A 72,089-nucleotide genomic window follows, 5' to 3' on the forward strand; every position below is an offset into this window, starting at 1 on the left:
CTTAGCTGGGGATGCTACCCATCCACCACCAGGGAGCTTAACACGGATAAGATTCAACGTAGAAGTAACTCTACTGGGGAAAAACCAAGGAAAGATATGAAACTCTGTGGGGAATAACCACCAAACAAAAGTTCCAATAACCATCACATTTCCTCATACTGTTGGAGAAACAATCTCTGTCGAGGAGAAGAGAAACACCGCTCCACTAGGGATAGAAAATAAACATTTTCATCACCCGTTCTACTAGGAGGAAACTATCCGAGAAGGAGGAAGTATCAACAATCAGGCTCCGATCATGCAACTCTACTGAGGAAAGATTGCTGATGATTGAACTGGGGATAACCTGTAGACGATTAGCTGGAGATAACCTACTGGTGACCAAACTCGGGAAGTCTAATGGGAACAACCCTGCTGAGGATGAATGGTAGGCAAACCTGCTGGAGATCAATGTATGCGGATCCGCTGGGGATAAGCTACAAACCAACTTGTTGAAAATTCCCTTTATGTTGAGATTTCCCGCTCACTCTCTGGGAGATTTCCAATCTGAATGAGGGAAGCCCAACATCCTCGAAAAAGATAGCATGTCAATTTATCAATCTATAAGGGATTTTAGGTCAATCCACACAAGGGATGACAACCATATAATTGATAAGACACATATGCTAGATCCAAACTCACTGGGGAGCTAGAAGACTGAGACCAAACTCCAGACTCTCTGGGGATTTTGGTGGTGTATTACCCTTCTGCGCTCATTGAGGAGACAAACCTGAAAGGTGATGAAGAGGATACAAATATGATAGGAATATGAACAAATGTCTTACCCTTTTGGAGACCGTACTATCCTTGGGAGAGCACTGGAGACATTCCATTTATCCTTTCAGTCATTGTGAATGTTCACTTTGTTTTAAAAACAGTTTATAAAAACTTTATGTGTTTAAAACAATGTTATTTATCAATTAAAACATGCAAACATTTGTTAAACAGAAACAAATAAGAGTGCAAAGATTTGGATAAAGGCTCAAATTTATTTGACAGGATGGTAGTCTGCAAATGGCAAGACACCATGGATCCTTACAAATTTTGAAATTGGTGATATATATTGGAAAAAGGTCTACATTGAACATAATGACCATTTCTCCATCAACTCTGAATCCAGTGTATTTGAAGCTTCAGTTGACGATGGCTGAGCGAGAATCTTTGACAGATGACAACTGGTAGAACAAAGTCTTGTCAAGATGCAGTTACTTGCCAAATCCCTAATTTTTGCCTAGATTGCCCCAGGGTGAGGTACTCAATCTAGCGGGATATATATATATATATATATATATATATATATATATATATATATATATATATATATATATATATATATATATATATATTCATTTTTTATGTCTCTAACTTTTGCCTGGACCGTCCTTTCGGGTTTTCAATCCACCGAGACGCTCATTTTTGCCTAAGTCGCCCTTTCGGGTTTTCAACTTAGCGACCTATTCTGTTTTTATTTTAGGCGAAGTATTTCTTGACTGCATCTGAATTCACAGGACAAGTGAAGTCCTCCCCATCCATAGTTATAAGTATCAAAGCACCGCCTGAAAAGGCTCTCTTAACAACATATGGACCTTCATAGTTTGGAGTCCACTTGCCCCTGGAATCGGACGCGAAAGACAAGACTTTCTTGAGCACGAGGTTACCTTCTCGAAATACACGAGGCTTGACCTTCTTATCAAAGGCTTTCTTCATCCTCTGCTGATATAACTGACCATGGCACATGGCAGTTAATCTCTTCTCTTCTATCAAATTCAGTTGGTCATAACGACTCTGAACCCATTCAGCATCAGTCAACTTGGCCTCCATCAAGACTCCCATTGATGGGATCTCAACTTCCACGGGGAGCACATCCTCCATGCCATAAACAAGAGAGAAAGGGGTTGCCCCTGTTGAAGTGCGGATAGATGTACGATAACCATGCAAAGCAAATGGCAACATCTCGTGCCAATCTTTGTACGTAACAACCATCTTCTGAATAATCTTCTTGATGTTCTTATTAGCATCTTCAACAGCCCCATTCATCTTGGGTCTATAAGGAGAAGAATTATGATGTGCAATCTTGAACTCGCTACACAACACTTTCATCATTTTGTTGTTCAAGTTAGATCCATTATCAGTAAAGATCTTGTCTGGCACACCATAACGACATATGAGTTGATTCTTGATAAACTTCACAACCACTTGCCTGGTCACATTGGCATATGATGCCGCTTCAACCCACTTGGTGAAGTAATCAACTGCTACGAGAATAAACCTGTGACCGTTTGACGCCTTTGGCTCTATCATGCCGATCATGTCGATTCCCCACATGGAGAAAGGCCATGGTGATGAAATGACATTCAGAAGTGTCGGGGGAATATGAATCTTATCCGCATAAATCTGACACTTATGACATTTCTTCACATATTTGCAGCAGTCAGACTCCATTGTCATCCAATAGTAGCCTGCTCTCAACATCTTCTTTGCCATGGCATGTCCATTGGAATGAGTACCAAATGAACCCTCGTGGGCTTCAGTCATCAACAGGTCTGCTTCGTGTCTATCCACGCATCTGAGCAGAACCATGTCAAAATTCCTCTTGTAAAGCACCTCGCCATTGAGGTAGAAACTTCCAGATAATCTCCTCAAAGTCTTCTTGTATTTAATAGATGCCCCAGGCGGGTAGATCTGACTCTAAAGCAAACATTTGATATCATAATACCATGGCTTATCATCTTTCACTTCTTCATTCCAGAATCTCACCATAATCATTGAAGCAAGCATAGCAAGAGCATCTGCCATCCGATTCTCATCTCGAGGAATATGGTGGAAGTCAACCTCAGTAAAGAAAGTTGAAATCCTCCTCGCATAATCTCTGTATAGGATTAGGCTAGGCTGATTCGTCTCCCATTCACCCTTAATCTGATTGGCAACAAGGGCCGAATCACCATAAACATCAAGATGCTTGATCCTAAGATCAATACACTCTTCTAAACCCATAATACAGGCCTCATACTCCGCCATATTATTCATGCATTTGAAAGTTAGCCTTGTTGTAAAAGGAAAATGTGTTCCCTGGGGAGTGTAAGACCTCAATTTTTGCAAAGCAAAGCCTCAAGGATCATGAGCATCTTGGTTCCCTTTGCCTTTGGGTGGGACTTCTTGTGAGTGGTTTGAGATCACCAAGCATGCTTGAATTGTATATTATTGCTTTTCTCATTTTTGTTTACTAACCAAAAGCACAAAAATATGTCACTAACATTCCTTGTTTGTAGCTTGAGCAATCACAAGGTCAAGAGCTTCAAGGAGATCTTTTGTGCAGAGATATGGCCAAGAGAGAATGAAAGCAAGCATGGTAATGGTTCCCAAAGCTCTCATCCATCAAATATGCCTCCCTAGCATCTCAATTCATCATTTTTATCAAAGAAAGTCAAAGGGTTTGAGGTTTTAGTTCTCAAGGAAGCCCTAGTTCATCTGTGTACCACAATGCCTTGCTCATGAAGCAACCTCAGCCCATGATCAAATAAAATCAAGGGAAGTTCTTTAATTCATCATTTCATGCATATTTGAACTTATTTGAGTATCCTCAATCATCAATTCATCAAAATATAAGTTGTGGACTTGAGAAGTTGATCAGTCAATTCATCTGACTATTTTGAAATGCACTGAGACCTAACTTTCTATATGTTGGTCAAATGGAGATGATCCCAAATGAAAAAATGTTCCTAAGGACAATATGAACAACTTTCATGTTCATCAAAAATTTATTTGAAGCTTGGAAGGTCATCATCCATTCCAAGACATTATAGGTCATTTTGACTGAAACCCTAATTTTGGGTCAACTTCCCAAGAACATAACTCATTCATTTTTTATGATTTAGAGGTGGGATAAAATGAATTGGAAAGATTAATATGTCTAATTCAAATTTTATGTTGAACAAAATTTTAAAATCTCAAAGGAAATACATGTGATAATGCAAAACATTATATGTCACTTTGGACCAAATGCATTGAAAGGCAAAAAAATCCAACTTCAAGTGCCCATAACTCCTTCATCATGAATCCAAATGATGCAAACTTTAAGTCCATTTTTATTTTCGTGAGAATATCTACAACTTTGACGTTGGAGGTTTTTTCATTTGAGGCTTGCATCATCAAAACAGAGGGGCTTGAACATTGGCCAAATTTGGAAACCTCACCTTTGCATGTTTTGCACCTTACACTTTAAATCCAAAATTCACTAACTTCCACACTTCAAATGGATTTTTTCCCAACATAACATTTTTTCCTTACATCAAGACCTTTCCAACCATTACTCACATGCTCATGTTTGGATTTGGAAAATGGCATTTTCGAAGAGGAGAAGTTTTAGGCATAATTGTGCATAACATGTTGAAACTCATTACACAAGCCTATGCATTGCCAACTACACGTCCATTTCAGCTCAATTATACTTCAGATTGCATTTGGCATTGAATTTGGGCCTTTTCCATGATCATGCAAGCCCATGCAATGAATATCCATTTGCCATGCACACGATTTTTTCACCTCCTTGCATCAACTTCCACTATAAATAAACATGCTCAGCTTCATTCATGGTCAACCTAATGGTGCTTGAGATGCTGCACAACTGAATCTAAAACCATTACCAAAGGAACTATATCACTTTTCTCCAAATTTTTCAGATCTGAAATTCAACTAAATCTGGTTGAATCTTTGGATCTAAAGTTCCTAGACCTTCATCCTACAGTCCATAGAACTTCTGTTTGGCCAAAGGAAGCAAGGAAGCAAGCTCAAATCTCCACAATTCAAAGGTTCTCTCCAACTGGTTTTTTCTTCGAAACTCACTATTTCTTGATCTATTTGCTTGGATATTGTGTTGGCTGAAGTCCTCTTCATAGAGGCAATTGTTTTGAGTGCTCAATTGTTGAAATCCATGAAGTTCAGTATGAACACCATGATTTTCTCTCTCTGATTTCTCTCTCTATGAGGATCTAGAGGAGAAACCAATGGTACAGGGATGATGTACATCATCCTAGCTTTCCAATGATATGAGGATCGCTTCATTTGGTTAAGTTTTCATTACCTGCAATTTCTGGACCTCGTCGGAGCTCGCCGGAGAAGACGGTGGTGTACACCACCGTCCACCTTTCCAGTTTGAATCTAGGCCGTTGATGATGATTTCCAGATTTAATCATGGCCTTCCAATGTTATGACTTATTTTAATGTCATGTGTTTCGCTGCTGACTTTGGTCTACCATGGAAGCGCGCATGTGGAGCGTTTGATCAGCCACGTCAATTAATGAGGCTTGATCAAACGCTCCTGTTTTTTTTCTTCTTATTTTCTGATTTTTATTTCTTTTATTCCCTTTTATTTCAAAAATTCATATCTTCTTCATTTTAATTCCAAAAAATATGGGACCAATTGCATTCTTCTCCAAATAAATTCTAGTTTCTAAAATTAATTTTTAATATTTTTTATTTTGTCATTTTATATTTTTGTGAATTTTCTCTTTTCTGGTTATTTTTAATTCATTTTAAATAGTTTTTGATATTCAAAAAATACAAAAATATTTTTCTAACCTATTTGAATGATGATGGATCTATGAAAAATATTCTCATCAATTTATTAATTGATTTGAGATTTATTTGAGATTTAATTCAATTAGAATATTTTTATTCATTTTTAATTGATTAAAAATAGTTTCTGACTTTTAAAAATGCTGAAATTTTTTGTCAAACTTTGTTTGACCTTATTGAACTTGGCATAAATCACTTGGACCTTGCAAGGTTGATTTGAAGTGATTTTGAAGTTTGACCTTTCTTTTATTTTTAATTCAAGTTTATTTTAATATTAAAAATGCCAAAAATATTTTGCTTATTGTTTGACCTCCAATCTTCATCTCACTTCTATTTTTGAGTGTTTGACCTTGATCCTCAATATCATTGGTCAACATTTGTTGATTGGTATATGCTATTTCATTTGATGCATTTTGATATTTCCATTTCATATTCCATTATTCATCTCTTTCTTCTTCTTCTTCTTCTTCTTTCTTTTTGATCAATGAGTTGAAGGTTGATAAGTTAGCATTGATTAGGGAGATTTAATCTTCCTTGATTCAAATATAATTCATCTTGACCAATTGATCAAGTGAATGGCTTTGCATTAAGGATAGGTTGTTTCCTAAATCATGCAAAGGACTTAAACCAATACAAGATCAATTCTCTTTTTCTTTTGGCATGGCAAGTTGTTGGAACTTGGTTCACTAATCAAGACTTCTAACTTGTGTTGTTGCCTACATTATTATTGACCGGCCTCAAATAGTTGTGACTTCTACATAAGTCCAATTACGATTGCTTAACATAGCGCTAAATTTGCCTTATGGCACACTAACATTAACCACTAACCATTAACATTTACTTTTTACACTTTACATTTATGCAATTTATCATTCTTGTACATATTATTCATTTGCTTTTTCCTTTGCTCATTGGAGCACATGTTTATGTTAATGCTATTTGCCTTTTGCTCACTTGAGCATATAATTGTGTATATACCTTTTGTGCTTGTGTTTGTCTGTTTGTTGTTAACCAAATGCAAAGAATTGGACAAAATGGAGTCAAAGAGCAACTAGGCATTGGGCCTTTAGAGTGCTATAAATGTCAAAGAGCAACTAGGCATTGGGCCTTTAGAATGCTTAAGCTTGAAGATGAACCTTGAAAGGACCATATTCTAAACTCCCTCTTGTCCATTCTTTAATTGTATTATAGAACTTTTTGATGTGTGTGTTCCTTTGTGCTAGGGATTCCAACTTGAGCCAAATTGAGGAACCATTACCATGAGCTCCTAAGAGAGAGAGATCCAAGATACATTGAGGAGCCTTTCCAAGAGTTCATTTGATTGATTGCTTGAGTTTATGCTTTATGTGATTGCTTATTCCAAAGGATGAGAGCTACTTGGATCATCAATATGATCTCAAGAGAGGAACTCCTTATGTGGTTTTGACTCTTTCCCTTTACCTCTTGTATGCTTAGTGATCGCTCGACTGTGTGAGTCGAGAATGGGATACAAACTGCAAGTGCACAGTTCTATCGCGTAGTTTTAAAAGATATCGATCCCACAGGGACTTATGAATCGATATACCGTTATCTAAGGTTACTACGTAAATCTAAGGTGAAAATGTTTGATTTTTTTGGGGAAAAACTAAGAGCTAAACTAAGATCTAGATTAAATATTAATAAAACGGATATCGGTATGTAGTTCGTCAGAACTAGGGAATCAAGTCTTTGTCGGTTTCTTGGTTTTAAAATAAATCGTTTCGGTTAACTTTATTGGTTAAAGGTTTTATCTCAAACTCTCGCTCTGTTGAATAAACCATGATTTTATATTAATGTAGCTGTCACTTATAATTAAGTCAAAAATCATATTTTGAAAACAATAAAGTTGCAGAAACTCTTTTTAAGAAAATACTGACCGTTTTAAACACCCTTATCTCAAACTCTCGCTCTGTTGACTTAGGTTATATAATCAAATCCAAATGCTTAACTCTCGTCCTCACATTCAATCTTTAAAAATACTTTTTGGAAAAGGTCAGAATTTAATTAACTCTAAAACTTGCTCTCGCCCTGATCTAGAATTAATGCCTAACTTACACTGTCCAGTTAAAACCTCAAACTCTCGCTCTATTGATTTTAACTTCTTTATGTCCTTTACTTTTGTAAAAAATCTTGTTATTAAACCTGTAAGTTGAGACCGTAAAAAGATTGATTTTAATTTTAAGTTTAGATAGACCGACTCAGTCTTGATCCCTTATTCTGCTTACTTTACATACCGATACCTAGGCGAATTAGCCAGACATGCTAAATAAACAAGAATATATATCATGCATAAACAGACTCATTCCAGGCAGATAATATAGATAAATAATAAAACAAAATATTAAATAATGATTAAAGAACCTGAATGCGTAATACAATAGTCTTGAACACTCCACCACAAGCCGGTAGGATTTGTTCTTCGATTCTTCAATTAAACAATAAATTAAACCAAGGAAATAAAACTAGAATCTAACGTAAGGTTAGATCCGATAAAAAGTTGCACAATAGTTTCCGGTGTAGAAGCTATTATGCGAAAAATATCTAAATGCCAAAAAGGGAAAGGTAAATTGCAAGGGAAAAAGAATGTAGAACTTGCAGAAGAAATAAATAAAATAAACAATGTTAAGTGCTGGAAAAGAAAAATAAGCAAAAGCGTGAAAAGAAAAATGGGCAGAGCTTCGGCAATCTGAGCGTGAAAAAACCGGAGGAGCTGGAACTTCCCAATTAGCTGCTATTTATACAGCTGCTGGTGTAACTGCTTTCCAAGGGTTTCCGTATGCGCGGTCTTTTCGTTCCGAGGGTTAAGCGTGCGTGGAAATAGCTTTCAACGTGGTCAGTTGAGTTCCTAGTGCCAAAAATATAGGGGAATGGTGTGACGTCCGTAACACCATGTGTGACGCTCGTCACAAGAGTGTGCTTAGTGTGACGCTCGTCACAACCTTTGTGACGCCCGTCACAGGCATAACGTGCGCTTTCTTTGGGCTGGGCTTTGTCTTTGTTATTTGTTTCCTTTTTATTCCTTTTTACACCTCCTTTTCTTCCCTTTTTCACTTTTTCTTCAAAATGGATGCCTGACATAAATAGAAAGGAAAATACCGCATAATATCTGATAAAATGAGATAAATTAAAGTAAATGATAATATAATCTAATTGAATTAAGTCCTAAAATGTGATATAATTTCAAGTTATCACTTAGGATCTTAGCCATTCTTCTTCTTCCCTCCACTCTAACCCAAGCCAAAACTTTTGTGCAAACATTTAACATGTGTTTTCAAACATTAGAAACCTAAGCCTTATGCTTTTGATTTTTAAACTTTCTTTTCATAACACTTATTTTGAATTGAACTTCTAAGTCAACTTTGACCATTTTGTATATACTTTTCATTGGTAAATATAACACATTCAAATGTCTTTTGTAGTTTCAATGGCCATTATCTTAATCAAATTTTCCGTAACCTTTAGCTATTAGGTTTGAGTTATCCTTGAGGTAGATATAATGCTCACCTATATCCTTAGTGATAGACAATGAGTCTTCCATGCTTATTATAGGGTTAACCCCTCACTAGCATGTCGAATGCTATCCTCACATGGTGGATTTGTGGTTTTTAGGTTGAGTTTTCTCACTTGGATAACAAAAGACCTTAAGGCTTTTGGACCAATCAATTCACCAACTCATTTTGAGATTTTTACCCCGAACTACGAGGATTTGATCCTAATCTTTTTTAAGATGGTACGTAGGCAATGGGTTCATCCATTCAAACACAAAATGTAAATAAACTTGTATATTCTTTTCTCATCTCTGCAATCATGTTTGCACAAATAAACTTTCACAAAATACCAACCTTACAACAAATATGAAAAGGGCTCCCTAGGAGTACCTAGGATGTTTTGGGTGCTTAAAACCTTCCCATTGCATAACCAACCCCCTTACCCAGATCTCTGACATTTTTACTAGTTTTTGATTCGATAAACTTTTGGGTTTTTGTTCGCTTTCTAGCCATTCCTTTGGATAAATAGAAGTGCGGTGGCGATTCGACTTGTATGGTTTACCTTGGATTTATTCAATATCTCTAATGGTAACGAATACCCCGCTACAGAAAAGTGGCGACTCTGCTGGGGAGATTTGCCTAGTGGGTTTAGCCTACTTTTCACATTGTATTGTATTGTATTATATTTGTTTTGTGACATATTTTTTGTGCAATTTGGGATTACTGTATTGTATGTAATGATTGAATGGCTTGAATATTAATTCCTTGTATGCTTGGTGATCTTTGTGAGATGAGTTCTATACCCGAACTCGAGTGCACTTAGGATAGGAGAATGGCATAGTCTTGTTGACTTGTGTGGAGTTATTCCTTAGCAAGTTGACTTGCAAGTCTATTCACTTGGTGAAGGTCATGTTGGGATCAATAATGTCACACAAGTAGTTGTGGTTAGACATTACTCTTTCCAATATGAACCTTAGAAGCCAAGGACCTTAGTTTACCAAGCCCATCTTGGCCTATTCTTAGGATGTAGTGCGAAAGTCGTTCAAATGTAAGATTTGATACGATTGTTACGCGATACTACACTCATAAGAGTCTCTCTTGAGAATATTTTTGGAATACAAGTAGTCGTTTCTCCGATAATATCCGAAAGATGGGATGATGACTATGGGAACCTCTTGTAGAACACGTTTGGCAGGTTTAAACCCTAGTACACTCCCTTTGGGGTGGTTCTTAACTGAGACTCCATGCTCGTGACTTGCAACAAACCCTTGATTCATGGTTGATTCGTTCATGTATCCTTAATATCAATGGAACTTAGGTGTTGATAAGGTGTAGACCATAATCCACCAAAATGGATGATTGATATTAAGGATGCCATGATCCATCCCATGACCTTTGTTTGGTGTGCTTTGCTTGACCCTTGAGTGTGATTGTTGCATTCATGCATTCATGCACCCATTTGCATCCATATCATCAAAATAATAAGAAAATTTTCAAGGAACTTAAGAGGTCTATTTGCAAATTTTCAGACATGGAAAGATAAAGAAGGAATACAAAGAAGTACAACTTCAGACAACCAGACTTAAAAGAGCTAAGGAATTTGACATCCTATGTACTAGATCCCTTGGGTTTCAAAGCTCGTTTTGGGAAGCTTCTTCCTCTTCTGACTACTCAGGTGGATGAAGGATTGATGAGTGTATTGGTGCACTTTTATGATCCCTTGTACTGTTGCTTCACATTTCCGGATTTCCATCTTTTGCCTATGCTTGAGGAGTATGCCTATCTTGTGGGTATACCTATTCTAGATCAGTTGTCGTTCAGTGGCTTGGAGAGTATTCCTACTTCTCGAGAGATTGTTGATCTGTTGCACATAGATGAGTCTCTGGTTGGTGCTCATATGACTACCAAAGGTGGAATTCAAGGTCTCCCATCTGATTTCCTCATTGCTCAAGCTACTGTGTATGGGAAGGCCATGAGTGAGGACGCCTTTGAGGCCATATTTGTACTTCTCATCTATGGGCTAGTGTTGTTCCCCAACATCGACAAGCTTGTGGATGTGAACGCTATTAGGATTTTCTCTACTCTTAATCCCGTTCCGACTCTGTTGGGCGACACTTATTTTTCTTTTCATATGAGGAATGCAAAGGGTGGTGGTGCCATTATGTGCTGTTTGCCTCTGTTGTATAAGTGGTTTATTTCTCACTTACCGCAGACTGTCGCTTTCAAGGAGAACAAGGGATGTCTACGGTGGTCCACGAGACTTATGTATCTCACTAATGATGATATCTTTTGGTACAACCGTGTATATGATGGTGTGCAGATTATTGACTCTTGTGGTGAATTCTCCAATGTGCCTCTTCTTGGTACATATGGTGGAATTAACTACAACCCTGTTTTGGCACGTCGTCAGCTTGGGTTCCCACTAAAGGATAAACCCGATAACATTCTGTTGGAGGGCGTATTCTTTCAGGAGGGTAAAGATCCCCAAGGCTTGAAGGCTAGGATGGTCCGCGCTTGGTGCAAGATTCATAGGAAAGGAAGAAAGGAGCTAGGTCCAAAGAATTGCATTGCTATGGAGCCTTACACTGCTTGGGTTAGGAAGAGAGCTTCTGAGTATCAAGGAGTAGAGGAGTTGAGAGATGAAGACCGTTCACGTGCTTGGATCCGTGAGCGAGAAGAGTTGCTTCAGCAGATTAAGGAGAAGGATGCTTTGATTGAGTTTCTCGAGCATCAGGTTATTGATGATCCTAATGATGCATGGACTTCTCTACTTCCTCAGTCTTCTAGGTTCTGGAAGAGGAAGTACGATCGACTCGCCAAGGAGAAGGCAGATATGGAGACAGCCTATGAGGAGGAGGTGAAGAGGCTTCGTGCATCTCATCTTCCAGTCTCTCGAGCTTTAGATGATTGTTTCTAGGGATCCATAGGATGATCATTCTCCCTTTTCTCTTGTATTGTATTTGGTTACTGATGTTGTACTTCTTTGGTGTAAAAGAATATTTTCCAGGTACTATTGATGAGATATTTCCATATGTGATACAAATACAGTATTTACCAAAATTTGCAAATAGAACTCTAAAGTTCCTCTGAAATAAAGACAAATCATGTGCACAAGCATTGCATGCATCATGTGCATAAGCAGGTTTTGTTCCAGGCTTCTTGTCCTATGGTCTAACTCTATGTTCTTCATTTATTTTGAAGATAAGCTGACTCATCGGTACTACACCAGAGCCAACTCTTCAAGACTGATGGATCATTTGGAACAAGAGAATTGCGAGCTGAAAGAGGAGGTAGCCAGGTTGACTGCCTTGATGAAGTCATTCTTGGCCGCTCAGAGCCAGTCTTCTTCGACGCCATCAACTCCTCCCCAGAGGATGGTCATTTCTGAGATCGTAACTTCTATTGTGCCTGCTGCAACTGTCCACTTTGCACCATCTATGCCAGCCGGGTTCCCGTGGGGAATGCCTGCCAATTTCATGCCAAAGGGTTTTGCTCCTACTCTTGCTTCCCTGCCGGCATCTAGCCCGGTCTTTTCAGTGCCACCTCCTGTTGTGCACACGCTACCAAGGGTCGAAGATACCATTTATCATTCTGAGCCATCTGAGGGCCCAGACGTTTATGAGAAGATGGATGATATGAAGGACCAATTCCTTGAGCTTCGCAAGGAACTGAAGACTTTGAGGGGGAAGGACCTCTTTGGTAAGAGTGTTGCTGAGTTGTGCCTTGTGCCCAACGTGAAAATCCCTATTAAATTCAAAGTGCCTGACTTTGAGAAATATAAGGGAAACACATGCCCTCTCAGCCATCTTGTGATGTATGCTCGCAAGTTGTCAACATAAACTGATAATGATCAACTGCTCATCCACTATTTCCAGGACAGTCTGTCCGGTGCCGCTCTCCCGTGGTACATGGGTTTGGAGAGTTCGAACATTCGATCTTTCAACGATCTTGCCGAAGCCTTCGTCAAGCAATACAAATACAATGTGGATATGGCTCCAGACAGAGATCAATTGAGAGCAATGTCGCAGAAGGATAAGGAGACCTTCAAAGAGTACGCTCAGAGGTGGCGTGAATTAGCAGCTCAGATAGTTCCTCCCCCTGAGGAGAAAGAGATGACCAAGATCTTCTTGAAGACTTTGAGCTCGTTTTATTACGAAAAGATGATAACCAGTGCTCCGTCAGACTTCACCGAGATGGTGAATATGGGAATGAGACTGGAAGAGGGAGTCCGTGAAGGACGTTTGACCCGGGATGAAGGATCTTCAGCAAAGAGATATGGAAGCTTTGCAAAGAAGAAGGAGGGAGAAGCACACGATGTGTCTTCCCATATCAAGAGAAGACCCTCTATGAAGAGGAAGATTGCTCATCCAGTCAACAGTCAGCATCAGATGGCTCATATAGCACCTGTTTTCAGGGAAGCTCAACAATATCAACAACCACAAACTCAATAATATCAACAACAACAGCGTCCGCAACAGCAGGCCTACCAACCTCGAAACAACAACAATAATGCCAGTGCCAGCTATGAGAGGAAAAGGGTCATCTTCGATCCAATTCCGATGACTTATGCTGAACTCTATCCATCGCTAATTGATAGAAAGTTGATCACTCCGCGAGACCCTCCCGCTGTACCTGCCAACCCCCAGTGGTGGTACAAGCCAGAACTTCACTGTGTATATCATTCTGGTGCTCCCGGCCATGATGTGGAGAATTGTTATCCCCTGAAGACCAAGGTGCAAGACCTTGTGAGAAGTGGGATTTTGTTTTTCGAGGACGTAGGTCCGCCTGTGGAAGGGAGACCATTGATCATGTATCTGACTGTTCTTGAAGACTCCATGGGTTGTGTACTCGGTCAGCAAGACGAATCAGGGAAGAAAGAATCTACTATCTACTACCTCAGTAAGAAGTTCATTGATTGTGAGTCTCGATACTCAATGCTTGAGAAGACGTGTTGTGCTTTGGCTTGGGCTGCTAAGTGCTTACGCCAGTATATGTTGAATCATACGACTTGGTTGATATCCAAAATGGATCCAATCAAGTACATTTTTGAGAAGCCTGCTTTAACTGGGAGGATTGCCCGTTGGCAGATGTTGTTATCCGAGTATGATATTGAGTATCGAGCTCAGAAGGCTATTAAGGGTAGTATCTTGGCTGACCACTTGGCACATCAACCAATCGAGGATTATCAGTCAGTTCAGTATGACTTCCCATATGAGGAGATTCTGTATTTGAAAATGAAAGATTGCGATGAACCTATGCTCGATGAAGGGCCAGAACCTGGTTCCAAATGGAGTATGGTGTTTGATGGCGCTCTGAATCAATATGGAAATGGTATTGGGGCTGTGATTATTACTCCTCAGGGCACACATTTTCCTTTTACATCAAGGCTAACTTTCAAATGCACGAATAATATGGCTGAGTGTGAGGCTTGTGTTATGGGATTGGAGGAGTGCATTGATCTTAGGATCAAGCATCTTGATGTTTATGGTGATTCAGCCCTCGTTGTTAATCAGATTAAAGATGAATGGGAAACGAACCAACCCGGTTTAATACCGTATAGAGATTATGCAAGAAGGATTTCAACGTTCTTTACTAAGGTTGACTTCCATCATATTCCTCGAGATGAGAATCGGATGGCAGATGCTCTCGCTACGCTTGCTTCGATGATGGTGGTAAGACTTTGGAATGAAGTTCCCAATATCACTGTGATACGCTTGGATAGACCGGCTCATGTGTTCGCAGTTGAAGAAGTGAAAGATGATAAGCCGTGGTATTATGATATCAAGTGTTTCCTTCAGAGCCAGACTTACCCGCCTGGGGAATCTGTGAAAGATAGGGAGACTTTGCGGAGATTGTCAGGCAGTTTCTACCTCAATGACGATGTTCTTTATAAGAGAAATTTTGATATGGTGTTGCTCAGATGTGTGGATAGACACGAAGCAGACCTGTTGATGACTGAGGTCCATGAGGGTTCATTTGGTACACACTCCAATGGGCATGCCATGGCTAGAAAGATGTTGAGAGCAGGCTACTATTGGCTGACAATGGAGTCTGACTACTGCAAATATGTGAAGAAATGCCAAATATGTCAGATTTATGCGGATAAGATTCATATTCCTCCGACACTTCTGAACATGATTTCATCACCATGGCCCTTCTCCATGTGGGGAATCGACATGATTGGCATGATAGAGCAAAAAGCGTCCAATGGACACAGATTCATTCTCGTAGCAATTGATTACTTCACTAAGTGGGTTGAAGCAGCGTCATATGCAAATGTGACCAGGCAGGTAGTTGTGAAGTTTATCAAGAATCAACTCATATGCCACTATGGTGTGCCAGATAAGATCATTACTGATAATGGATTTAACTTGAACAACAAGATGATGAAGGAACTGTGTAGTGAGTTCAAGATTGCGCATCATAATTCTTCTCCTTACAGACCCAAGATGAATGGGGTTGTTGAAGCTGCTAATAAGAATATCAAGAAGATTATCCAGAAGATGGTTGTTACGTACAAAGATTGGCATGAAATGCTGCCATTTGCTTTACATGGATATCATACTTCTGTCTGCACTTCAACAGGGGCAACCCATTTCTCTCTTGTTTATGGCATGGAGGTTGTGCTCCCAGTAGAGGTGGAGATCCCATCAATGAGATTCTTGATGGAAGCCAAGTGGACTGATGCTGAATGGGTTCAGAGTCGTTACGACCAGTTAAATTTAATAGAAGAGAAGAGATTGATTGCCATGTGCCATTGTCAGTTATATCAGCAAAGGATGAAGAAAGCCTTTGATAAGAAGGTCAAGCCTCGTGTGTTCCGAGAAGGTGACCTTGTGCTCAAGAAAGTCTTGTCTTTCGCGCCCGATTCCAGGGGCAAGTGGACTCCAAACTATGAAGGTCCGTATGTTGTTAAGAGAGCCTTTTCAGGCGGTGCTTTGATACTTACGACTATGGATGGGGAGGATTTCACTCGTCCTGTGAATTCAGATGCAGTCAAGAAATACTTCGCCTAAAAAATAAAAACAGAATAGCTCGCTAAGTTGAAAACCCGAAAGGGCAGCTTAGGCAAAAATGAGCGTCTCGGTGGATTGAAAACCTGAAAGGGCGATCCAGGCAAAAGTTAGATACATATAAAAAATAAATGATGAATATATCCCGCTAGATTGAGTACCTCACCCTGGGGAAATCTAGGCAGAAAATAGGGATTTGACAAGTAACTGCATCCTGACAAGAATTTGCTTTACAACTGTTATCCGTCAGAGATTCTCGCTCAGTCATCATCAACTGAAGCTTCAAATACATCGGATTCAGAATTGGTGGAGAAATGGTCATTATGTTCAATGTAGCCCTTTTCCAATATATATCACCAATTTTAAATTTTGAAAAGATCTATGGAGTCTCGCCATTTGCAGACTACCATTCCATCATATAAATTTGAGCCTTTATCCAATTATTTGCACTCTTATTTGTTTCTATTTCAACGAATGTTTTGCATGTTTTAATTAAAAAATATCATTGTTTTACTCAAATCTTTCATAATTTGTTTTTAAACAAAGTGAACATTCACGGAGATAAAGGGATACTAAGGATATTTTCAGTGCTCTCCCAAGGATAGTAAGATTCTCGACACGGTAAGAAGTTTGTTCATATTCCTGGCATGCTTGTATCCTTTGCCCCTGGAGCCTGTTGTGGTGTTCTCCCGAGCAGAGTGATTGGTAGGATTATTCATTCCTCTTTCTTGCAGCAGAGTAATGATTATTTCTCCTCAGCATATGTGATCTCATTATTTGAGACAGTATTTGATGACTCGTGGAAGCTTCTGATTCGGTGGTTATTCCCCACAGAGTTCCATGCTCCCCTCTGATGATTTCCCCAATAGAGGACTTCCATGGCGGATTTCACCTATATGATAATCCTTGCCCTAGTTGGAATGACTGATGCTCATTCCCCTGCAGAGATCTTTGGTGGTCCTGGCTTTCTCTCTTAAGATGTAGTACCGGATGTTTGCGTACTTGCTCGTTGGACCTGTTTGTGTTAGAAATGTCTGTTTGTCAGCATTCATCATACATAAACCATGCATATTGCATACTTGATAACATTCAGATATTCATGTTGCATTCTTTGCCATATACCTTTGATTGTTATCTCTTGTTTGAGGGTATTATGTTTCCCCAAACAAATATTGATGTCCGATATCCCCATATAGAGTCGGCCCCATAAGCAGAAAGTATTTATCTTTCCTTCCGTATTCCCCACTGAGTTATACCCTCGTGGATGATGGTTGTTTTTGTTCCTCCCAACACATATATTGGGATGGAATTCCCCATTGAGTTATATCGTCATAGGGACAAGTTTTGTTTCAGTGTGCCTATCTAGTGTGATCCTAGACTGGCCCCTATTGGCTGTTTCTTGCACTCCCCTGTGGTGTAAATGAATGGTTGCTCAGTAACCAGTAATCGTTCATCCCATCCCCGGCGGAGTCTGTGCTTTTCTACCCTTATACCGGTAGTTGTAAACCCTATTTGTATCCCCTTTGTAGAGTAACTATTTTGCTCATCCTTAATTGATGACGGTTACTTCTCTGTGGTTTTCTACCCAGTATCCAGTAGATGTAATCCCCTCTTTGACGGTTATCTTTATCCAATATTCGGTATTGATATTCCCTCATCTTTTGGATAATTGCTCTGATCAAGAAATTTATCCCCAGTGTGTCATCTCTCGTCCACCCCTTTGTTATTGGTGACGATTGGTTCTTCCCTGGATTGGTCATCATTATATACCTAGTTTCGGTATCCCGATGTCCTTTTCCTTGTCGGTCGATTTATCCTTTATTAACCCAGTAACCGGTTGTGGATAATCTTCCATGCGAGTATATTATCTACGTTCTGACGGTAATAGATAATATATCTCATGCACTCTTTGGTCGAAGCCTGTTGTTCTTCCCCAGTCGAGTAAGATTCGTATCCCCTGTGCGGAGTCGAATGTACATCCTGTAATCGAGTTTGCTTTTTCATCCCTCCTTTCGGATGATGAGTGTCTTGGGATTATTCCCCAATTCACGCTTTGGTTGGTCACCTATTATATGCCCAGTAACCGGTATCCTTGGTGTTTCCTTCCTTCTGCTCCCTATTATGACTTTTGTCCCTTGCGGAGTCAGATTTTCCTGAGCTGAAGTATCCCTTTTTAGGTCTTCCTCAGATGATTTCGAATGTTTGATATCTCTCACCCTTATACTGGTCTTGGATATTCATTCTTCCCGAGCATGTTGTATCTCTCACCCTTATACCGGTGTTCAGATCATATGTCTCTTTGAGCTTATTACCCAGTAACCGGTGATACCTCATTCCTTTGTTTCCCCAGAGGAGTTTTGTTTGGGTTTTCCCCAGCGAAGTCCCTTAGTGGATTATCCCCATCTGAGTCCGGATTTCTATCTGAAGTATTCACTATGGATAATTTCTGCTGTATTGGCATATTCCCCAATACACGCGCCTTTGAGTCAGCTCGGGTCGTTCCATTTGATTTACCCCTTTTGGAATTCTGCTCCCTAAGCTTTGAGTCGTGCCCTGCTCACGCATTTTTCTCCCCTTCTTCTATCCCCATGAGAGTCCTGGAGTCTCTATCCCATTTGTGAGCACGTTGTTCCAATGGATTTTCAATTTTTCCTAATTTATTTTCTTCTTTGTGGACACATATCTCCGCAGAGCATTATCTTTTGCATACATACATTGGCATCATGAGGTCTCTTAGGGACCAAAATTCGTCTTTTTGTTATTATTTAAGCCCATTCTACCTCGTCGAGACGAAGATTTTAACCTTCACTTCTCCGGCTAGAATGACCTTAAATAGGCGCATCTGTAAGACCCCAATTTTGTCCCTAAGATCCCTCATGGCATCATAACATTGCATTTGCAAAGCCTCAAGGATCATGAGCATCTTGGTTCCCTTTGCCTTTGGGTGGGACTTCTTGTGAGTGGTTTGAGATCACCAAGTGTAACACCTCAAAATTTGCCCTCCTCTCTGGGGACTAGCTTAACATATTGCATTTCATTTGTAGGTCATTAGGCATTGCATAATTGCATATCATGTGGCTACATTGAGCAAGTCATTCTCCAAGTCTTGGTCAGAAGATAAAAGGTTGATGTATGCAAGCTGAGGTTGATTGAATTGATCATTGACCATCTGAGGATGTGTGGTACAATTTAGGGTTTCTTGGTTGTCAAAGAGATTGAGCTTCATCTTGGTTGCAATGATACATCATCATCATCATGGTCTTGATATCATCCAAGAGATTGATCAGATACTTTGGGATTAGGGTTTTGACCACTGGTCAACCCTAATCAGTTGAATCATCTGCATTGGGCCAATCAGGGCTTGGCAAGGAGATGGGGTCTACAATGAATATGGGGATCATCATGTGATTATATTGAGCTCATGGAAGCTAGGGTTTCATTTTTGAGCCATTTCATCAGGAGTTTGAAGCTCAACTGGATCAGTGCATAGCCAGATTCATCTATCAGTCAGAAAAGTCAACTATGGTCAACTGTGCCTGAAATGATGGATTTGGAGGTGGGAGAGAGTTGGATACACTTCATTCATGTCTAGACAAGTCAGAAGGAAACTTTCCAAAAATAGAAAGTGACTTGTAATTGAAAACTGCCAAAAATGGAAAGTTTTTCATCTCAAAATTACATGTCCAAAAATGCTTCAAATGAAATTTTGTCCAACATGAAAGTTGTAGATCTTGCTCTCACCTTTCCAAAAAGTCCAAGAATACTCATTTCTCATGTGTGGTTGGCAAGTTATGGTCCAATCATTTTCCAAAAATGTTGATTTTCAAAGTGGCATAACTTTCACATGGAATGGCCAAATTGGTTGATCTTTCTTTGAGCAAACCACATTTTATGTGTACTTTCATGATGCATTATTACATTTCATCAAAAATCATCATGGCAAAATGTCATTTTTTAAGTGAACTATTTGAAAATTGGTGGGAAAAATAGGCAATTTCCAAAATACATGGCATTTCCATACAAAACTCATTTCAGCACATTCCAAATGACATTTAGAACTTGTTTGCATTGGTTTGGTACTGTTACATTGACTGATAATGAAAAGGCCATTTTTGACATTTCACTTAAAAATGCATTTTGCTAATTTCACTCAATTTTGCTAATTGTGATTAAAAAGTGGATTAAGGCATGGTATAAAGTGATAATTATAACAGAAAATCATAATCACATTTCATTTTTCAAGATCTAACAAACTTTCCCTCCAAAAACCTCTCAATTCTCTCAAAACTTTTTTCACATTTTTCATCATTTCTCATTGAATTCTTCATCAATTTTGTTCGTTCTTGTTTGATCCACACTCTACAAGTGTTGGTGCACGACTGTTTCACAAGATCAAGGCCAAAACATTGAGGAATTTGGACTGTTGCAATCTCACTCATCCATGGCAAGTTGAAGGTTCTTTGATCTGGTGCACAACTGAGCTAAGGCATTCATTCCAATCATCTTACACATCATCAAGCTGCATCTGTTTTCAGCTTTTGGCCATTGAAACGTCCAAATCACGAACTGCTTCATCCATAAGGTAAAAATTCGATCTCAACCATTGTTTGAATTGTGATATGGTTATGATAGATCTTTGATCATAGAATGCAATGCAACTTGTGGTTTTGAATTTGGTTGAGTATCTAGTGAGAAATCTTGGATTTAAGTTTGATGTACAAATGTTCTTTTGCTCGATCCGGTTGATATGTTTAGAGTTAGGTCAAATGCTTGCCATATCCATGATGTACATGCTTAGACGAGTTCAACCATATATGATTTGTTCATTTTAGTGAAAAATTGTTCATATGTGATTTTCTGGAATTTGTTTGACGAAGATGATGAAGAATACGCGTTTTGATTCCATTGGCCTGGCTTTTGTTTTGAATTGGTGTTTACCGCGCGTTCCGGCCAATAGCGTAGCGCCACTCCATTAATGAAAACGGCAGCGTTTTGGCTTCGCTGTTCAGATTTACAAAATTGCCATTATTTCATTTTAAATCATTTCATTTCATTTTCTTTTTCCAATTTCATTTCATTTTCATCACATAACTTCAAAAAATCATAAGTTCTTCATTTCTTGTCCAAATTTGATGAGACTTTTTGCATTATTCTCCTTGTGATGTGTAGTTTTTTATGGTGATTTTTATTATTTTTGTGCACGTGTGAAAAAATAAATTGCCTAGGGTTTGGTTGAATGTGTCCAATTTGTGTATACCATGCCATTTCACTCATAAAATGATGATGCTTCCATAGAAATTCATGAAATTTTGCATGCCTATTCTTGACTCTTTTCTGGTGATTTTGATGTATAGTTTGCAATTTTTGGATCCCTGGTTGATGAGATATGAATTTTTGATTAGAGGTGTGACAATTTGTGTCACACCATGCTTAGTGACTTTCATGATTTTATTTGATGTGCTTGTGAACATTGGATTGAGCTAAATTTTTGTATGATTGAGCATATGGATGTTGAGAAGACCTGTGAATTTTTCTGGATTTATTGATGGCATTTCCTATTTGATTGGAATTTTCCCCCTTGCTTGGTCATTTGGTGATTTTTTGTGACACATGTTTGTATTTGGCTTGTGAAATTCTGGTCATTAATTGGATGGATGTGAAATTTGACATGTGAATTCTGGACACATTATAGGTCATTATGGTTTTGATCCCATTCATTTATCATGTTTTGTCACTGTTTTATGATTGATGGGAGTTGATGCTTGTTTTGATGCCTTGTGTTGGCTTGCTTAAACTTGTCTGGACTTAGTGGATTTAATTTCCATACTTCCTCTGGTCCAAATAGCATGAAATTTGATATGCTACTCACTGAATGTGTTCTGTTTAGGCTTGAATTTTTGTGGAATTTATTGAGCTGTTTTGATAATGATGTGATGGTGATCATTCTGTTTGGTCCTTTGAGGTTGCAAATTGCATGTTTTGTGCCTTTTCTTTCATGAAATGATGATGATGAATGATATGAGCATGGGACCAATGGGATTTGTTTCTAATTTGTTTGATTGTGATTTTGATTAATTTTCACTTGCTGTTTTGGATTTTTCATCTCCTTTTGACCCTAGGCTTTTCCTAGTGGTCTTGTTTCTCACTTTTGAATTGTGTTTCAGGTTGAGATGCAAATGCTTTAAGGAGAAAAATGCAAGTTGATTAAATTGAGTTTGGTTTCTTGTTATGAACTAACTTGTTTTATTTTGTAGGATGCTTGGCTCACTTGAGTTGATTGTGCTTTGCACATTGCATTGGTTGATTGTATTGTCTGTTAGCTTTTATGCTGTCTGTTTTGACTTTGTGATTGGTATACTGACTGAATTAGATTGATTTCAGGTACTTTAGTCGCTAACAGTTCATCTTTGAACTTGCTTTGTGTTGCTGCTTGGTTGTATAAACCAATTGAGGTAGACTCTCTTGTCTCCATGTAGTCTGGAAGACCTGGCTTGTTATTTAGCCAGGCAACTGTCTGAAGTCCTCCTTAAGAGGCGATGTTTGTGATTGTTTAACTTTGTCCCCAAGCAGGAAAAGACCTTGATTAAGGCAATTGGCAGAACCCAAGGGATGTGCAATCCATCCCCTGCTATTCTTGTTGAGTCGTCCCTCTGCTCACACCACTATGTTGATGCATTGGGACATTAACCCAAGATCAGTTGAGTCAGAGTCTTGAGTGTAGAAGGGTTCCCGCTTTCTGGACCCGCGCTCCTTTGTCTGAAGCTCTCCCTGGCCAGGGATAAGAGCTGTGAAGTCTCATCTTCACTCACCTTTCATCTGCTTCACCCTGACTCTCAATGTCAGGGTTAAGAGCGAACACTACACTGTACAGTTGGCTTGCTCTTGCAGCCTCACCCTTGTTTGAGCCTCACTTGACTGGATATAGTGTGTGCTACTTGTGAATGTTTGCTTTATTTTGTTGATGCTTGCATGCTTTGCTTCTTCCTGGTTAGGATTAGCTTGCTGTTGTGCAAGTAGATAGAAACCATAACATAGGGCAATGATGCATGATAACACCTAGGCTCGAGTCCAGCTCCCTAGTAGTGTGTCTCCCTTTGTATCTGGTTAGAATTTCTTTCCCGTTCAGGGGAACTACGTTGCCCTAATCCTCATACCAGATGAGGTACGTAGGCAGGAGGTCGTGCGAGATCTCTCCGGGCACCCTTTTCTTTTTTGAGTGTGTTGTGCTTGCCAGCTATCAGGCTCGAGTTCCCGACTCCCTGTTAGTCTGTATGTTCACCTTTTTTCTTTTTTGTGTGTGTTTGCTTGTATCCTTTTGTGTGTCAGGATATGGACATAAGCCCAGCGATTGGCTGTCCGTATCCTGAGTGTGTTTGTTTGGTTCGGAAGCCGATGTAAGTCCAGCGATTGGCGTTCGGGTTCCAGGTTTGCCTGTGTTTGTGTGTGTCTTGTTTGGCGTGCGTGAGCCGAACTACGGCAGCTCTGATTCTCGTTCCAGACGAGATACGTAGGCATAGGATGCGATATCCTAGCGAGCCCTCTCCTCCTTTCCCCCACCTGTGTTGTCTTCGGTGTGTGTGTGTGATGTTTGTTTTAGCAACCTATTCTTTCTTTTAGAGCGTGGATCCCGTCGAGTACGACGGACGTGAGGGGTGCTAATACCTTCCCCTTGCGTAACCGACTCCCGATCCCATTCTCTTTGGTCGCGAGACCATGCTTTTCCCAGGTTTACTCTGAGCGTTTCCTTTCCCTTTTTTGGGATAAATAACGCACGGTGGCGGCTCTGTGTTGTTTTGTTTTAGCCCGCCGGTTGTTTTTCGCGGATGCGACAGCTGGCGACTCTGCTGGGGACTAAACAGATGTTGACCTGTGCTGGTCCATCTTCCCTAAGCGAGTCTCTCCTAGCGTTTTAGGATAGTTTAGGTTGCTTGTGCCGCTCTATTTATTGCATTTATTATTCTGACTGTATATATATTTGCATAAATATTTGCATGCATCATATTGTCATGTTACCGTCCTCTGTGCAGGTGGTTCCTCTATTTGGGGTGGGTGTTCTGAGTGGGGCTAAAACCCAGGCCCGAGTACACACCTAGGATTAGTGTGGTCTCATGTTGCCTCCTTCATGTTAGGTTAACATGTGCTTGGCAATTTGATGCACCACAAGCCGGACGAGGTTCATTTGATAGTGCTCTTCCTTTGTGGGGTACTCCACTCTGGTTGAGTCACTTCATCTGAACTATTGACTCTGGTGACCGATCATTTCCCGGATCTTTGGTTTAGATGATCTCAGGAGAGCTACAATGGCACACCCGAAAGGGCAAACCCATTGAGTATCTCTGCCCGATTGTCGAGACTATTATCCGCCTTAGGATGACCTGATTAGAATTTACCTGTGAGGGGAGGGTGATTCTTACAGATGCATGTTCAGATGGTGACTTTTGGTTCCATTGATCAGAGTCCTATTTATAAGTCGGATTTATGGCCATTTATTGCTGAGACGCCGGAGTGCTGTCCGTGGTATTTATCAGTGGGGATCCGTTTATTTCAGGATTCCCCGAGCCGATTCAGAGGATTGTGGTTATCTGCTCAGAGATTGTCTGGTGATGATGATGGTGTATCTTTCAGTTCCGTTTATTTCGGAACCCTCAAGTCGGATTTGTGATTATATATTCCTTCAGAGGGTTGTGATCAGTTCAGAGATCAGGCTTCAGTGTAGCAGATGATCAGATGACTCGAAGGATGGCACAGTGCATTGCATTCACGCATCAGCATCATTCACCATTTTGCATTCATCTGCACCTAACCTATGCCTAGCCATATGGGGAGTATTACTGATTAAGAATCTGGTTGAGAGACATCCGGGTGTCAGAATGTTATTGATGAAATATTGTCCGTCTCGATGAAACCAGAATCAAAGGACGGAATCTTCCTCATATGGATAGACGTTGCATTCATGCACATTAACTTGTTTGCTGTTTTGCAGGTATCAGTTCTAACGTGCTTGATTGTTTCAGGAATCATTGCTCGTGCTCGCAGAGTCGTACCTTTGCACTCAACACGTCCTCACAGATACTTCACCCGACGCAATACTCCTAGACTGATGGATCTCCCAAACACTGATATTCTTGAGCTGAAGGATAAAATGAGCGAACTGATCAACATCATGCAAGGGTTTGCAGTTGGTCAGAAAGCGCTGGCTAACAAAGTTGAGAAGCTCGAACGGGCTTCAGCTGCCAACAGCGGTGTTAACCTGGATGGTGTCTCCAACCAGGGGCTGGATGGTTCCAGAGATGGTGGAAAAAGAACTACCGTGGGTATAGTGAACGATGCCGGTGGTTTTGGTGTTGCCACTGGTGGTCAACCTGTTCAAATGGGCAACAATATGAAAGATAGTCTTTTCCCGCCATTCTTTGGGGTTGATGACGACAGAGAGGAGGACCGAGAAGCTGATCAGTTTTCCATGCATAACGAACCGTTTGGCCAGTATGGTGCCCAACCACAGAATAAGGAGATCTAATTGCTGGCTGAAAAGATCAGAGCTTTGGAAAGCTATGCCACTCCTGGGGTTGTGAATATGTCGAATATGGGGTTGGTTGAGGGGATTGTGATCCCACAGAAGTTCAAGGCGCCCTCATTTGACAAATATAATGGAAGTTCCTGCCCAGAAACTCATCTTCAAGCCTTCGTCCGCAAGATCTCTGCATACACCATGGACCAAAAGCTGTGGATGTACTTCTTCCAGGACAGCCTGTCCGGAGGCTCCCTGGAGTGGTATACCAAGCTTAAGTCTTCTGATGTTAAGAGCTGGCAGGATCTAGGCGATGCCTTCTTTAAACAGTATCAGTTCAATGCTGACATGGCTCCGAGTCGTACCCAGCTGCAGGGTATGTCTCAGAAAAATAACGAGGGGTTTAAAGAATACGCTCAGAGGTGGAGGGAGTTGGCTGCCAGAGTTCAACCTCCACTGGTGGACAGAGAGATGTCTGATCTCTTCATGGGTACCCTGCAGGGGGTTTTTGCTGAAAGGATGGTGGGTTGTCCCGTCACTAGCTTTGCAGACATTGTGGTGGCTGGGGAAAGAATTGAAAGTTGGCTGAGAATGGGGAAGATCCAGGGTGGTAATGCTTCGTCATCAGGATCGAAGAAGCCCTTCGGGAACGGTCAGCGTAAAAATGAGGGTGATACCAGTGCGGTCTATGCTCAAAGAGGACCCAGTAGGGATCGTTACTTCCAGCACACCGCTGCGGTAACTATTCCTGCTGACAATCAGCCTGCACAACAGCAACAGTAGCAACCGCAACAGCAGCGTCAGCCATTCCAGCAGAGGCCTTAGAGGGCTGGATATCAAGTCAGGGGGAGGATGAATGATCGGCATTTTGACAGGCCGCCTGTGACATACTCTTTCCTATTGAAGAAGTTGAAGGATCTGGGGCTGGTACAGTTGAGGACTTTGGCACCTTTGAGACCTGATCAAAGGCCAGCCAATTTCGATGAGAATGTCAAATGTGAATTCCATTCGGGTGCTCCCGGGCACAGTGTAGAGGACTGCAAAGCTTTTAAGCACGTAGTCCAAGACCTGGTGGATTCTAAAGCAATCAACTTTGCTCCATCTCCCAACGTGAATGCCAATCCCATGTCGGCACATGGTCAGGCGATGGTGAGTGCAATTGCTGAGGATTCAGATCGCGTCTGTGCGGTGGGGGAAGAGACTGACAGCGACTGTGAACTGGAGTCGTGGATAAAGCCATGCGCACCAGGGATGGGAATCCAGAACTGGAAGGCTTAAAAGGATCAGCACGGTCACTCTGATCGAAGAGTAATATTTCTTGTTTTCAGTTCTATTTGCATGAAAGCCATACGTGTTGCCCGACACGTACTGGTTTATTGTAAGGGCCACCTCATGTTTCATTTTGCAACATTTTGCATCATTAATAAATGGATGTTTTTCAATTAAAAGCGGTGCTCCCTATTTTCCATTTGTTTTTGCAGTTTTAAAAATAAAAATGGCAATGTTTGTTTTCGTTTTTCCCTTTTTGATTTGTCTCGTTCCGAATTCGAAAAATAATTCTCCGGATCTCATTGACAACAATTTGGTTACACCCTCGTATGACTTCGACAATCTGATCTATCATGCCGAAGAAGAAGGCGAAGAAGATTGTGATCTGCTGGAATTAGCCAGGTTGTCAAAACAAGAGGAGAAGGTGATTCAGCCGTGTGAAGAGCGAGTTGAGCTTGTTAACCGGTATACCACCGAGGTCAGAAAGGAAGTGAAAATTGGGGGACGCTTCAGAGGCGAGTCAAAAGCAGAATGGTAGCCTTGTTGAAGGAGCATGTGGATACCTTCGCCTGGTTGTGTCAGGATAAGCCAGGGCCGGATACCGATGTCGTTGTGCACAAGCTACCATGGAGAGAAGACTGTCCTCTAGAGAAGCAGAATGTCGGTGCTACTTATCAGAGGGCCCTATTGACTTTGTTTCATGATATGATTCATCATAAAATTGAATGCTATGTTGATGACATGGTAGCAAAGTCCCAAACAGAAGAGGGGCATCTGGCAGACCGGGGCAAGTCGTTTGACCGGTTGAGATAATTCAGACTGAGGTTGAATTCAGATTAAGTACACTATCAGAGTGCGGTCCGGTAAGATGTTGGGGTTCATTGTAAAAAAGGGGAGTCGAGGTTGATCCTGCTTAAAAAAAAAATGCCTGAACCGAGAACAGAAAAAGAGGTTCGTGGTTTTTTAGGTAGATTGAACTACATGTCATGGTTCACATCTTCTCTAACAGCCACGTGTGAACCTATACTCAAGCTGTTGAAAAAAAATCAAGCGGTCAGGTGAAATAATGATTGTCAAGGGGCATTGAAAAATGAAAGAGTAAGTTGCAGGAACCTCTGATTCAAGGAGCAATTGTTAATCTGGTACTTGACAGCCCTCGAGGGGTCTATAAGGTGTAATGGGGCAGCATGACGAGTCTTGTCGAAAAGAGCATGCAATTTACCTTAGGAAAAAGTTTGCCGACGGTGAAACAATACATTCACTGTTCGAGAAAACTTGATGTACTTTGGCATAGGCTGCTCGCCGACTGAGACAGTATATGCTGGTTCATACCACTTTGTGGATTTCGAGATGGATCTGATCAAGCACATATCGGAGAAGCCAGCAATGACCGGACGGGTTGCGAAAGGGCCAATGATTTTGATTGATACGATTTGTGATACTCTCAGAAGGCAATCAAGGGGAGTGTATTGTCTGATTACCTCGCCCAACAACCCATTGAGGATTATCAACCGAGGAAGTTTGAGTTCCCTGATGAAGACATCTCGAGGTGCTCAAATCGAAAGGTTGAGAGTAACCGATCCCGGAGGAGGGGCTTGACCCTGAATCCGAACGGATTCTGATGTCTGATGGGGTTAATGTGAAGGAGTTAGTACTGCTTTGGTTACACTGAAAGGATCCCACATTCCTTTTGTTGCCCAGATAACGTTTGAATGTACCAGCAAGGGTGATTGAGTAGGAAGCTGGTATCCTGGGTACCGAACGTCGGTGCGCACATCTACTGGGGCAACACCTTTCTCGTTGGTATATGGAATGGAAGTGATGCTACCAGTTGAGGTTCAGATTCCCTCTTTGAGAGTCCTGATGGACGTGGAATTGCAAGAGGCTGAATGGGTAAGGACCCGGTACGAAGAGTTAAGCCTGGTTGAGGAAAAGAGGCTAGCAGCCATCTGTCATGGGCAGTTGTACCAGCAGCGGATGAAGCGCGCTTTTGACAGAAAGGTACGACCTCGAGTATATCACGTGGGTGATATGGTGCTGAAAAGGATCCTTCCTCCTCAAAATGATCGTAGGGGCAAGTGGACACCCAATCACGATTCCCCAGCATGGTCAAGAAGGTTTTCTCTGACAGATCCTTGTTGCTAACGACCATGAGTGGCGAGGATTTTCCATCCCCTACAGATGCGGGCGCAGTTAAAAGACACTTCGTATAAAGAGACCCGCTGGACGAAAAGAATAAAATAGTCCAGGCAAAAATGGGCATCCCGGCGAACCAAAAAACAGAAAGAAGAGGTTCGGGCAAAAATTAGGGATAAAAAGAAAAATGTACACCCGGCAAGTCGAAAACCTGAAAGGGCGACTTGGGCAAAAAGGGGTATCCCGGTGGACTGAAAAGCCGAAAGGGCGGTCCAGGCAAAAGAGGGACTGAAACGAACAACTGCGTCCGGCATGATCGTTTGCGCTTTAGTTAGAGCATCATGGATAATACCCGGTAGGGATCAATCAGAATCGTCTTGTTCAGAAGGCGGAAAGCACGGAGAGTCTGAGGACATATGGGGTGTAACCGAGTTGGAACTCGATGAGATCACGGGTTTCACATTGCCATTAGGATAGATTTTTCCTTTTGTGCGCAATTACCTCTTTTCAGGAATTGTTTCCTTTGTATTGCTCATTTGAGCCACATTTTTCAAATCAATAAAGTGCATATTCAGTCAAATAATTTTGTTTTTGTTTTCATTACCGCTTTGATTGCAAAAACATCTGATTATTTTGATAACGAATCTTGCATTTTAAGACATACAGGTCCCTTCCAATGCATGTTTATAAGATTGAAAACTTGAAATCTTATTTGGAAGGCTGAGTGGCCCAAGTGTTGAAATCTTGACACGCCTGGGGCACGGTTTTATCTAACGATCTCTTTTGCAGGTGCTGTTAGGTATTTTCCCTCACTTGCAGGTTGTGATGTGGAAGTTGTTGACAAAACAGTCCCCACGGAGTCCAGTCAGGGACAAATGGAGGAAGAAATGGAGGAAGGAATGGTGAAAAGACGACGAGGCGTACGACGACCTTGAAATTAATCAAGAAGACTCTTCAAAGTCGGAAAATTGAAAAGTATGTGTAAATCCCAGGAGTTCGCTCTCCGTCGAGTACGAAGCGGTTTGGAATACAAGATGATGGAGCAGAAAAGGTCCAGATGAGTCTGGGAGTTCTCAAAATTGGAAAGCTGATATGGGATGTGGATGCCATGGTTCGACAAGTCGTCTGGTGTTCAGTACCAGACTTTCCTCATCTCTCCAAGCAGAGTCGTGAGGACTAACTCCACAGCAGATCCAAGGTCTGTAGCTTCCCCAACAGGGTCCGGATGGTTATCCCCCAGCAGGTTTCAGATCAATGCTTCCCCAATCGCCAGGCCTGAAAGTTGTTGTTCCCCAATGGAGGTATCTGCGGTGGTTTCCCCGAGCGGAGTCTGGAGTGTTATATCCCCAGAAAGTCAAAGACTGTTGTATCCCCACAGAGTGCGTTGGTGGTTCTATCCCCAGCAATCCCCCAAGCGGATCGGGTGCAAAGGAGGGTTTCCCCAGCAAGGGTTGCCTTTTCCCAGCAGCAGCGCTATTCCCCAGCAGGGTGGAATCGGAGTGTTGTCGAGTTCCTCAGCAGAGTGTCTCGAGCTCCTCAGAAGAGTCCCTTGAGGGGGATGTTTTTTATACATTCATCATGAAGAATAAGCATAGCATATTGCATAAAAAAAAAGTTAATCGCGTAGCATTTCCATAATTATGGAGCATTACGCTGAAAAAATCAATCATGCATCATCGCAAGCATAGGCTAGTCTCAAGCCGTGGTTACCGTTTGAGATATGGTTCTGCCAGTGGGTGAAGATGCTACTCGAGCCGTGGTTACCGTTTGAGGAGTGGTTTCGCTGGTTGAAAGATCAACATCAGCATTGCAAGCATCAGTTACTCGGGCCGTGGTTACTGCTTGAGATTTGTTGTACCCCAGTAGTGCGATACTGGAGGAAACTTTTCCATCGGACAGAGATGGAAATGTTACACGATCAGCGCGATTCAAGCCGTGGATACCGCTGGAGATTTGGTTTCACCGGATGGTGAAGATGTTACTCGGATGAGTTTAACATTATGACGCGATCAGCGCGATTCAAGCCATGGATACCGCTGGAGATTTGGTTTCACCGGATGGTGAAGATGTTATTCGGATGAGTTTAACATCATGACGTCAGGTCAGCAATGTTCCCCAGTAGTGCGATACTGGAGGAAACTTTTCCGTCGGGCGGAGATGGGAATAAAATCAAAGGACGTTACGCGATCAGCGCGAAAATACAGTTCAATCAGAGAAAAGGTTAAAGATTATCGATCAGAAATTTTCGGGGTCCAAAAAAAGAAAAAAAAACAAGAGAGAATAATCCCCAGCTAAACGCGAAGTGTTCGTTGGCTAGGATTGAAGAAAGAATATCCGGTTCGTGGCGTGTAATCCCCAGCATGGGTCTTTGGCATGCGTTCCAACTCATTTATCACTGTTTTGTTATCTTCGCCGATGCTGATAGGCAAGAAGAGTTTTCCGGTATCCAGACCGAGGCGGTATCCAGACCGAGTGGCGTTCAGGCCAGTTTCCGATTTTCAGATCGAAGAAGTTTCCGATGATCAGGTCGAAGTATTTATGGTATTCAGACCAGTTTTCCGGTATCCAGACCGAGGCGGTATCCAGACCGAAGTGGCGTTCAGGCCAGTTTCCGATTTTCAGATCGAAGAAGTTTCCGACGATCAAGTTGAAGTACTTATAGTATCCAGGCCAGTTTTCCGGTATCCAGACCGAGGCGGTATCCAAACCGAGGTGGCGTTCAGGCCAGTTTCCGATTTTCAGATCGAAGAAGTTTCCGACGATCAGGTTGAAGTACTTATGGTATTCAGACCAGTTTTCCGGTATCCAGACCGAGGCGGTATCCAGACCGAGGTGGAGTTCAGGCCAGTTTCCGATTTTCAGATCGAAGAAGTTTCCGATGATCAGGTCGAAGTACTTATGGTATTCAGACCAACTTTCCGGTATCCAGACCGAGGCGGTATCCAGACCGAGGTGGCGTTCAGGCCAGTTTCCGATTTTCAGATCGAAGAAGTTTCCGACGATCAGGTTGAAGTACTTATGGTATTCAGACCAGTTTTCCGGTATCCAGACCAAGGCGGTATCCAGACCCAAGTGGCGTTCAGGCCAGTTTCCGATTTTCATATCGAAGAAGTTTCCGACGATCAGGTTGAAGTACTTATGGTATCCAGACCAGTTTTCCGGTGTTCAGACCGAGGCGGTATCCAGACCGAGGTGGCGTTCAGGCCAGTTTCCGATTTTCAGATCGAACAAGCTTTCGACAATTAGATGGATGCAGCTTGTGGCAGTCAGGCCAGTTTTCCGGTATCCAGACCGGAGTGGTGTTCAGACCAAAGTGGCGTTCAGGCTAATCTTCCGGTGTTCAGACCGACGTCAATATTCTCATATTCCGGTGTTCAGTATTCAGACTGACAGGTGGTGTTCAGGCCATGGTTATCCCTGCGTTACCATTTATTTTGGTATCCAGGTTGACATTTCTGTTTCGGTATTCAGGCCGACTGTTCTCCGTACCAGACGGGTTTTCTTTCAAGATGGTTTTTTGCCGATTCTGACAGGCACTGTTAATTATTTCCCATTAGAGTGCAAATTGTTCGTCTGTTCTTGGTATTCAATCACTCTTCATCCTGATCATCTGAAAGCCGAGGCTATTCATATCGACAGGTTCACAGTGGATTGAATAGGGGCAGCTGTAACACCTCAAAATTTGCCCTCCTCTCTGGGGACTAGCTTAACATATTGCATTTCATTTGTAGGTCATTAGGCATTGCACAATTTCATATCATGTGGCTACATTGAGCAAGTCATTCTCCAAGTCTTGGTCAGAAGATAAAAGGTTGATGTATGCAAGCTGAGGTTGATTGAATTGATCATTGACCATCTGAGGATGTGTGGTACAATTTAGGGTTTCTTGGTTGTCAAAGAGATTGAGCTTCATCTTGGTTGCAATGATACATCATCATCATCATGGTCTTGATATCATCCAAGAGATTGATCAGATACTTTGGGATTAGGGTTTTGACCACTGGTCAACCCTAATCAATTGAATCATCTGCATTGGGCCAATCAGGGCTTGGCAAGGAGATGGGGTCTACAATGAATATGGGGATCATCATGTGATTATATTGAGCTCATGGAAGCTAGGGTTTCATTTTTGAGCCATTTCATCAGGAGTTTGAAGCTCAACTGGATCAGTGCATAGCCAGATTCATCTATCAGTCAGAAAAGTCAACTGTGGTCAACTGTGCCTGAAATGATGGATTTGGAGGTGGGAGAGAGTTGGATACACTTCATTCATGTCTAGACAAGTCAGAAGGAAACTTTCCAAAAATAGAAAGTGACTTGTAATTGAAAACTGCCAAAAATGGAAAGTTTTTCATCTCAAAATTACATGTCCAAAAATGCTTCAAATGAAATTTTGTCCAACATGAAAGTTGTAGATCTTGCTCTCACCTTTCCAAAAAGTCCAAGAATACTCATTTCTCATGTGTGGTTGGTAAGTTATGGTCCAATCATTTTCCAAAAATGTTGATTTTCAAAGTGGCATAACTTTCACATGGAATGGCCAAATTGGTTGATCTTTCTTTGAACAAACCACATTTTATGTGTACTTTCATGATGAATTATTACATTTCATCAAAAACCATCATGGCAAAATGTCATTTTTTAAGTGAACTATTTGAAAATTGGTGGGAAAAATAGGCAATTTCCAAAATACATGGCATTTCCATACAAAACTCATTTCAGCACATTCCAAATGACATTTAGAACTTGTTTGCATTGGTTTGGTACTGTTACATTGACTGATAATGAAAAGGCCATTTTTGACATTTCACTTAAAAATGCATTTTGCTAATTTCACTCAATTTTGCTAATTGTGATTAAAAAGTGGATTAAGGCATGGTATAAAGTGATAATTATAACAGAAAATCATAATCACATTTCATTTTTCAAGATCTAACAAACTTTCCCTCCAAAAACCTCTCAATTCTCTCAAAACTTTTTTCACATTTTTCATCATTTCTCATTGAATTCTTCATCAATTTTGTTCGTTCTTGTTTGATCCACACTCTACAAGTGTTGGTGCACGACTGTTTCACAAGATCAAGGCCAAAACATTGAGGAATTTGGACTGTTGCAATCTCACTCATCCATGGCAAGTTGAAGGTTCTTTGATCTGGTGCACAACTGAGCTAAGGCATTCATTCCAATCATCTTACACATCATCAAGCTGCATCTGTTTTCAGCTTTTGGCCATTGAAACGTCCAAATCACGAACTGCTTCATCCATAAGGTAAAAATTCGATCTCAACCATTGTTTGAATTGTGATATGGTTATGATAGATCTTTGATCATAGAATGCAATGCAACTTGTGGTTTTGAATTTGGTTGAGTATCTAGTGAGAAATCTTGGATTTAAGTTTGATGTACAAATGTTCTTTTGCTCGATCCGGTTGATATGTTTAGAGTTAGGTCAAATGCTTGCCATATCCATGATGTACATGCTTAGACGAGTTCAACCATATATGATTTGTTCATTTTAGTGAAAAATTGTTCATATGTGATTTTCTGGAATTTGTTTGACGAAGATGATGAAGAATACGCGTTTTGATTCCATTGGCCTGGCTTTTGTTTTGAATTGGTGTTTACCGCGCGTTCCGGCCAATAGCGTAGCGCCACTCCATTAATGAAAACGGCAGCGTTTTGGCTTCGCTGTTCAGATTTACAAAATTGCCATTATTTCATTTTAAATCATTTCATTTCATTTTCTTTTTCCAATTTCATTTCGTTTTCATCACATAACTTCAAAAAATCATAAGTTCTTCATTTCTTGTCCAAATTTGATGAGACTTTTTGCATTATTCTCCTTGTGATGTGTAGTTTTTTATGGTGATTTTTATTATTTTTGTGCACGTGTGAAAAAATAAATTGCCTAGGGTTTGGTTGAATGTGTCCAATTTGTGTATACCATGCCATTTCACTCATAAAATGATGATGCTTCCATAGAAATTCATGAAATTTTGCATGCCTATTCTTGACTCTTTTCTGGTGATTTTGATGTATAGTTTGCAATTTTTGGATCCCTGGTTGATGAGATATGAATTTTTGATTAGAGGTGTGACAATTTGTGTCACACCATGCTTAGTGACTTTCATGATTTTATTTGATGTGCTTGTGAACATTGGATTGAGCTAAATTTTTGTATGATTGAGCATATGGATGTTGAGAAGACCTGTGAATTTTTCTGGATTTATTGATGGCATTTCCTATTTGATTGGAATTTTCCCCCTTGCTTGGTCATTTGGTGATTTTTTGTGACACATGTTTGTATTTGGCTTGTGAAATTCTGGTCATTAATTGGATGGATGTGAAATTTGACATGTGAATTCTGGACACATTATAGGTCATTATGGTTTTGATCCCATTCATTTATCATGTTTTGTCACTGTTTTATGATTGATGGGAGTTGATGCTTGTTTTGATGCCTTGTGTTGGCTTGCTTAAACTTGTCTGGACTTAGTGGATTTAATTTCCATACTTCCTCTGGTCCAAATAGCATGAAATTTGATATGCTACTCACTGAATGTGTTCTGTTTAGGCTTGAATTTTTGTGGAATTTATTGAGCTGTTTTGATAATGATGTGATGGTGATCATTCTGTTTGGTCGTTTGAGGTTGCAAATTGCATGTTTTGTGCCTTTTCTTTCATGAAATGATGATGATGAATGATATGAGCATGGGACCAATGGGATTTGTTTCTAATTTGTTTGATTGTGATTTTGATTAATTTTCACTTGCTGTTTTGGATTTTTCATCTCCTTTTGACCCTAGGCTTGTCCTAGTGGTCTTGTTTCTCACTTTTGAATTGTGTTTCAGGTTGAGATGCAAATGCTTTAAGGAGAAAAATGCAAGTTGATTAAATTGAGTTTGGTTTCTTGTTATGAACTAACTTGTTTTATTTTGTAGGATGCTTGGCTCACTTGAGTTGATTGTGCTTTGCACATTGCATTGGTTGATTGTATTGTCTGTTAGCTTTTATGCTGTCTGTTTTGACTTTGTGATTGGTATACTGACTGAATTAGATTGATTTCAGGTACTTTAGTCGCTAACAGTTCATCTTTGAACTTGCTTTGTGTTGCTGCTTGGTTGTATAAACCAATTGAGGTAGACTCTCTTGTCTCCATGTAGTCTGGAAGACCTGGCTTGTTATTTAGCCAGGCAACTGTCTGAAGTCCTCCTTAAGAGGCGATGTTTGTGATTGTTTAACTTTGTCCCCAAGCAGGAAAAGACCTTGATTAAGGCAATTGGCAGAACCCAAGGGATGTGCAATCCATCCCCTGCTATTCTTGTTGAGTCGTCCCTCTGCTCACACCACTATGTTGATGCATTGGGACATTAACCCAAGATCAGTTGAGTCAGAGTCTTGAGTGTAGAAGGGTTCCCGCTTTCTGGACCCACGCTCCTTTGTCTGAAGCTCTCCCTGGCCAGGGATAAGAGCTGTGAAGTCTCATCTTCACTCACCTTTCATCTGCTTCACCCTGACTCTCAATGTCAGGGTTAAGAGCGAACACTACACTGTACAGTTGGCTTGCTCTTGCAGCCTCACCCTTGTTTGAGCCTCACTTGACTGGATATAGTGTGTGCTACTTGTGAATGTTTGCTTTATTTTGTTGATGCTTGCATGCTTTGCTTCTTCCTGGTTAGGATTAGCTTGCTGTTGTGCAAGTAGATAGAAACCATAACATAGGGCAATGATGCATGATAACACCTAGGCTCGAGTCCAGCTCCCTAGTAGTGTGTCTCCCTTTGTATCTGGTTAGAATTTCTTTCCCGTTCAGGGGAACTACGTTGCCCTAATCCTCATACCAGATGAGGTACGTAGGCAGGAGGTCGTGCGAGATCTCTCCGGGCACCCTTTTCTTTTTTGAGTGTGTTGTGCTTGCCAGCTATCAGGCTCGAGTTCCCGACTCCCTGTTAGTCTGTATGTTCACCTTTTTTCTTTTTTGTGTGTGTTTGCTTGTATCCTTTTGTGTGTCAGGATATGGACATAAGCCCAGCGATTGGCTGTCCGTATCCTGAGTGTGTTTGTTTGGTTCGGAAGCCGATGTAAGTCCAGCGATTGGCGTTCGGGTTCCAGGTTTGCCTGTGTTTGTGTGTGTCTTGTTTGGCGTGCGTGAGCCGAACTACGGCAGCTCTGATTCTCGTTCCAGACGAGATACGTAGGCATAGGATGCGATATCCTAGCGAGCCCTCTCCTCCTTTCCCCCACCTGTGTTGTCTTCGGTGTGTGTGTGTGATGTTTGTTTTAGCAACCTATTCTTTCTTTTAGAGCGTGGATCCCGTCGAGTACGACGGACGTGAGGGGTGCTAATACCTTCCCCTTGCGTAACCGACTCCCGATCCCATTCTCTTTGGTCGCGAGACCATGCTTTTCCCAGGTTTACTCTGAGCGTTTCCTTTCCCTTTTTTGGGATAAATAACGCACGGTGGCGGCTCTGTGTTGTTTTGTTTTAGCCCGCCGGTTGTTTTTCGCGGATGCGACACCAAGCATGCTTGAATTGTATATTATTGCTTTTCTCATTTTTGTTTACTAACCAAAAGCATAAAAATATGTCACTAACATTCCTTGTTTGTAGCTTGAGCAATCACAAGGTCAAGAGCTTCAAGGAGATCTTTTGTGCAGAGATATGGCCAAGACAGAATGAAAGCAAGCATGGTAATGGTTCCCAAAGCTCTCATCCATCAAATATGCCTCCCTAGCATCTCAATTCATCATTTTTATCAAAGCAAGTCAAAGGGTTTGAGGTTTTGTTTCTCAAGGAAGCCCTAGTTCATCTGTGTACCACAATGCCTTGCTCATGAAGCAACCTCAGCCCATGATCAAATAAAATCAAGGGAAGTTCTTTAATTCATCATTTCATGCATATTTGAACTTATTTGAGTATCCTCAATCATCAATTCATCAAAATATAAGTTGTGGACTTGAGAAGTTGATCAATCAATTCATCTGACTATTTTGAAATGCACTGAGACCTAACTTTCTATACGTTGGTCAAATGGAGATGATCCCAAACGAAAAAACGTTCCTAAGGACAATATGAACAACTTTCATGTTCATCAAAAATTTATTTGAAGCTTGGAAGGTCATCATTCATTCCAAGACATTATAGGTCATTTTGACTAAAACCCTAATTTTGGGTCAACTTCCCAAGAACATAACTCATTCATTTTTTATGATTTAGAGGTGGGATAAAATGAATTGGAAAGATTAATATGTCTATTCAAATTTTATGTTGAACAAAATTTTAAAATCTCAAAGGAAATACATGTGATAATGCAAAACATTATAGGTCACTTTGGACCAAATGCATTGAAAGGCAAAAAAATCCAACTTCAAGTGCCCATAATTCCTTCATCATAAATCCAAATGATGCAAAATTTAAGTCCATTTTTATTGTCGTGAGAAGATTTACAACTTTGACGTTGGAGGTTTTTTCATTTGAGGCTTGCATCATCAAAACAGAGGGGCTTGAACATTGGCCAAATTTGGAAACCTCACCTTTGCATGTTTTGCACCTTACACTTTAAATCCAAAATTCACTAATTTCCACACTTCAAATGGATTTTTTCCCAACATAACATTTGTTCCTTACATCAAGACCTTTCCAACCATTACTCACATGCTCATGTTTGGATTTGGAAAATGGCATTTTCGAAGAGGAGAAGTTTTAGGCATAATTGTGCATAACATGTTGAAACTCATTACACAAGCCTATGCATTGCCAACTACACGTCCATTTCAGCTCAATTATACTTCAGATTGCATTTGGCATTGAATTTGGGCCTTTTCCATGATCATGCAAGCCCATGCAATGAATATCCATTTGCCATGCACACGAATTTTTCACCTCCTTGCATCAGCTTCCACTATAAATAAACATGCTCAGCTTCATTCATGGTCAACCTAATGGCGCCTGAGATGCTGCACAACTGAATCCATAACCATTACCAAAGGAACTATATCACTTTTCTCCAAATTTTTCAGATCTGAAATTCAACTAAATCTGGTTGAATCTTTGGATCTAAAGTTGCTAGACCTTCATCCTACAGTCCATAGAACTTATGTTTGGCCAAAGGAAGCAAGGAAGCAAGCTCAGATCTCCACAATTCAAAGGTTCTCTCCAACTAGTTTTTTCTTCGAAACTCATTATTTCTTGATCTATTTGCTTGGATATTGTGTTGGCTGAAGTCCTCTTCATAGAGGCAATTGTTTTGAGTGCTCAATTGTTGAAATCCATGAAGTTCAGCATGAACACCATGATTTTCTCTCTCTGATTTCTCTCTCTATGAGGATCTAGAGGAGAAACCAATGGTACAGGGATGATGTACATCATCCTAGCTTTCCAATGATATGAGGATCGCTTCATTTGGTTAAGTTTTCATTACCTGTAATTTCTGGACCTCGCCTGAGCACGCCAGAGAAGACGGTGGTGTACACCACCGTCCACCTTTCCAGTTTGAATCTAGGCCGTTAATGATGATTTCCAGATTGAATCATGGCCTTCCAATGTTATGACTTATTTAAATGCCATGTGTTTCGCTGCTGACTTTGGTCTACCATGGAAGCGCGCATGTGGAGCGTTTGATCAGCCACGTCAATTAATGAGGCTTGATCAGACGCTCCTGTTTTTTTTTATTTTCTTATTTTCTGATTTTTATTTCTTTTATTCCCTTTTATTTCAAAAATTCATATCTTCTTCATTTTAATTCCAAAAAATATGGGACCAATTGCATTCTTCTCATAATAAATTCTAGTTTCTAAAATTGATTTTTAATATTTTTTATTTTGTCATTTGATATTTTTGTGAATTTTCTCTTTTCTGGTTATTTTTAATTCATTTTAAATAGTTTTTGATATTCAAAAAATACAAAAATATTTTTCTAACCTATTTGAATGATGATGGATCTATGAAAAATATTCTCATCAATTTATTAATTTATTTGAGATTTATTTGAGATTTAATTCAATTAGAATATTTTTATTCATTTTTAATTGATTAAAAATAGTTTCTGACTTTTAAAAATGCTGAAATTTTGTGTCAAACTTTGTTTGACCTTATTGAACTTGGCATAAATCACTTGGACCTTTCAAGGTTGATTTGAAGTGATTTTGAAGTTTGACCTTTCTTTTATTTTTAATTCAAGTTTATTTTAATATTAAAAATGCCAAAAATATTTTGCTTATTGTTTGACCTCCAATCTTCATCTCACTTCTATTTTTGAGTGTTTGACCTTGATCCTCAATATCATTGGTCAACATTTGTTGATTGGTATATGCTATTTCATTTGATGCATTTTGATATTTCCATTTCATATTCCATTATTCATCTCTTTCTTCTTCTTCTTCTTCTTCTTTTTTTTTGATCAATGAGTTGAAGGTTGATAAGTTAGCATTGATTAGGGAGATTTAATCTTCCTTGATTCAAATATAATTCATCTTGACCAATTGATCAAGTGAATGGCTTTGCATTAAGGATAGGTTGTTTCCTAAATCATGCAAAGGACTTAAACCAATACAAGATCAATTCTCTTTTTCTTTTGGCATGGCAAGTTGTTGGAACTTGGTTCACTAATCAAGACTTCTAACTTGTGTTGTTGCCTACATTATTATTGACCGGCCTCAAATAGTTGTGACTTCTACATAAGTCCAATTACGATTGCTTAACATAGCGCTAAATTTGCCTTATGGCACACTAACATTAACCACTAACCATTAACATTTACTTTTTACACTTTACATTTATGCAATTTATCATTCTTGTACATATTATTCATTTGCTTTTTCCTTTGCTCATTGGAGCACATGTTTATGTTAATGCCATTTGCCTTTTGCTCACTTGAGCATATAATTGTGTATATACCTTTTGTGCTTGTGTTTGTCTGTTTGTTGTTAACCAAATGCAAAGAATTGGACAAAATGGACTTAGACTTTAGGACTTTCCCTATGCAAATTTGGAGTCAAAGAGCATTGGGCCTTTAGAGTGCTATAAATGTCAAAGAGCAACTAGGCATTGGGCCTTTAGAATGCTTAAGCTTGAAGATGAACCTTGAAAGGACCATATTCTAAACTCCCTCTTGTCCATTCTTTGATTGTATTATAGAACTTTTTGATGTGTGTGTTCCTTTGTGCTAGGGATTCCAACTTGAGCCAAATTGAGGAACCATTACCATGAGCTCCTAAGAGAGAGAGATCCAAGATACATTGAGGAGCCTTTCCAAGAGTTTATTTGATTGATTGCTTGAGTTTATGCTTTATGTGATTGCTTATTCCAAAGGATGGGAGCTACTTGGATCATCAATATGATCTCAAGAGAGGAACTCCTTTTGTGGTTTTGACTCTTTCCCTTTACCTCTTGTATGCTTAGGATCTTATCCATTCTTCTTCTTCCCTCCACTCTAACCCAAGCCAAAACTTTTGTGCAAACATTTAACATGTGTTTTCAAACATTAGAAACCTAAGCCTTATGCTTTTGATTTTTAAACTTTCTTTTCATAACACTTATTTTGAATTGAACTTCTAAGTCAACTTTGACCATTTTGTATATACTTTTCATTGGTAAATATAACACATTCAAATGTCTTTTGTGGTTTCAATGGCCATTTTCTTAATCAAATTTTCCGTAACCTTTAGCTATTAGGTTTGAGTTATCCTTGAGGTAGATATAATGCTCACCTATATCCTTAGTGATAGACAATGAGTCTTCCATGCTTATTATAGGGTTAACCCCTCACTAGCATGTCGAATGCTATCCTCACATGGTGGATTTGTGGTTTTTAGGTTGAGTTTTCTCCCTTGGATAACAAAAGACCTTAAGGCTTTTGGACCAATCAATTCACCAACTCATTTTGAGATTTTTACCCCGAACTACGAGGATTTGATCCTAATCTTTTTTAAGATGGTACGTAGGCAATGGGTTCATCCATTCAAACACAAAATGTAAATAAACTTGTATATTCTTTTCTCATCTCTTCAATCATGTTTGCACAAATAAACTTTCACAAAATACCAACCTTACAACAAATATGAAAAGGGCTCCCTAGGAGTACCTAGGATGTTTTGGGTGCTTAAAACCTTCCCATTGCATAACCAACCCCCTTACCCAGATCTCTGACATTTTTACTAGTTTTTGATTCGATAAACTTTTAGGTTTTTGTTCGCTTTCTAGCCATTCCTTTGGATAAATAGAAGTGCGGTGGCGACTCGACTTGTATGGTTTACCTTGGATTTAGTCAATATCTCTAATGGTAACGAATACCCCGCTATAGGGAGTAATAATCACTGCCCCAATACCATTTGCATATTGATTTACAGCGCCATCAAACACCATGCCCCATTGGGAACCAGGCTCTGGCCCTTCATCGAGCGTAGGCTCATCACAATCTTTCATCTTCAAATACAGAATCTCCTCATCTGGAAAGTCGTACTGAACAGACTGATAATCCTCAATTGGTTGATGTGCCAAGTGGTCAGCCAAGATACTACCTTTAATAGCCTTTTGAACTCGATACTCAATGTCATACTCAGACAACAGCATCTGCCAACGGGCAATCCTCCCAGTTAAAGTAGGCTTCTCAAAGATATACTTGATTAGATCCATTTTGGATATCAACCAAGTCGTATAATTCAACATATACTAGCGTAAGCGCTTAGCAGCCCAAGCCAAAGCACAACATGTTTTCTCAAGCATTGAGTATCGAGACTCGCAATCAGTGAACTTCTTACTTAGGTAGTATATAGCATATTCTTTCTTCCCTGATTCATCTTGCTGACCCAATACACAACCCATAGAGTCTTCAAGAACAGTCAATTACATAATCAAGGGTCTCCTTTCAACAGGCGGAGACAGAATCGGAGGCTCGAACAGATACTCTTTGATACTGTCAAAGGCCTTATGGCAATCCTCGGTCCAATCATGACGCTGGTCTTTCCGGAGGAGCTTGAATATTGACGCACATGTGGCAGTCATGTGGGATATAAATCTGGAAATATAATTCAAGCGGCCAAGAAAACCTTGGACTTGCTTCTCATTTTTGGGAGCATGCATCTCTTGTATTGCTTTGACCTTGGCAGGATCAACTTAAATACCTCTTTCACTGACTATAAAGCCCAATAACTTGCCGGAACGGACTCCAAATGTACACTAGTTCGGATTCAAGCAGAGTTTGTACTTCTTCAAACGCTGAAAAAGCTTCACCAAGTGCCCTACATGTTCAACTTCCGTTATCGACTTCGCAATCATATCATCAACATATACCTCGATCTCTTTGTGCATCATATCATGAAACAAGGTAGTCATAGCGCATTGATACGTGGCTCCGGCGTTCTTCAAACCGAAGGGCATCACTCAATAACAGAATGTTCCCCAAGGTGTGATGAATGTTGTCTTCTCCATATCCTCGGGTGCCATTTTGATCTGATTATAACCGGAAAATTCGTCCATAAATGAGAAGACATTGAATTTAGCTGTGTTATCTACCAACATATCAATATGTGGTAAAGGAAAATCATCTTTCGGACTAGCTTTATTCAAGTCTCTATAGTCCTCACACATTCGGACAGGCAAGGGCACAATATTGGCCACCCATTGAGGATATGTGGAAGTCACCAGAAACCCCGCATCAATTTGCTTCTGAACTTCTTCTTTAATCTTCACTGCCATATCAGGATGAGTTCTTTTGAGCTTCTGCTTCACAGGTACACACTCAGGCTTCAAAGGCAGGAAATGTTGCACGATATCAGTATCTAGACCAGACATGTCTTCATAGGACCAGGCAAAGACGTCGACATATTCTCGTAGCAACTCAATCAACCCCTTCTTAACATACTCTTTAAGGAGTGCCCCAATCCTCACCTCACGAACACAATCTTCAGACCCCAAGTCTACTATTTCCAGATTCTCAAGATGTGGTTGAATGATCTTCTCTTCGTGCTCAAGTAGACTGGTGATCTCATCAGGAATCTCTTCAACATCATCTTCTTCTGCCTCAAATACAGGGAACTCAAAGTTAGGAGATGATGTTGGATCATTATGTTCAATGAGTTTGATCAACCTGCATAATAATTTTGGATATAAAAGAGATTTTAGAATTCAAACAAAGGCAAATCATTATGCAGATGAAAAGATTGATTTTATTCTATTTTTTAGGGTTTTTTGGTGATCACCAATTTCATGCAAAAAGCAAAAAGTGAAAATATTTTGGAAAAACAAACATTTAACATGTAATTTTTGAATGAATATCATTGCATTAATGTTCCAACAATGTCATCACTTCTCCTTTTGGCATGGGAGAAAGGTTTTTAAACAAAAATGAACATTACATGGACTTATGGACGACTGTTGGAACATCAACAACGACCCAATTATTGCAGACTCCTCCAGGGATGACAAAGTTGCCAGAATCTTCCTCTGCACAAAGAAACAATAAAAGAAAATCCATTAAAAGGCCTAAACACAACATAAAATGCACTAGTTTCCTACCTAATAAAAATGGTCAAAATAAATATTATTTTGGGGGATTTTTTTATGTATTCATAAACTAGACATTCTCATGAACACATGGCAAAAATAATGGGACAAAGATGTTAAGGGATCATGAAGTTATCGATATTTGAAGTTATGAAGAAAAATAAATATTTAACAAGTGAGAAAAAAATAAACATTACACTGGACATGTTCGAATTCACATCCTTTGGGTTCCATGCAGTGTTTAGAAAATAAAATAAAAAGAAAATTATGGGGCGAGGGGGATTTTAACCCCAGACCTTTTGGTTATAAGTGACTTAGGGCACACATTTCTACCACCAGGGTGGCTATACATCCGTTTATTATAACACAAGAAATTATATATATTATAAAAATGTGTTTGGTTTGACTTTTCCATGCCATATCAGCATCTTCTTCGACCTCTAGCTTCTTATTTTTGTTTTTTTCTTTCATTATTTTTCAAATCTTCCATCAATCATATCTCTCTCATTTCTCAACCATTTTTCATGAAATATAGATCAAAATTGCTTAGAAAAATGTAAGGAACACAATGGTATGATAGGTTTTAGCTAATACTCAAAGATGAAGATGTACGAAGGCCCAAACCAGAACTGAAACTTTAAGTTTCATGTAACTTAAATTCACATAAACAGCAAGATGAATGGCATGTGAGTTAATGATCAACCTTAACACAGTAAATACTACATATTTGCTTCAGAAATCACATGGAAATGATGCATGTATAGTGAGTTTCAAAGTGCAAGAATATATCTATTGGAGCAAGGTCCAATGCTTATTCAATACCACTTCCAGCTATTGTTTGATGCTTCTCCTAATGCTTATGAACTCCCAGAAGGTGATTGGAACCCTTGGTTGGCAGAATGCATGAGCAAGATGAGAGAAATGGAGGTTAAGGTCAAAAGCTTGCAAAAATGAAGTTTTGCTTGGTGATCTTGGTCTGTAGAGAGATGAGGCTTTGTACTCTATTTATAGTGATCCTTGAGGGTTCAAGAAGCTTCAGATATCATAAAATAATTGTGGCTTGTACTGGTTTGCTTGCTTGGTTGGTTCTTGCACAAAACACCAAGTGGGAAGCATGGAAAAAGCATGGGGTGTATGGAGTGTTTTGTTGAGCTTTGTCTGAAGTGTAGGAGGTGACTTAAGGTTTAGAGTTGGCATGTCTCAAAACCAAAGCCATTTGGGAGCTCAATGATACTTAATGTTGGGTTAAAGCCACTTTACACAAATGGAAGTGTAACCTTTATGCCAAAAATGGAATGATTCATTGTGTAATGGCTTGATTGCTTGGATAATAGCTCAAAAGTATGTGTGATATTCTAATTAGAGTAAGATTTTGAAGCAAGATAGCCTACAAATTAAGATTATGTAGCTTTGGCTCAAGGTTGCATGATGAACTTGCCATGAAAATGACCAAAAATTCAGATTTGGAGAGCCAACTTCATCTCTTCGAAACGCCTAGCTAAAATATGATAATTTCATGCTCTTGGACTTTTTGGAAGGATAAGACCATCCTTTACAACTTTCATGTTGGTAGTTTTTCTTTAATCAATATGGATAATAGTGAAAAATGATGATCAAGTAAGTCACTTTTTGAAGGCAAATTTGGTTGAAATGTTTTCTAAGTGTTTCAATTTTATGGTACCAACTTCATGGCTTCATAACTTGAAATCCTTGCATATTTTGGGGATCAATCATAAAAGACAAAGTTTAAGTATGAAATGAGACATTTAATTTGATCATTAGAGCAAAGAAAATGGTGACTTGGATCACAAGTTATGTCTTGGAAAGTTGGGTACTTTAACATGTATTTTTTTCATAACTTAGAAAAATTTACAAAACCAACTCTTGCCCTTTTTGCAAGTAACCTCCAATTTCTTGTTTTCTCTTGATAAAATGAATCCATCAACCATATTTTCATGATCCTTGAGTTGAGAAGTCCATGGTTGACCAAAAATGTCAAAAGTCATACTTTGACTTTGCCTCAATTGACTTTGTATCAGATGAATCCAATTCTTGTAATCTTTAACGAATGGGATCTCTTGGGCATATTGGATTATGTGAATGGATCACTTATGATGTATTTGAAGTCTTTGAACCATACTTCAATACTTGGGATCATGCCTTGCCTAAAAAGTCAATCAGTTGACTTTGGGTCAAAACCCTAGTTATGGGTATTAGATGAACTTTGGCCTTGATGAATTTGAGATGGAATGATCTTGAACTTGATTCTTGTTGATATAAGTCACTTGGTCACCTGGGAAGGAAGAGGCATTTGAAATGTTGAAACTCATGCCAAGTCTTGATTGATCAATCTTTGAAAGCTCTTGGTGCAAAACCCTAGCTTAAGACAAATAAAGTAGAAAATCTTTTTGTATTTTCAATAGGTTAGTAATGCAAAGATGCTAGATGTCATGCAAATGATACAAATGATGGTGACATTTTAGGGTTGAAAATTAGGGTATGACAGATTCCCCTATTTAAGTTTCTTAAATCCGGAGATATGAATATTGGAATTTTCATCTCGACGTGATTGGAGAGACTTAAATACAAACATGCACAATTTTTGACCCTAAAAGGCCACCAAATGCTTATGATATGATATGCATGCAGGACTCAGGAATTCTGTGAGGAACAATGTTATAGGGGTGTAATATTAGTTGAGAAAACACACAGGGATAAAGGAACACCACTATAGGGACAAACAAAAGGAAATTCCACTAGAGAAAAGATTACAATTTCAGCTGAGGAAGAAGATTTGTAAATTCTAATGGATCAGGGCTTCCTGGGGAATAAATCATTCCAAAGGATTGTGACTTTAACTGAGGAAGGGGTGATGGCTCCAAGGGGATGAGATTATCAACCCTACTAGGGAATGAGACAACCGACTACCAATCATGGGGCAGCTTAAACAATAGGGTAGCTCAAGAAGGGAGGTATATTACCTACTACCAAACATGTGGTAGCCTAAGAAAAGGTAATCGTCTTGTTAGAAATATATTGGATCGTAATAGGTTTCTCAAAGGTAGAGATGACCGCCATTTTCAAATAAAAGTACGCTTCACTGAGGAGATATCTTCGCAACAGGTTTCTCAAAAGTGGAGATGACCTCCCGTTCAAATAACGAGTTCTAGCTTTCGCAACAGGTTTCTCAAAGGTAGAGATGACCTTCTGTTCAAATAACGAGTCCAAATAATCTTACATGATCAAAACATGTTTCAACTTCTTCTTTACTTAAGTATTCCACTTAGAAAAGGAAAAACAAACCTATCCACGATTCGGGTCATAAGCCAGAAAAACGGGCCTTGGTTTCTTCTTTAACCAAGTCTTTCTCTCGGAAAGGATCAATGAACAATATCCTAAAAAGGTGAACACTTATTGGGGAAAGAGAAGTAACTTCACCGAGGATCTTCGAAGGATGTGGGTCAATTAATCTTATAAAAAACTGGAATTCTCAAATAAAGAGAAAATCACAGTAAGGAGCTTCAACAGACTTCCACTGTGATTTACTGAGGAAAGTACCATTGGTTGTGATTAACACCTCACTTGTGATATAAGTTCTTGTAACGGAACACCTCACCGGGGATATAAAGTCATGTGATAAAAGAAAGGTGCTTATAGTAGTCTTTAACAAACTTCTCTGACGAAATTTTCTTGGGAGATGGTCATTTGTTGGAAAGAACGTTGAATATGTTGATAACTTCATTAGGGATAAACAAACTTCTCAAAAATAGATTGTCATCTGTTATCCAAAATGGGCGTCCAAAAATAGAATAAGCTTCTCGGGAAAATACAACTACTTACTAGGGATCAGAGATCATGAAAGAGACTTCTCAAATAAAGAGACAACTACCTGTTTGAAGTCTTCATCAAACTTCTTGTAAGACCCTAATTTTGACCCTAAGATCCCTCATGGCATCGTATCATTGCTCATTGCATTTGCCTCAAGGATCATAGCATCTTGGCTCCTTACCCTTGGGTTGGGACTTGTGTGAGTGGTTTGAGACCACCAAGCATGCTTGAATTGTATATTATTTATTTTCCTATTTTGTTTACTAACCAAAAGCACAAAAATATGTCACTAACATCTTTTGTTTTGAAGCTTAAGTAGTCATGTGATCCAAGGCTCCTAAGAGGCCCTTATGCTCAATGAAATGGCCAGATGAGGATGAAAGCAAGCATGACAATGGTTCCCAAAGCTCTCAATCATCATATATGCCTCCCAAGTATCTCAATTTGTCAATTTGATCAATATAAACCAAAGGGCTTGAGGATTGTTTCCCAAGGAAACCCTAATTCAACTGTGCATTGACTGTGCCTTGCTCATGAAGCAACCTTAACCTATGATCAAATACAATCAAGGGAAGTTCTTTAATTCATCATTTTATGCATACAAGAGCCTATTTGAGTGCCCTCAATCATCCATTTATTAAGATTTGAAGTTTGGCTTTGAGAAGTTGATCAGTCAATTCATCTGACTATTTTGAAATCCACTGAGACCTACCTTTTGATGTGTTTGTCAAATGAAGATGGCCACAAGAGAAACAATTTTATTAATAACCATATGAAAAACTTTCATGTTCATCAAAAATCCCTTTGAAACTTGGAAGATCATCATTCATTTCAAAACATTATAGGTCATTTTGACTGAAACCCTAATTTTGGGTCAACTTCCCAAGGACCTAACTCCTTCATTTTTTATGATTTTTGGGTGAGACCAAGTGCATTGGAAATTTTAATATGTGTAATTCAATTGTTATGTTGGACAAAATTTCATAATCTTAAAAGAAACACATGTGATAATACAAAACATTATAGGTCACTTTGGACCAAAGCCATTGAAATGTGAAAAAGTCCAACTTCAAGTGCCCATAACTTTCTCATAAAAATTCCAACTGATGCAAACTTTAAGTCCAAATTGCTTTTCTTGAAAATCTCTACAACTTTTATGTTTAAGGTTTTGTCATTTGAAGCTTTCATCATAGAAACATAAGGGCTTGAAGTTGGTCATTTTTGGCAAAATTTTCAAATACATGTTTTGTACCTTGAACTTCATGGCCAGTTTTCAATATTTTCCAAACTCCAAATGAATTTGTGTTCAACATAACATTTGTTCCTTATGTCAAGACCTTTCCAACCATTACCCACATGCTTATGTTTCAATTTTCCAATTGCCATTTTCAAAGAGGTGAAGTTTTGTGACCAATTATGCATAACATGTTAAATCTTCTTGCACACTCCATTTCCTTGCCATCTGCATGCCCAAACTTCATTCATTAGTGTTCAATATTCATTTGTAAGTGGTTTTGGGCCTCACATGCGCCTGTACATGCGCATGCATGGAGGACCCAAGTTCATGCACACACGAGTTCTTCACATCTTTGCATCAGCTGTGGCTATAAATAGAAGCTTCATTTCATTCAATTGGCAACCTGAAGGCGCCTGAACCTCTACAGAATTGATTCCCCACCCTCTCACCAAAGGAATTCTGAAATTTCACTTCTCTTTTCAAGCTTAAATTTCAACTTCCTTGATTGATCTTTAGCGTCTAATTCCTTAGCCTTGCTTCATTGTTACTTCAAGATCAGGCTGCAATCAAGAGTTAGATTGGATTTTGCTCACAAAAGGTTCTCTACAAAGGTTTATTCTCCAACTGTTTTCCTTCGAATCTCCTTGAATATTGTGCATTGCTTAGTTTGGTTTGCATCTCTGAAGTCCTCATGTGAGAGGCAATTGATTGGTGGTTTTAATTTTGAGAATTAGTTAACTTCAGATTGAACACCTCATTTTTCAACCTCAGATTTCTTCCTCCATAAGAATCTTGAGAAGAAACTAAGGTCACATGGGTGAAGTACATCACCCCAGCTTTCTAATGGTATATGGATCGCGTGCTATGGTTGAGGTTTAAAAACCTGCAACTGGTGGCCGAATTATGGCTTCTCATCGGAGAAGACGGTGGTTTTCACCACCGTCGCCACGCGTCCAAACCTTGGTCCTTGGATGATGATCTCCAGATCTAATCTTGGCTGTTGAATGTTATGACTTAATTTAATACATGTTGCCACGCTGTTGACTAGTGTGTACCATACGCGCGCGCTTGATAGCCATGAGATCAGCCACTCAATTAATGAGGTGGGATCTGACGCCTGTGGATTTTTCCAATTTCTGAATTTCCATTTTATTTTCTTTTATTCCAATTATTTTTAAAAATTCATAACTTCTTTATTTAAAATCACAAAAATATGGGACCAATTGCAAAAAATTTCTCTTAAATTCTAGTTTCATAAAATGATTTTTAATTATTTTTGTGATTCCATTTAATATTTTTTGTGAATTATTTCATTTCTGATTGTTTTTAATTCATTTAAAATGCTTTTTGATATTCAAAAAAATGCCAAAATATTTTCTTAACATCTTTGGATGATGATGAATCTATGAAAAATATTCTCATCAATTTCTTAATTGATTTGAGATTTATTTGAGATTTTAGTCCAATTATGTTATTTTTCTCCATTTTTAATTGTTTAAAATTAGTTTATGTTTTCAAAAAATGTTGAGAAATTTTATTAAACCTTGTTTGACCATATTAGACTTATGATGATCCAATTGGACTTATCCAAGTTGATTTGAATTGGATTTGAAGTTTGACCTTTATTTGTTCATTTTATTTCATGTATTATTTTAATTCCAAAAAATACCAAAAATATGTTTGACCTTTCTTGACTTCTAATCTTCATTTCACTTCTATTTACCATTGATTGATGTTGATTCCATTCATGTTTGATCAATGTGTTTTAGTTATGTCATTTGAATTTCAACTTCGTACATTCCATTTCCATCTTCATCTTCTTCTTTTTTCTTTTGACCAATGAGTTAATGATTTGTGGTTAGCCTTGACAATATGAGAGGCTTAACCTTCTTTGATCCAAATCAAATTTATCTTGATCAAAGATCAAGTGAATTGCTTTGTGTCCAAGATAGGTTGCTTCTTGGTCAAGCAAAGAACCTGAAATCCATACAAGGTCATTCTTCTGTTCTTTTGGCATGGCAAGTTGTAGGAGCTTGGCTTACTAGTCATGGTCTCTAACTTATGTTTGTTTGCCTATAGTTTTATTGACCGGCCTCAGATAGGTGTGACTACTACATTAGTCCACTTACGATTGCTTAACATAGCGCTAAATTGCCTTATGGCACACTAACACTAACTACTAATTACTAACTTTTAATTCAAGCATTTAATTCTTGCAATTTACTTTAATGCAATTTAATTTCTTGCTCATTTATTCATATTGTCTTTGCCCTTTGCTCATTTAAGCTCATGTTTATGTTTATGCAATTTGCCTTTTGCTCACTTGAGCACATTATTGTGTATATACTATTGCCTTGTGTTTGTTTTGTTTTGTTTGTGTGAACCAATGCAAAAGGAAAAAGGACTTAGAATTAGGACCTTACCTATGCTAAATGGAGTTCAAAAGCAACTAGGCCTCATGCCTTTAGAATGCTAAATATGTTGAAGAGCAACTAGGCCTCATGCCTTTAGAATGCTTATGTCTTGAAGTTGAATTGAAAGGACCCCTATTCTAAACTCTCTCTTTGTCCATTCTTTCTATTGCATTGTGGAACCTTTTGATTTGTGTGTTCTTGTGTGATAGGGATCCCAAACTTGAGCTAATTAGAAGGACCATTGTCATGAACATCCAAGATAAGAGAGACAAGTCCACTTTGGAGGATCCTAGGAGCTTGATTGAATATTTGCTTTGATTGCTTGAGTTAATTGCTTATTACTTGTTATGTCCAAAGGAAAGGAGCAATGGATCATCTTTATGATCTCAAGAAAGGAACTCCAAGGGTTTTATTTCTCCTCCCTCATCTTTACATGTTTAGGACCTAGCCCTTCTCTTCTTCTCTCCACCCTAACCCAAGCCAAGCTTTTTGTGCAAATATTAACATTGCTTTCAAAAGTAGAAACCTAAGCACTATGCCTTTGATTTTTCAAACTCTTTTCATAACACTTTTTTTGAATTGAACCTTAAGTCAACTTTGACTTCCTTTTGTGAATATTTCTAATTGGTAAATCCAACTCACTCAAATTTTTCTTTGTGGTTCCAATGACCACTTTTGCCAAAGCTTTTCATAAACAGTAGCTATTAGGTTTGAGTTATCATAGTGGTTGATGTAAACCTCACCTTATCCTTAGTGATTGGACTATAAGTCTTCCATACTTATTATAGGGTGGATCCCTTACTAGTATGTTGAAGCTCTCCTCACATGGTGGATTGTGGTTTAGGTTGAGTTTTCTCCCTTTGATAACAAAAGACCTTGAGGCTTTTGACCAATCAATTCACCAACTTATTTTGAGATTTTTACCCCGAACTACGAGGTTTTGACCATACCTTTGTGATGGTACGTAGGCAATGGGTTTATCCATTCAAACAACAAAATTGTAAATAATTTGTATATTCTTTTCTCATCTCCCCAATCATGTTTGCACAAATATTTTCATAAATACCAACCTACCATACAACATTTGTAAAAAGGGCTCCCTTAGAGTACTAAGGATGTTTTGGGTACTTAAAACCTTCCCATTGCATAACCAACCCCCTTACCCAAATATTTGACATTTTTATTAGTTTTTGATTTGATAAAACTTCTCGGTTTTTGTTCGCTTTCTAACCTTTCCTTTGGATAAATAGAAGTGCGGTGGCGACTCGAATTGTATGATTTACTTTTGATTTAGTCAATAAATCTAAAGGTAACGAATACCCCGCTACAGAAAAGTGGCGACTCTGTTGGAGATACTTTGCATCTTCCTAGTGGGTTTAGCCTACTTTTTGCCTTTGTTGTATTGTATGTCTATATTATTTGTGACATATTTTTGTGCAAATTTGGGATGACTGTATTGTTTGTAATGTATGATTTGCTTGATATATCAATTGCTTGTGTGCTTGGTGGTCTCTTGTGAGATGAGTTCTATACCCGAACTCGAGTGCACTTATGATAGGAGAATGGCATAGTCTTGTTGACTTGTGTGGAGTTATTCCTTTGCAAGTTGACTTGCAAGCCCATTCACTTGGTGGAGGTTATGTTGGGATCAATAATGTCACACGAGTAGTCATGGTTAGGCATTACTCTTTCCAATATATGCCTTAGAAGCCAAGAACCTTAGGTTACCTAGCCCATCTTGGCCTATTTTAGGACATAGTGCGAAGATCGTTCAAGTGTAAGATTTGATACGATTGTTACGCGATACTACACTCATAAGAGTCTCTCTTGAGAATATTTTTGGAATACGAGTAGTCGTTTATCCGATAATATCCGAATGATGGGATGACTTGATCCATCCCGTGACCTTTGTATGGTGTGATTTGCTTGATCCTTGAGTGTGATTGTTGCATCCATGCATTCATACACATCCATATCATCAACAATGAGAAAATTTTCAAGGAACTTAAGAGATTTGTTTGCAAATTTTCAGACATGGATAAGCAAAGAAGGAATACGAAGAAGTACAGTTTCAGACAACCCGACTTGAAAGAGTTAAGGAGTTTGACATCCTATGTATTAGACCCCTTGGAGTTCAAGGCTCGCAATGGGAAGCTTCTATCTATTCTTGCTACTCAGGTGGATGAAGGTCTGATGAGTGTGTTGGTACAGTTCTATGATCCCTTGTACCGTTGCTTCACTTTTCCGGATTTCCAGCTTTTGCCTATGCTTGAGGAGTATGCCTATCTTGTGGGTATACCTATCCTAGATCAGTTTCCGTTCAGTGGCTTGGAGAGAGTTCATTCTTCTCAAGAGATTGTTGATCTGTTGCATATAGATGAATCTGATATTGGTGCTCATATGACTACCAAAGGTGGAATTCAAGGTCTCCCATCTGATTTCCTCATTGCTCAAGCTACTTTGTTTGGGAAGGCCATGAGTGAGGATGCCTTTGAAGCCATATTTGTACTTCTCATATATGGGCTAGTGTTATTCCCCAACATCGACAATTTTGTGGATGTGAATGCTATTAGAATTTTCTCTACTCTTAATCCCGTTCCTACTCTGTTGGGTGACACTTATTTCTCTTTGCATATGAGGAATGCAAAAGGTGGTGGTACCATTGTATGCTGTTTGCCTCTGTTGTACAAGTGGTTTATTTCGCACTTGCCTCAGACGCTCGCCTTCAAGGAGAACAAAGGATGTCTACGGTGGTCCACGAGACTTATGTCTCTCACTAATGATGATATCTTTTGGTATAACCGTGTATATGATGGTGTGCAGATTATTGACTCTTATGGTGAATTCTCTAATGTGCCTCTTCTTGGTACATATGGTGGGATTAACTACAACCATGTTTTGGCACGTCGTCAGCTTGGGTTCCCCTTAAAGGATAAACCTAATAACATTTTGTTAGAAGGTGTGTTCTTTCAAGAGGGTAAAGATCCCTAAAACTTGAAGGGCAGGATGGTCCGCGCTTGGCGCAAGATTCATAGGAAGGGAAGGAAAGAGCTTGGTCTGAATAATTGTATTGCTTTGGAACCCTACACCTCGTGGGTGAGGAGGAGAGCTTCTGAGTATCGCATGCCCTATGACTATCCGAGACCTACACCTATGGTTATGGTTGGGCCTTCAACCCTCCCTAACCAATGAGTTGAGGAGTTGAGAGATGAAGACCGTTCGCGTGCTTGGGTCCGTGAGCGAAAGGAGCTACTTCAGCAACTTAGAGATAAGGATGCTTTGATAGATTTTCTGGAGCATCAGGTTATCGACGAGCCTGATGATGTGGTGACTTCTCTTCTTCCTCAGTCATCCAGATTTTGGAAGAGGAAGTATGATTGACTCGTCAAGGAGAAGGCAGATATGGAGGCAACCTATGAGAGAGAGGTGAAGAGGCTTCGTGCAGCTTATCTTCCGGTCTCGAGAGCTTTGGACGATTATTTCTAGGGTTCCATAGGATGTTCATTTTCCTTATCTCTTGTATTGTATTTGGTTATCAAGACTGTACTTCTTTGGTGTAAAAAAATTTCCAAATATTATTGATATGAATATTCCATTATATGTCTAAAAGATTAATATTTCAAAATATTTGCAAATAGATCTCTAAAAATTCCTCTGATAAAAATAAATCATATGCACAAGCATTGCATGCATCATATGCATAAGCATGTTTTGTTCAGGGCTTCTTGATCAGTGGTCTAACTTTGTGTTCTTCATTTATTTTGAAGACAAGCTGACGCACCGGTACTACACCAGAGCCAACTCTTTAAAGCTAATGGATCACCTCGAGCAAGAAAACAAGGAACTCAAGGAGGAAGTGGCTAGGTTGACTGCCCTAATGGAGTCATTCCTGGCCGCCCAAAGCCAATCTTCTCCAACGCCTTCAACTCCTCCCCAGAGGATGGTCATCTCAGAGGTTGCTTCCTCTACCGCGCCATCTGCTAGTGCTCATTTCGCTCTGTCTGCTATGCCAGCCGGGTTTCCCTGGGGGATGCCCGCGAATTTTGTTCCAGAGCGTCCCGCCCCTACCTTTTCTTCTCTGACGGCATCCACTATTTCCAGGATAATTTGTCCGGTGCTGCATTAAGATGGTATATGGGTCTGGATAGTGCGAACATCTGCTCCTTCAATGACCTTGGCGAAGCTTTCGTTAAGCAGTACAAGTACAACATTGATATGGCTCCCGATAGGGACCAACTGAGGGTTATGTCCCAGAAGGAGAAGGAAACATTTAAGGAGTATGCCCAGAGGTGGCGTGAATTGGCTGCACATATTGTGCCCCCATTCGAAGAGAAAGAAATGATGAAGATCTTTTTAAAGATTTTAAGCTCTTTCTACTACGAGAGGATGATAGCTAGCACTCCCTCTGACTTCACTGAGATGGTGAACATGGGGATGCGACTAGAGGAAGGAGTCAGGGAAGGACGCCTTACCAGAGATGAAGGCTTTTCTGCCAAACGTTATGGGGCGTTTTCCAAGAAGAAAGAGGGAGAGGCACATGCCGTGTCTTCCCATCCTAAAAGAAGACCCTCTATGAAGAGGAAAATTGTGCGCCCTACCAGTAACCAGCACCAGGTGGCTCATATAGCACCTGCCTTAAGGGAAAATCAACATTATCAGCACCAACAATAGTAACATCAACAATATCAACAGCAACAACATCGTCCGCAACAGCAGGCCTACCAGCCTTGAAACAACAACAATACCAGCACTAGCTATGATAGGAAGAGGGTCACTTTCGATCCAATTCCAATGACTTATGCAGATTTATATCCTTCACTGATTTAAAGGAAGTTGATCACTCCACGTGATCCACCTGCTGTACCGGCCAACCCTCAGTGGTGGTATAAGCCCGAGCTTCACTGTGTTTATCATTCCGGTGCTCCCGGACATGATGTGAAGAACTGTTATCCTATCAAGACCAATGTTCAAGACCTTGTAAGAAGCGGCACTTTGTTCTTTGAGGACGTAAGTCCTAATGTTAAGAAGAACCCATTGCCCGAGCATGGGAAGGCTGTAGTTAATATGGTTCAGGGTTGCCCTGGAAAGTACAAGGTCTGATATGTCAGCCATATCAGACAATCATTGGTCGAGATGCATAGACTGTTGTGTGGATACAGTCACTATGAGCATGACCATGACAGCTGCCGTGTATGCACTGTCAACGAGAGGGGATGTCGCCAAGTCAGGAAAGATATCCAAGAGATGTTGGATCGGGGTGTGATCGAGATACTTCAGAATCGTGATGAAGATGAGGTTAATGTTATATCACCTGTATTCAAAATTCCTGAACCTGTTGTCGTCAGATATGATGGCAGCAAGAAGATGGCTTCTCCTACTCTCGTTATCAACCCAGCTGGCCCTGTGCCTTACTCTTCATACAGAGTTATTCCCTACAGATATAACATAGTGGCGATGGAAGATGGGAAGGAGGTGTTGTTACCCTCCACTTCTGTTACAAGTATTTCTGATGTCAGTGGATTGACCCGCAGTGGTCGTGTTTTTTCGGCGCCGCCGAAACCCCAGGTTGACACAAAAAGAACTGATGATGTTACTAATTCTACTAGTCCTGTGGGGACTTCTTCTTCTTCTCCTAATTCGGCACTTGTTGTTGATAAACCTGTCGTTGTTATTAGAGCTCCTGTCTCTGTTGGCCAGAATGGCATATTGAAAGAAGACTGTGATGAAATGATGAGGCTCATCAAGAGGAGCGAGTATAATGTTGTAGATCAGCTGCTTCAAACTCCGTCAAAGATGTTTGTGTTGTCTTTGCTAATGAAATACGAGCCACACCGAGAAGCTTTGCAGAGGGTGTTGGACGTGGCATACGTGGATCAAGATGTCACAATAGAATAGTTTGATAGCATTGTTGCAAACATTACTGCTTGTAACAACTTGAGCTTTTGCGATGCTGATCTTCCCGAGGAGGGAAAAGACTACAATTTGGCACTACATATTTCAATGAATTGCAAGGATGATGCCTTGTCTAATATGCAAGTAGACACAGGATCATCGCTAAATGTGTTGCCAAAATCCACTATGGCGAAACTTTCATATCAGGGGCCTCCCATGAGGCAGAGTGGAGTGGTCGTCAAAGCTTTTGATGGATCCAGGAAGACTGTGATTGGCGAGGTTGAGCTCTCAATCAAGATTGGACCTAGTGATTTCTAGATCACTTTCCAGGTCATGGATATCCACCCATCAATAAGCTGTTTGCTAGGCCGGCCATGGATTCACGAGGCAGGCGCCGTGACATCCACCCTACACCAGAAGTTAAAGTTCGTCAAGAACAAGAAGTTGGTGGTGGTAGGGGGAGAGAATGCTCTCTTAGTAATCCATTTGTATTCCTTTTCTTATATTGATGCTGAGGATGAGGTTGGGACACCGTCCCAAGCCTTGTCTATTGCTGAACCTTTAAAGAAAGGAACTTCTTAATTTGCGTCCTACAATGATGCGAAGTTGGCCATTGAGCATGGCGCAACTACTGGTTTAGGACAAATGATTAAGCGGGAAGACAATAAATCCCGGGCTGGAATAGGGTACTCTTCAGACACTTTCAAAGAGTGTGGTTTGTTTTAGAGTGGAGGTTTCATCCACACGGTCGAAGACCAAGAGGCTGTTGCTATAGTAGAAGATGATGCAGAGGAAGATTCTGGCAACTTTTTCATCCCTAGAGGAGTCTGCAATAATTGGGTCGCTGTTGATGTTCTAACAGTTGTCCATAAGTCCATGTAATGTGTTCATTTTTGTTTGAAAACCCTTTTCCCATGCCAAAAGGAGAAGTGTTGATATTGTTGGCACATTAATACAGTGATATTCATTCAAAAATTACATGTTAAATGTTTGTTTTTCCAAATTTTTTCACTTTTTGCATTTTTGCATGAAATTGGTGATCACTAAAAAACCCTAAAAAAGATAATAAAGTCAATCTTTTCATCTGCATAATGATTTTGTTTGTTTGAATTCTAAAAATCTCTTTTATATCCAAAATCATTATGCAGGTTGATCAAACCCATTGAACATAATGATCCAACACCATCTCCCAACTTTGAGTTCCCTGCATTTGAGGCAGAAGATGATGATGTTGAAGAGGTTTCTGATGAGATTACCCGTCTGCTTTAGCACAAGGAGAAGATCATTCAGCCACATCTTGAGAATTTGGAAACAGTCAACTTGGGGTCTGAAGATTGTGTTCGCAAAGTGAAGATTGGGGCACTCCTGGAAGAGTCTGTGAAGAAGGGTTTGATTGAGTTGCTACGAGAATTTGTTGACGTCTTTTGTAACACCCCGATAATAATATGGTAATTATTTAAATTAAGTTAATAATATATTTATTAATTTAATTAGATAATTGGATTATTATTATTATTATTTTGGAATAATATTATTGGATTTTATTATTGGAGTATATAAGTGGGAATAATAAAAAGTCCCAATTTTTGGAAAAAGGTTTTCACGTGAAAAGGAAAACAGAGCAAGCGGTTGGAAGTGGGAAAGGGCAAAGAGGCAGAGCAAGAGAAGAGGAAAAGTTTGAAGCTAACGGAATTTGTCGGATTAATCAGGTAAGGAGGGTTTATCGTCGTTTGATGGGTCTTATGGGATAACATGTAATGGGTAGTGATAAACCATGAATTTGACTCTGATTAGAATGATGTATGCTGAATCTGTGAAACATTTGATGAACGAAATTTGGATCCCAATTGGAAGAAATTCGTAGGAATTAGATGTAGTAAGGTTAGTAAATTGCGTTGTCGAAATGTGTATGATCTGTATCTGATAATATGGTTGATCGTTGTGTAAAATTGGACTGTGGAAGGTTGGGTTTGGAAGATCTCGTAGCAGAGAAAACCCATAGCAGATCTGGAAAACTGGATTCTGGTCATACGCGTATGGCACTAGGCGATACGCGTATGGGAGGGCTTCGAAAAGGGGAAAATTGGCGCTGATACGCGCCATACGCGTGTGATACGCGTATCCTGTGCGTGGTACGCGTATGGGGTAGACCATACGCGTATGAGTGAAAAAGATGATGTTTTGAACGTGAAATTGTCTCTGTTGGTACGCGTATGGGCGTGGGCAATACGCGTATGGACTTGGTCAGGAATGGGCAATACGCGTATGGGCATAGGCAATACGCGTATGGGCAGAATTGTGATTTTCTGAACTTTGGTTGGACAGTTTTTGGTCATTTCAGCTGAATGATGTAACTTAGCTGATGTGTGATATAGTAGGGATTATTTCCCGTTGTTTTGAGTAGTATAGGTATTAGTAGAGTGTGCTAATACTGTGGTTGTTATTTGGCATGATATGATATGCTTATATGATAAAATACTGATGATGTGTGATGGTATGCATGATGCTGTGAATGTATCAGTTATGTATGCATTTGTTAATAGACTGTTTTATGGCTTAGAGTGTGGGCATATGTCTATTCTTGAGTTGTTGTTGTTGTTGCATTGCTAGGTGATTAGCATGCATATTGTGGCCTTTATGGTGGTAGCTAATTCCCATGGTGAGGAATTAGTGAGTAAATCATTTTGATTGTTGTTGATGTTTGCATGCTAGGTGATTAGCGTGCATAGCATAGCCCTTGGGGTGGTAGCTAATTCCCATGGTGAGGAATTAGTGAGTGAGTCACTATGTCTCAAATGAGTGGGACTAGTGAGCTTGGTAGCCGTGCCTGGATTTGGACGGTGAGGTTGAACTATATGTTCACGAATAGTCGGTACCGCATGCATGGAGTCTCATTGCATAATATATGTATGGCGTATAATATGAATGGATGTATTCCAATATTATACGTGTGTTTGTGTTGGTGTTGAGTATTATGTTGAGTTGATGTGCTGTTACTAAATATACGTTTGGATTAGGGTGATGAAGTGTGTTAAATTACTTAACATGACATGATATCTTATAATACTCATTATATCGATTGAGGAACTCACCCTTACAACTGTTTTTCAGGTAACGAGCAGTGATTGAGTAGGAGCTAGTACTTGGAGTCTAGAGTAGTTCCTTAGTGGGTCATGCTCTGATAGATGTAACATCGGGAAGGGATGTTTTAAATGTTTTACTGTTGGTTATGAACCATTTTACATGTAATGTGTTACATGCTTTGATTGATTTGATTTATATCCGCTGCGATTTATGCAACTGTTTATTTGATTAAATAAAGAGCATGACTGTTATTTTGGAACATGGTGTGAAGTGATTATGTGACACCCTTAACTGCATAATTACTCTGATGTTGTATTTTGATATTTAATTAAATTATTGGGGTATTTTAGAAGGGTGTTACATTAGTGGTATCAGAGCATAGTCGGTCGAGTCGAGTTGTAATTATTCTGTTTCCTTGTATGGGATAGGTGTTGTGTAACCCTATCAGTACTTATTGTTTTAGCTTGTTGGGTTTTCAGAATAGAGATGGCTGGAAGAGGTAGAGATGATGCTGCGATTGCTGAGGCTCTGGGTATGCTAGCTGGAGTACTTGGAGGGAATCCGAATGTTGTGGGAATGGGAGCTGCTCGTCAATTGAGTGAGTTCCAGAAGAACAATCCTCCAATGTTCAAGGGAGCATACGATCCAGATGGCGCTCAGAAGTGGTTGAAGGAGATCGAGAGGATCTTCCGAGTAACTGAGTGTGCCGATAACCAGAAGGTCAGGTTCGGTACGCATATGCTGTCAGAGGAAGCTGATGATTGGTGGGTTGCTACCCGCACTGAGTTGGAAACTGCTGGGAATGCTGAAATCACTTGGGCTGTGTTCAGAGAGAGATTCCTGAGGAAGTACTTTCCAGAAGATGTCAGAGGAAAGAAAGAGATAGAGTTCTTAGAGTTGAAGCAGGGTAACAAGTCTGTTACGGAGTATGCTGCTAAGTTCACAGAGCTGTCGAAGTATTACACTCCCTATAGTGAGGCTGCTGGAGAATTTTCAAAGTGTGTGAAGTTTGAGAATGGGTTACGTCCCGAGATCAAGCAGGCTATTGGGTATCAGCGGATCAGAGTATTTTCTGACTTGGTTGACTGTTGCAGGATTTTTGAACAGGATTCCAAAGCCAGAGCAGAAAGCTATCAGCAAAGGGTTGATAGGAAAGGCAAGAATCAGAATGATCGTGGAAAACCGTATGCAGCTGGCAAAGGTTTTCAGAGACAGAGTGGGATGAATAGGCCTAGTGGGGGAGACTCTAGCGCCCCTGCTAAGTGTTACAGATGTGGTCAGGCTGGACATCGTATCCATGAGTGTACCAGTAATGAGAAGAAGTGTTTCAAGTGTGGAAAAGGTGGTCATTTGGCTGCAGAGTGCCGGATGAAGACGGTGACTTGTTTCAACTGTGGAGAGTTGGGTCATATTAGTCCACAGTGTCCTAAGCCGAAGAAAGAGAATCAGTCAGGAGGCAAGGTCTTTGCTTTATCGGGTTCTGAGACTTCTGCAGATGATCGTTTAATCCGAGGTACGTGTTATATTAATGGCTTTCCTCTTGTAGCTATTATTGACACAGGTGCTACTCATTCCTTTATATCTTTGGATTGTGCTGTGAAACTTAAGTTAGAGATATCTGAGATGCATGGTAGTATGGTGATTGATACTCCTGCGAAGGGTTCAGTGACTACTACTTCAGTTTGTTTGAATTGTCCTTTGAGTATTTTTGGTAGAGACTTTGGAATGGACCTAGTGTGTCTTCCACTAGTGCAGGTTGATGTTATCCTGGGTATGAACTGGTTGGTGTTTAACCGAGTTTATATCAATTGTTTTGATAAGACTGTGATTTTTCCTGAGATTGAGGAAGGAAAGAGTTTGTTTCTATCTGCAAGGCAGGTGAATGAGGAAGTAGCAGATGGGGCAGAGTTGTTTATGCTGTTAGCGACTTTGGAAGCTAAAGATAAACTGGTGATTGGTAATCTAGCCGTGGTGTGTGATTTTCCTGATGTGTTTCCTGAAGAAGTGAATGAATTGCCGCCAGAGCGTGAAGTTGAGTTCTCGATTGATTTGGTACCTGGTACTAGACCGATATCGATGGCTCCGTACCGTATGTCTGCTGTTGAGTTAACTGAATTGAAGAGTCAGTTGGAAGATCTGTTAGATAAGAAATTTATTTGTCCGAGCGTGTCACCGTGGGGTGCACCAGTGTTATTGGTTAAGAAGAAAGAAGGTACTATGAGGTTGTGTGTGGACTACAGGCAACTGAATAAAGTGACGATCAAGAATCGGTATCCTTTGCCGAGGATTGATGATTTGATGGATCAATTGGTTGGTGCGAGTGTGTTCAGCAAGATAGATTTGAGATCTGGGTATCATCAGATACGTGTGAAAACTGAGGATATTCAGAAGACTGCTTTCAGAACAAGGTATGGACATTATGAGTATTCTGTAATGCCTTTTGGTGTGACTAATGCGCCTGGAGTATTCATGGAGTATATGAATAGGATTTTCCATCCGTACCTAGACAAGTTTGTTGTGGTGTTTATCGATGACATTTTGGTGTATTCGAAATCTGAAGAAGAGCATGCTGAGCATTTGAGAATGGTTTTAAGAGTTCTACGAGAAAAGCAGTTATTTGCTAAACTGTCAAAGTGTGAATTTTGGTTAGAAGAGGTTAGTTTTCTTGGTCACGTGATTTCAAGAGGTGGTGTTGCTGTTGATCCTTCTAAGATAGAAGCGGTGTCTAAGTGGGAAGCTCCGAAGTCTGTTGCCGAGATTCGCAGTTTCCTGGGTTTGGCTGGTTATTATAGGAAGTTTATTGAGGGATTTTCTAAGTTGGCGTTACCGTTGACGATTTTGACTAGAAAGGGGCAAGCATTTGTTTGGGACTCAAAATGTGAAGAAGGTTTCCAAGAGTTAAAGAGAAGGTTGACTACTGCTCCTATTCTGATATTACCGAGTTCGTCGGAATCATTTGAGGTTTACTGTGATGCTTCATTGTTGGGTTTGGGTGGTGTGTTGATGCAGAACAAGCAGGTTATAGCTTATGCTTCGAGATAATTGAGGGTTCATGAGAGGAACTATCCGACACACGATTTGGAGTTGGCAACTGTGGTTTTTGTTCTGAAGTTATGGAGGCATTATTTGTACGGGTCAAGATTTGAGGTTTTCAGTGACCATAAAAGTTTAAAGTATTTGTTTGATCAGAAAGAGCTGAATATGAGACAGAGGAGATGGTTAGAATTTCTGAAGGATTACGATTTTGGTTTGAATTACCATCCGGGTAAAGCAAACGTAGTGGCTGATGCATTGAGTCGGAAATCATTGCATATGTCTATGTTAATGGTTAAGGAATTGGATTTAATTGAGCAGTTTAGAGACTTGAGTTTGGTGTGTGAGAGTACTCACAATAGTGTTAAATTGGGAATGTTGAAGTTAACGAGTGGTATTCTGGATGAGATTAGAGAGGGTCAGAAATCCGATGTGCTTTTGGTTGATAAGTTGACTTTAGTGAATCAAGGTCAAGGTGGTGAATTCAGAGTTGATGAGAATGGTGTTTTGAAATTTGGTAATCGGGTGTGTATTCCAGATGTTACCGAACTTAAGAAGAGTATTCTTGAAGAAGGACATCGTAGTGGCTTGAGTATTCATCCTGGAGCTACGAAGATGTATCATGATTTGAAAAAGTTATTTTGGTGGCCGGGAATGAAGAGAGAGATTGCGAGTTTTGTTTATTCCTGTTTGACTTGTCAGAAGTCAAAGATTGAGCATCAGAAGCCGTCTGGGCTAATGCAACCGTTGGCTATTCCAGAGTGGAAGTGGGATAGTATTAGTATGGATTTTGTTTCTGGTTTACCGAGGACAAGTAAGAATTTTGAAGCTATTTGGGTGATTGTTGATAGATTGACGAAATCGGCTCATTTCATTCCGATCAGAATGGATTATCCGTTAGAGAGATTAGCTGAGCTGTATATTGAGAAGATTGTAAGTTTGCATGGTATTCCGTCGAGTATTGTTTCGGACAGAGATCCTAGATTTACATCAAAATTTTGGGAAGGTTTGCAGAAGGCTTTGGGAACTAAGCTGAGATTGAGTTCTGCATATCATCCGCAGACTGATGGTCAGACTGAGAGGACGATTCAGTCACTAGAGGATCTTTTGAGAGCTTGTGTCTTGGAAAAGGGAGGTTCTTGGGATTGTTATTTGCCTTTGATTGAGTTTACCTACAACAATAGTTTTCATTCGAGCATTGGTATGGCACCGTTTGAAGCTTTGTATGGTAGGAGATGTCGGACACCTTTATGTTGGTATGAGTCCGGTGAGAGTGTTGTGGTTGGACCGGAGATTGTTCAACAGACTACGGAAAAGATTAAGATGATTCAGGAGAAGATGAGAATTGCTCAGAGTCGTCAGAAGAGTTATCACGACAAGAGAAGGAAGTCACTTGAGTTTCAAGAGGGAGATCATGTGTTTCTTCGTGTTACTCCGATAACTGGGGTTGGTCGAGCTTTGAAGTCAAAGAAGTTGACACCTCGATTTATTGGTCCTTATCAGATTTTGGAGAGGATAGGAGAGGTAGCCTATCGTATCGCTTTACCGCCGTCGCTTGCGAATTTGCATGAGGTTTTTCATGTGTCTCAGCTGAGGAGGTACATTCATGATCCGTCGCATGTAGTCCAAATAGATGATGTACAGGTGAGAGATAACCTGACTGTTGAAACATCACCTATGAGGATTGAGGATCGAGAGTTGAAGCAGTTGCGGGGTAAAGAGATTGCCTTGGTGAAGGTAGCTTGGGGAGGACCAGCAGGTGGCAATGTGACTTGGGAACTGGAGAGTAAGATGAAGGAGTCTTACCCAGAGTTGTTCGCTTGAGGTACGTTTTCGAGGACGAAAACTCTTTTAGTGGGGGAGAGTTGTAACACCCCGATAATAATATGGTAATTATTTAAATTAAGTTAATAATATATTTATTAATTTAATTAGATAATTGGATTATTATTATTATTATTTTGGAATAATATTATTGGATTTTATTATTGGAGTATATAAGTGGAAATAATAAAAAGTCCCAATTTTTGGAAAAAGGTTTTCACGTGAAAAGGAAAACAGAGCAAGCGGCTGGAAGTGGGAAAGGGCAAAGAGGCAGAGCAAGAGAAGAGGAAAAGTTTGAAGCTAACGGAATTTGCCGGATTAATCAAGTAAGGGGGGTTTATCGTCGTTTGATGGGTCTTATGGGATAACATGTAATGGGTAGTGATAAACCATGAATTTGACTCTGATTAGAATGATGTATGCTGAATCTGTGAAACATTTGATGAACGAAATTTGGATCCCAATTGGAAGAAATTCGTAGGAATTAGATGTAGTAAGGTTAGTAAATTGCGTTGTCGAAATGTGTATGATTTGTATCTGATAATATGGTTGATCGTTGTGTAAAATTGGACTGTGGAAGGTTGGGTTTGGAAGATCTCGTAGCAGAGAAAACCCATAGCAGATCTGGAAAACTGGATTCTGGTCATACGCGTATGGCACTAGGCGATACGCGTATGGGAGGGCTTGGAAAAGGGGAAAATTGGCGCTGATACGCGCCATACGCGTGTGATACGCGTATCCTGTGCGTGGTACGCGTATGGGGTAGACCATACGCGTATGAGTGAAAAAGATGATGTTTTGAACGTGAAATTGTCTCTGTTGGTACGCGTATGGGCGTGGGCAATACGCGTATGGACTTGGTCAGGAATGGGCAATACGCGTATGGGCATAGGCAATACGCGTATGGGCAGAATTGTGATTTTCTGAACTTTGGTTGGACAGTTTTTGGTCATTTCAGCTGAATGATGTAACTTAGCTGATGTGTGATATAGTAGGGATTATTTCCCGTTGTTTTGAGTAGTATAGGTATTAGTAGAGTGTGCTAATACTGTGGTTGTTATTTGGCATGATATGATATGCTTATATGATAAAATACTGATGATGTGTGATGGTATGCATGATGCTGTGAATGTATCAGTTATGTATGCATTTGTGAATAGACTGTTTTATGGCTTAGAGTGTGGGCATATGTCTATTCTTGAGTTGTTGTTGTTGTTGCATTGCTAGGTGATTAGCATGCATATTGTGGCCTTTATGGTGGTAGCTAATTCCCATGGTGAGGAATTAGTGAGTAAATCATTTTGATTGTTGTTGATGTTTGCATGCTAGGTGATTAGCGTGCATAGCATAGCCCTTGGGGTGGTAGCTAATTCCCATGGTGAGGAATTAGTGAGTGAGTCACTATGTCTCAAATGAGTGGGACTAGTGAGCTTGGTAGCCGTGCCTGGATTTGGACGGTGAGGTTGAACTATATGTTCACGAATAGTCAGTACCGCATGCATGGAGTCTCATTGCATAATATATGTATGGCGTATAATATGAATGGATGTATTCCAATATTATACGTGTGTTTGTGTTGGTGTTGAGTATTATGTTGAGTTGATGTGCTGTTACTAAATATACGTTTGGATTAGGGTGATGAAGTGTGTTAAATTACTTAACATGACATGATATCTTATAATACTCATTATATCGATTGAGGAACTCACCCTTACAACTGTTTTTCAGGTAACGAGCAGTGATTGAGTAGGAGCTAGTACTTGGAGTCTAGAGTAGTTCCTTAGTGGGTCATGCTCTGATAGATGTAACATCGGGAAGGGATGTTTTAAATGTTTTACTGTTGGTTGTGAACCATTTTACATGTAATGTGTTACATGCTTTGATTGATTTGATTTATATCCGCTGCGATTTATGCAACTGTTTATTTGATTAAATAAAGAGCATGACTGTTATTTTGGAACATGGTGTGAAGTGATTATGTGACACCCTTAACTGCATAATTACTCTGATGTTGTATTTTGATATTTAATTAAATTATTGGGGTATTTTAGAAGGGTGTTACATCTTTGCCTGGTCATATGAGGACATGCCTGGTCTGGATACATATATTGTGCAACATTTCCTTCCTTTGAAGCCTGAGTGCGTGCCTGTGAAGTAGAAGCTCAGAAGAACTCATCCTGATATGGCAGTGAAGATCAAAGAAGAAGTTCAGAAGCAAATTGATGCGGGGTTTCTGGTGACTTCTACATATCCTCCATGGGTGGCCAATATTGTGCATGTGCCTAAGAAATACAGAAAAGTCTGAATGTGTGTGGACTATAGAGACTTGAATAAAGCTAGTCCGAAAGATGATTTTCCTCTGCCACACATTGATATGTTGGTAGACAATACACCTAAATTCAATGTCTTCTCATTTATGGATGGATTTTCCGGTTATAACCAGATTAAAATGGCACCCGAGGATATGGAGAAGACAACATTCATCACACCTTGGGGAACATTATGTTATCGAGTGATGCCCTTCGGTTTGAAGAACGCCGGAGCCACGTATCAACGAGCTATGACTACCTTGTTTCATGATATGATGCACAAGGAGATCGAGGTATATGTTGATGATATGATTGCAAAGTCGAGAACGGAAGTTGAACATGTAAAGTACTTGTTGAAGCTTTTTCAACGCTTGAGGAAGTACAAACTCCGTCTGAATCCGAACAAGTGTACATTTGGAGTCCGTTCCGACAAGTTATTGGGCTTTATTGTTAGTGAAAGGGGTATTGAAGTTGATCTTGCCAAGGTCAAAGCAATACAAGAGATGCATGCGCCCAAAACTAAGAAGCAAGTCCGAGGTTTTCTTGGTCGCTTGAATTATATTTCCAGATTTATATCCCACATGACTGCCACATGTGCGCCAATATTCAAGCTCCTCCGGAAACATCAGCGTCATGATTGGACCGAGGATTGCCAGAAGGCCTTTGACAGTATCAAAGAGTATCTGTCTGAGCCTTCGATTCTGTCTCCGCCTGCGGAAGGGAGACCCTTGATTATGTACTTGACAGTTCTTGAAGACTCTATGGGTTGTGTATTAGGTCAGCAAGATGAATCAGGGAAGAAAGAGTATGTTATATACTATTTGAGTAAGAAGTTCACCGATTGTGAGTCTCGATACTCAATGCTTGAGAAGACATGTTGTGATTTTGCTTGGGCTGCTAAGCATTTACGCCAGTATATGTTAAATCATACAACTTGGTTGATATCCAAAATGGATCCAATCAAGTATATCTTTGAGAAGCCTGCTTTAACTGGGAGAATTGTCTGTTGGCAGATGTTGTTGTCTGAGTATGATATTGAGTATCGAGTTCAAAAAGCTATTAAAGGTAGTATCTTGGCTGACCACTTGGCACATCAACCAATTGAGGATTATCAGTCTGTTCAGTACGACTTTCCAGATGAGGAGATTCTGTATTTGAAGATGAAAGATTGCGATGAGCCTACGCTCGATGAAGGGCCAGAGCCTGGTTCCCGATGGGGCATGGTGTTTGATGGCGCTGTAAATCAATATGGAAATGGTATTGGGGCAGTGATTATTACTCCCCATGGCACACATTTTCCTTTTACAGCAATGCTAACTTTCAAATGCACGAATAATATGATGGAGTATGAGGTCTGTTGTAGCGGGGTATTCGTTACCATTAGAGATATTGACTAAATCCAAGGTAAACCATACAATTCAGGTCGCCACCGCACTTCTATTTATCCAAAGAAATGGTTAGAAAGCGAACAAAAACCTAAAAGTTTTATCGAATCAAAAACTAGTAAAAATGTCAGAGATCTGGGTATGGGGGTTGGTTATGCAATGGGAACGTTTTAAGCACCCAAAACATCCTAGGTACTCCTAGGGAGCCCTTTTCATATACAAGTTTATTTACATTTTGTGTTTGAATGGATGAACCCATTGCCTACGTACCATCTTAAAAGATTAGGATCAAAACCTCGTAGTTCGGGGTAGAAATCTTAAAATGAGTTGGTGAATTGATTGGTCCAAAAGCCTTAAGGTCTTTTGTTATCCAAGGGAGAAAACTCAATCCCAAAACCACAAATCCACCATGTGAGGATAGCTTCAACATGCTAGTGAGGGGTTAACCCTATAATAAGCATGGAAGACTCATTGTCCATCACTAAGGATAAAGGTGAGTATTACATCTACCTCAAGGATAACTCAAACCTAATAGCTAAAGGTTATGAAAAATTTGATTATGGAAATGGCCATTGAAACCACAAAAGTATTTGAATGGGTTGTATTTACCAATGAAAAGTATTTACAAAATATGGTCAAAGTGGATTAAAAGATTCAATTCAAAATAAGTATTATGAAAAAAGAGTTTGAAAATCAAAAGCATAAGGCTTAGGTTTCTAATGTTTGAAAACAAAGGTTAAATGTTTGCACAAAAGTTTTGGCTTGGGTTAGAGTGGAGGGAAGAAGAAGAAAGGCTAAATCCTAAACATACAAGAGGTAAGGGAAAAGAGAACAAGACCACAAATGGAGTTCCTCTCTTGAGATCATATTGATGATCCAAGTAGCTCCCATCCTTTGGAATAAGCAATCACACAAAGCATAAACTCAAGCAATCAATAATCACTGGATTCTTGGACAAGGCTCCTCAAGGTATCTTGGATTCCTCTCACTTAGAAGCTCATGGTAATGGTTCCTCAATTAGGCTCAAGTTGGAATCCCTAGCACAAAGAAACACACACATCAAAGGGTTCTATTAACAATCAAAGAATGGACAAGAGGGAGTTTAGAATATGGTCCTTTCAATGTTCATCTTCAAGCTTTAAGCATTCTAAAGGCAGGAGGCCTAGTTTCTCTTTGACATTTAAGCACTCTAAAGGCATGAAGCCTAGTTGCTCTTCAAACTCCATTACCTTGGGTAAGGTCCTAAAGTCTAAGTCCATTTTGTCCAATTCTTTACATTTGGCTCACAACAAACAGACAAACACAAGCACAAAAGTATATACACAATTATATGCTCAAGTGAGCAAAAGGCAAATAGAATTATCATAAACATGTGCTCCAATGAGCAAAGGAAAAATCAAATGAATAATATGTACAAGAATAATAAATTGCATAAATGTAGAGTGCAAAAAGTAAATGTTAAGGGTTAGTGATTAATAGTTAGTGTGCCATAAGGCAAATTTAGCGCTATGTTAAGCAATCGTAATTGGTCTTATGTAGAAGTCACAACTATCTGAGGCCGGTCAATAATAATGTAGGCAACAACACAAGTTAGAAGTCTTGATTAGTGAACCAAGTTCCAACAACTTGCCATGCCAAAAGAAAAAGAAGGATTGATCTTGTATTGGTTTAAGTCCTTTGCATGATTTAGGAAACAACCTATCCTTAATGCAAAGCCATTCACTTGATCAATTGATCTAGATGAATTAGATTTGAATCAAGGAAGATTAAGTCTCCCTAATCAATGCTAACTTATCAACCTTTAACTCGTTGATCAAAAGAAAGAAAAAAAAGAAGAAAGAGATGGAGAATGGATAATGGAAATGGAAAGATTAAAGTGCATTAAATGAAATAAAATGTACCAATCAACATGTGTTGACCAATGACATTGAGAATCATGGTCAAACAATCAAGAACAGAAATGAGATGAAGATTGGAAGTCAAGAAATGAACAAAATATTTTTGGCATTTTTAATATTAAAAATAAACTTGATTAAATATTAAAGAAAGGTCAAACTTCAAAATCACTTCAAATCAACTTTGAAAAGTCCATGTGATTTATCCTAAGCTCAACAAGGTCAAACAAAGTTTGACAAAAAATTTCAGCATTTTTAAAAGTCAGAAACTAATTTTAATCAATTAAAAATGAATAAAAATAACCTAATTGAACTAAAATCTCAAATAAATCTCAAATCAATTATAAAATTGATGAGAATATTTTTCATAGATCCATCATCATTCAAAGAGGTTGAGAAAATATTTTTGTATTTTTTGAATATCAAAAACTATTTAAAATGAATTAAAAATAAACAGAAAAGAGAAAATTCACAAAAAATATCAAATGACAAAATAAAAAATATTAAAAATCATTTTTAGAAACTAGAATTAAAATGGAGAAGAATGCAATTGGTCCCATATTTTTTGGATTAAAAATAAAGAAGTTATGAATTTTTGAAAATAAAAGAAATTAAAACAGAAATTAGAAAAAAGAGAAAAATCA

Source organism: Lathyrus oleraceus, chromosome 3, assembly GCF_024323335.1.
Source record: "Lathyrus oleraceus cultivar Zhongwan6 chromosome 3, CAAS_Psat_ZW6_1.0, whole genome shotgun sequence".
In the NCBI taxonomy this organism is placed as follows: domain Eukaryota; kingdom Viridiplantae; phylum Streptophyta; class Magnoliopsida; order Fabales; family Fabaceae; genus Lathyrus; species Lathyrus oleraceus.